General features: G+C 48.2%; 9 protein-coding genes across 15 annotated transcripts; 5 read left to right on the top strand and 4 right to left on the bottom strand.

Annotated features, from left to right (window-relative positions):
• Nucleotides 1–425: 425 nt before the first annotated feature.
• psme1 (proteasome activator subunit 1) lies at nt 426–3,749 on the top strand. Of its 3 annotated transcripts, none has more exons than XM_047024454.1 (12): nt 426–529; nt 643–686; nt 1,000–1,032; nt 1,127–1,189; nt 1,395–1,496; nt 1,800–1,863; nt 2,193–2,290; nt 2,377–2,445; nt 2,534–2,601; nt 2,687–2,741; nt 2,853–2,939; nt 3,464–3,749. In XM_047024454.1, the coding sequence occupies exons 2-12, from the start codon at nt 648–650 to the stop codon at nt 3,542–3,544; spliced, it is 759 nt and encodes a 252-aa protein (XP_046880410.1). In that variant the 5' UTR covers nt 426–529; nt 643–647; the 3' UTR covers nt 3,545–3,749. The 3 variants fall into 3 exon arrangements, with proteins under 3 accessions (XP_046880410.1, XP_046880411.1, XP_046880412.1); XM_047024455.1 differs by having other exon boundaries at nt 480–529; nt 621–686; XM_047024456.1 differs by lacking the exons at nt 426–529; nt 643–686; nt 1,000–1,032; nt 1,127–1,189 and adding an exon at nt 1,203–1,232.
• Nucleotides 3,750–3,846: 97 nt separating this feature from the next.
• LOC124470528 (fat storage-inducing transmembrane protein 1) lies at nt 3,847–5,826 on the bottom strand. Its single transcript, XM_047024450.1, is given in 3 exon segments — nt 3,847–4,876; nt 5,109–5,419; nt 5,645–5,826. Coding segments are annotated over 2 exon segments (969 nt in total). The 5' UTR covers nt 5,369–5,419; nt 5,645–5,826; the 3' UTR covers nt 3,847–4,167.
• A 101-nt stretch (nt 5,827–5,927) lies between these two features.
• On the bottom strand, nt 5,928–14,310 carry dcaf11 (ddb1 and cul4 associated factor 11). Its single transcript, XM_047024444.1, is given in 16 exon segments — nt 5,928–6,718; nt 6,891–6,997; nt 7,308–7,460; nt 8,258–8,339; nt 8,341–8,412; nt 10,260–10,445; nt 10,682–10,739; nt 10,854–10,922; nt 11,510–11,564; nt 11,803–11,949; nt 12,116–12,216; nt 12,291–12,355; nt 12,560–12,678; nt 13,090–13,217; nt 13,292–13,481; nt 13,893–14,310. Coding segments are annotated over 15 exon segments (1,599 nt in total). The 5' UTR covers nt 13,471–13,481; nt 13,893–14,310; the 3' UTR covers nt 5,928–6,640.
• Nucleotides 14,311–14,758: 448 nt separating this feature from the next.
• thtpa (thiamine triphosphatase) lies at nt 14,759–16,434 on the bottom strand. The gene is made up of 4 exons (XM_047024457.1): nt 16,288–16,434; nt 16,043–16,114; nt 15,290–15,829; nt 14,759–15,205 (listed from the first exon to the last, which is right to left on the bottom strand). Exons 2-4 carry the CDS (start codon nt 16,110–16,112, stop codon nt 15,105–15,107), a joined length of 711 nt encoding a protein of 236 aa, XP_046880413.1. The 5' UTR covers nt 16,113–16,114; nt 16,288–16,434; the 3' UTR covers nt 14,759–15,104.
• Nucleotides 16,435–16,927: 493 nt separating this feature from the next.
• Nucleotides 16,928–26,869, top strand: zfhx2 (zinc finger homeobox 2). 3 transcript variants are annotated; one of them, XM_047024437.1, is made up of 6 exons: nt 16,929–17,041; nt 18,687–18,845; nt 19,607–19,664; nt 19,855–24,104; nt 24,271–24,667; nt 24,978–26,869. In XM_047024437.1, exons 1-5 carry the CDS (start codon nt 17,036–17,038, stop codon nt 24,664–24,666), a joined length of 4,869 nt encoding a protein of 1,622 aa, XP_046880393.1. In that variant the 5' UTR covers nt 16,929–17,035; the 3' UTR covers nt 24,667; nt 24,978–26,869. The 3 variants fall into 3 exon arrangements, with proteins under 3 accessions (XP_046880394.1, XP_046880393.1, XP_046880391.1); XM_047024438.1 differs by having other exon boundaries at nt 16,928–17,041; nt 19,900–24,104; nt 24,271–26,869; XM_047024435.1 differs by having other exon boundaries at nt 24,271–26,869.
• Nucleotides 26,870–27,428: 559 nt separating this feature from the next.
• Nucleotides 27,429–38,042, top strand: pabpn1 (poly(A) binding protein, nuclear 1). 2 transcript variants are annotated; one of them, XM_047024452.1, is made up of 7 exons: nt 27,429–27,915; nt 29,722–29,830; nt 30,655–30,722; nt 30,890–30,996; nt 31,596–31,683; nt 33,209–33,363; nt 37,385–38,042. In XM_047024452.1, exons 1-7 carry the CDS (start codon nt 27,781–27,783, stop codon nt 37,575–37,577), a joined length of 855 nt encoding a protein of 284 aa, XP_046880408.1. In that variant the 5' UTR covers nt 27,429–27,780; the 3' UTR covers nt 37,578–38,042. The 2 variants fall into 2 exon arrangements, with proteins under 2 accessions (XP_046880408.1, XP_046880409.1); XM_047024453.1 differs by lacking the exon at nt 37,385–38,042 and adding an exon at nt 36,440–37,026.
• Nucleotides 38,043–39,854: 1,812 nt separating this feature from the next.
• On the bottom strand, nt 39,855–43,628 carry ngdn (neuroguidin, EIF4E binding protein). The gene is made up of 11 exons (XM_047023755.1): nt 43,525–43,628; nt 43,143–43,202; nt 42,941–43,012; nt 42,694–42,831; nt 42,492–42,576; nt 42,295–42,347; nt 42,029–42,146; nt 41,646–41,820; nt 40,468–40,618; nt 40,223–40,286; nt 39,855–40,021 (listed from the first exon to the last, which is right to left on the bottom strand). Exons 1-11 carry the CDS (start codon nt 43,543–43,545, stop codon nt 40,002–40,004), a joined length of 957 nt encoding a protein of 318 aa, XP_046879711.1. The 5' UTR covers nt 43,546–43,628; the 3' UTR covers nt 39,855–40,001.
• Nucleotides 43,629–43,894: 266 nt separating this feature from the next.
• cebp1 (CCAAT/enhancer binding protein (C/EBP) 1) lies at nt 43,895–46,079 on the top strand. 2 transcript variants are annotated; one of them, XM_047023756.1, is made up of 3 exons: nt 43,895–44,059; nt 44,295–44,615; nt 44,924–46,079. In XM_047023756.1, exons 2-3 carry the CDS (start codon nt 44,295–44,297, stop codon nt 45,236–45,238), a joined length of 636 nt encoding a protein of 211 aa, XP_046879712.1. In that variant the 5' UTR covers nt 43,895–44,059; the 3' UTR covers nt 45,239–46,079. The 2 variants fall into 2 exon arrangements, with proteins under 2 accessions (XP_046879712.1, XP_046879713.1); XM_047023757.1 differs by having other exon boundaries at nt 43,896–44,059; nt 44,369–44,615.
• A 767-nt stretch (nt 46,080–46,846) lies between these two features.
• Nucleotides 46,847–55,317, top strand: slc22a17 (solute carrier family 22 member 17). The gene is made up of 10 exons (XM_047023820.1): nt 46,847–47,371; nt 47,988–48,511; nt 50,273–50,376; nt 50,586–50,740; nt 51,106–51,271; nt 51,976–52,091; nt 52,753–52,858; nt 53,218–53,441; nt 54,346–54,457; nt 54,629–55,317. Exons 2-10 carry the CDS (start codon nt 48,041–48,043, stop codon nt 54,903–54,905), a joined length of 1,731 nt encoding a protein of 576 aa, XP_046879776.1. The 5' UTR covers nt 46,847–47,371; nt 47,988–48,040; the 3' UTR covers nt 54,906–55,317.
• Nucleotides 55,318–60,948: the final 5,631 nt, after the last annotated feature.

Here is a 60,948-nt window from a genome sequence, read left to right as displayed (position 1 = left end):
GTTTTTTCAATTTCTAGGCCTACACTCACCATGAGGAAAGTCTACTAGTTTGTTTAAGTATGGTATATGTGATACCGATTAAAAGCAATAAGAAACCAAATGCATAATCTAGTTAATTCACCAGTGAGATGTTTCAACTTATCAAACCTTTGACGCGAATAGCGGTTAAATTGTACGAGGATGTTTCAGGTTCAATACACTACGTTCAGAAGTTGATGGAAGCGCATTCCGTAGCGGACACACTAGGAACCGCAGAACATAGGTCAACGTATCGAAGTTATTTTACTTTTAACACCCAGTGTAACTGAGAATAATTTGCACTGATTTATTTGTCTGGTAAATGTATCACACTGAAACATCTGCCAATGATTTTAAGCCTCAGAAACTTCAAGTCCCACAATGCCACATGATGAACGCGAACCCCGTGCCAACTTGGAAAGTACGGAAATATCCCTACTTTCATTTTCAGTTTTTAATGCTGACTAACAACGACTGCTTTTCCGTGCTGTGCATCATTCACAATTAACAGGTAAACCACTAATTTCTCACACTGTTTTGTGTATTTGCACGATATTGTTGTGACAATGTCTAATTGTGTACACAACTTGTACACAACAAAGTGATTTCCCTTTTCATTAAAAGAGACGATGACATCCATAGACATCCGCCCGGAGTCGAAGAAACAGGTAAGAATAGCGACGTTGTCTTCTTTTAAATTCACTTCAAAGTAACTAAATGAAATTATCGACAGCCGAGATGGATACCAAGACAGCATAGTCTGCCTAGGCAGCGTTTTAGGAGCATAGTTCCCCGTGTGTTAAGTTAACTGATAGTAAAGTGTTAGGCCATGAGATCACCAGATGGAACTCGACCCGTCTGACCCGCAGTGGAGTGAAACTACCTGTCAGACAACTCGGACACAGTCAGAGTTGGGTGTCTGTAAGTGAGATATCAGTGATACAGTGATCACTCTCCTCCTCTCCAAATACCACACTACAGGTCGATGACTTCTGCAAGCAACTTACCAAGGAGGTACATAGCCAGTTTGAACAACTTAAGCACTTCATCATGCATAACTACGAGCTTTTCATATTTAGGAAACACATCTGTCCCCTGTGTCATACAGGCTGAGGCCCTGCTTACAGGCTTCTTCCCTCAGAAGATTGTAGAGATGGAGATGCTGCTGAAGGTAAGAAGGCAGACAGATTGTAGAGATGGAGATGCTGCTGAAGGTAAGACAGCAGACAGATTGTAGAGATGGAGATGCAGCTGAAGGTAAGAAGGCAGACAGACACCTGACGCTCCAGCGGCAGGAACACAAGCGCTCAAGACTCACAGGAGACATGAAGTCAGGCTGTTTATGATATTGTGATGTTGGTGTGGATGTTCTTCAGAGCTCGCTGAGCCTGGATAACCTGGTGACCTTGAAGGCTCCTCTGGACATCCCCATCCCTGACCCTGTGAAGGAGGAGGCCAAGAGGAAGAGGAAGGAGGAGGTGGAGACACCACACACACCCCCCCCCCCCCCCACACACACACACACCCTCCCCCCACACACACCCTCCCCCCCCCTACACACACCCTCCCCCCCACATACACCACCCTCCCCCCCCACACACACACACACCCTCCCCCCACACACACCCTCCCCCCCCCCCCCCCCCCCCCCTACACACACCCTCCCCCCCACATACACCACCCTCCCCCCCCCCCCCACACACACACACCCTCCTATCCATGCTCTAGTGTAAGCCTCCAGCCAGAGGCCCTGTACTGACCCTCTTCTCTGGATCCTGCAGAAGGAAGCCAAGGAGGGCAAGAAGGGCAAGGAGGACAAGGAGGACAAGGAGGAGGAGGATGCAGGTGAGAGGGGGAACATGGTGGTACCACGCTTCTGCTGCTGTACAACAATCCTAATATCCATCTTATGTATTTTGTTTTTGTGTAAGTGGCACAAGGCTACCCCTGTTCTCACTGTCATGTGATCTCTGTCAGGGGGGGGGGGATCTCTGTCTAACAGTGAGGCAGTGATTTATATTGGGAAAAGGGTGGGGGTGTTCAACGATGTATAAAAGCCATTGTTGATGGCCTTACAGCAGGGATTGTGTGGAGTCTGTTAAGTAGTAAGCTGCTGCATTACAGAAGTGCTACATTATATTGGACATAAAGACAGGGTTGTGGTCTTCTGCCAGGTCCTCCCTGCGGCCCAATCGCCTGTAATGAGAGGGTGGAGCGTCTGCTGAAGGAGATCAAACCTCAGATCCAGACCCTCAAGGAGAAGCTCAACACAGTCAGTTGTTTACCTCGCTGCAGAGAGTAAATCGTGAAAGGATATGAGTCATATTTAAGTGTATTTTTGTGTCCCTGTGCTCCCAGGTATCCATGTGGGTTCAGCTCCAGATTCCCAAGATCGAGGATGGAAACAACTTTGGCGTGGCTGTACAGGTGAGCTGTTAGGATACGTGACCCTGACTACCATAACACTGTTGAACTGCACACCTCTGATCCAGTATTCCTACATGTGGCTCCACAGGAGAAGGTGTTTGAACTTCTGACCAACACTCGTACCAAGATCGAGGGATTCCAGACGCAGATCTCCAAGTAAGATGTGATACTGAGAACACGGGTGTTAACTGATGATCTGGTGTGTGTGTGTGAATATGCTGACGTGTTCTGGTGTGGTTAGGTACTACAGCGAGAGGGGCGATGCTGTGGCCAAAGCATCCAAACAACCTCACGTGGTCAGTATTCCTGCGTGTGTGTGTGTAATTGTACAGTATACGTGTGTGTGTGTACAGTATACACATGTACACCCAGACCTGCTGGCCTGACTTGTGTTCCGGGGTCTCCAGGGAGACTACAGACAGCTGGTGCATGAGCTGGACCAGTCCCAGTACTGTGAGCTGAGAGTGGTGGTCCTGGAGATACGTAACACATACGTAAGCCCGGGTCACTTCCTGTTTCCCTCCTCGTACTTCCTCCCCCCTCCAGCAGGTTGTGGCCATGCAAAGCTGTTAGCAGTGACCAGGGGAGGAGCCCCTCATTACACAAACAAAGGACTCAATTGAGTACACTGAACAGATGCAACGTTGAACAATTAGAAAATATCGAATTACATTTCATTGAAAGGAATTAATTTAAATTCACTAGGCACCACTGTATAGATTTCACAGGAGAATGTATTACAGAGGTATTTTAGGATCTTTTATTTGAGGACCAAAACTTCCCATGACTCAGTGATGTCATTAATCTGCCTGTAGTTCTATCTGCCTGTAGTTCTATCTGCCTGTAGTTCTATCTGCCTGTAGTCATCTAGCAGATGGTGCCCTTCTCCTGTTCAGTCTTTCTGGTGGCAGATCTGCCCCTTGCTGTGTTCCTCTGTTTGATGCGTTTGGTGACGAGGCAGTTGGGGTGAGATGAAAGGCTGCTGATGTCATGATGCTGTTCTCCTGCTGCTGTCCAGGCTGTGCTGTTTGACATCATCGACAAGAACTACGACAAGATCAAGAAGCCCAGAGGAGACAGCAAGGCCCTCATCTACTGAGACACACACACACACACACCAACACACACACACCAACACACACACTGTCCAGATGTGTTCATTTGAAATACCACGGACGATCTGATATATAGAGACACTGACTCAGTAGTGTTTAGTTTCACATTTTAATTTCCCCAGCCGTTAGTAAATAGTGTTGTATTAACCATTTTCAGGCTACAAAATAAATCTGTGAGATTTCTCGTTACTCTGTGAATTGCCAATTTTTGTTGCCGAAGTGTTAAATTATGTGAAAGTGAAAACAGATCAATCGTTTACCTAAACTAATGAATAAGCCTTGAGTGATCCCTCAAATTCGTCTGATGTGGGAGTGAGGTATTAATGATATTAAATCAAATGTAAGGTGACATAAGACAGTTTCCCATGCATGAACCCTTCTCTGAGGACTGAGGACTAACATTTCAGAGAAATTAAAAGCGGTGAGTCTGAGGGGGAGAGAAGCTGTGACCTCACACCAGATGAAGGAGGGTTGGCAGCCAACACAAGCCTCCATGACCTCTGACCCCCACAGACATCTCTGCAGTCCAGGCCCCTGCGGCAGAGCTATCATACCACGCTGTCGGGCCACACAGGTCCTAGAAAGAGTCGAGCAGGCGTGGTCTGGGCTACTCTGTTTGTCCGTCCGTATTTGTGAGGAAGAGTCCCTCTCCCGGCCTCCCTGGACACCACCAGCCTGGCCCCAGGCAGCACCACCCCCGGTACAGGCCCCTCCACATCAGGCACCCTACAGCGCCCCCCAGCAGCTGGGAGGGGAACTGTGGGAGGTGAGCCAGCAGGCAGATCAGCAGGCTGAGCCATAGAGCCAGCAGGGAGACACACAGCAGGAAGAGGAGGCGCAGCGGGTTCCCCCAGGGCTTCCCCAGGACCAGGCGGGGTTCGAACACGGAGCCTTCCTCAGCCAGGACCAGGCAGCACAGACAGAGCAGGAGGGTGTCTTCTCACAGATACCAGCCGCGCCACAGCAGGCCTGCTCTCAGACAAGAGGCCTTGCTCACCCCCGGGAGGAGCAGCAGGGGCTGGCACACCGCATCTCGCCCCAGGAACAGGCCCCCGGCCTGGGATAGAGGTTGAACCACAGCTCCAGGCCTCACGGACAAGCTTCCAGCCTGGGGAAGGGGTTGGTAGCAGCTCCCTGCAGCGTCCTCCAGACAGGCCAGGAGCCAGACACCCCCCCACCACATGGCTCCGGTGACAGCCACCCTGGAGAGGTGGCGGAGGGAGAGAGCGAGGGAGGGGCGGAGGGAGAAGGAGAGGATGAAGACGAAGGAGCTGGTGGAGATGAAGGTCCAGCCCCAGCAGGAATCAAGGAACTTCCTGGAGGGAGAAGTCAGGTTTTACTGCGAGTCAGACAGAACACTGCTGGATGCGAGATGAAGCACAGGAGCTCAATCACTGTTGAGATTTCTTTACAAAAAATAACTTCAATTTGTATTTTGTACACTCACAAAAACGTAATTAGCAACTTTTTTTCCATAAGCGTTGTCACAGAAGACTGAGGAGAAACAGTACTGAATGGTTTGTTGTTATAACAACAGCCTGTACTGACCTGTAGAGGAAGTGGTTCCTATTGGCAAAGATGCTGTTCCTGGACCCCCAGGGTCCCAGAGCCGGCCCAAACAGCAGCACTCCAGACACCATCAGGTCAAAATGACGCCTGAACAGTGAACAACGCAGGAACCCAGCCGCCACGTCTGTCAGCACCAGCAGCACCCAGGTGAGGAGGCTCAGACCAAGCCTCCCTGCCCGGCAGAGTTCACCAGCCGCCTGCTGGGATTTCTGGTTGACGTCAAAATGGTCAGGGTCCATGCTTTACTGCATGTCGCCCCCCCTTGGCTGTCCTGTCAGATTATACTGCCACTGTAAAAAGAAGAGGCAAAACTGTCCCACATTTTTGATGTAAAAAGTATTTTTTACAGAAACTTACGAGTCACTGCCTCGTAGTGCAGCTTCAAGCCCTGATGGGACACCAGAGAACCGTCCTGCTCAACAGTCAGAGAACTGGACCACAGATCACCAGGTTGTGGTATACGTCACATTTGGATGAATGCTAAATGAGAACATACAACAGACAGATACACTTACAGCTCCCCAGACAGTTTCATCCTGGTTTCGGGCTCACTGGCCCTGTGTTCCCCCATCCTGGCTCTTCAGGGTGTGGAGCTTCTGATTCTAATTTTAGAGCACTTACAACATTCCTCACGTAACAAAGCCCTTGGTGCATAGTGCTGAAGCTGTGTCAGCGGTCTGTCCAGATAGGCCTCCATACTATTCACCAGACAAGCTGCCTGGCTATTTAACAAGTGTAATTAGGTAATACACAAGCATAGAGATAAGGATTACCAGGAAGCAAATTCAAAGACAAAGATTAACATTTAAAGAAATATTTTATTTGTTATTGTAAAACATTGTTTTGAGAGTGAAATATGGACATTGAGATATAAATACACTCAAATCCCATCCACACATCTTCTACCCTTCACCCTATATCATCATCCCAGCACAAACACACACTCAAACCTTTCAACTGGAAAATGTTTACCTCAGGCTACAAAATCTTGCGTTTATTTTCCACCCCTGGACAATAATAACGATAAAATATGATACATTATTTATAATGAATTATTCCCATTATTCATGAATGATTCTTACAATTTCCCTAGTATTTATGACATACTTTTTTCATTTAATGTTAACATTATTTATGAAATTATTTTAAACAAAGCACCAGAAGACTGTCGTCATTAAAATCGACTTCTGAGGACCTCCAGACCAACACCCCCCCCCACAGCTTCTAACACAGCATGGCAGTGGGAACACATCCAAAAAAGGGACAAAAACGCTCCAATGTCACATGAAAACTCCATCCTTTCCTGCAGGTTTCTGAATACAATGTTATTATATGACTAACCCTAACCAGGGGACATTAGGAGGGCCACGTCAGAAGAATAACACTTTACACATCACACTTTATTATCCAGCATTGATAGTGTGAGCTTTAACATCTCGCTCTGAGAGACGCCCTCTCTCTCTCGACTGGTGGATCCTGCCTATGACATCACTTCCTGCTTTTCCTTGGCCCTACTCCCTCTCCCTCTCTCTGTCCTCGTTGAGCGGATGGGTCTGTCTGTGCTCCCACAATCGCACAGCACCATCCCACTGGAGGAAGAGAGAGGGGGACAGGGAGAGAGAGAGAGCGAGCGAGCGAGCGGGGATGAAAGATGAGAGAGAGGGGATGAGGAGGAGAAACAGAGTGAATCTGTGAGGTGTTCCCTCCATGTCCACCAGGTGGGCAGCTGGCCCAGGAGTGTTGCAGGAGGCCTGTACTCACAGAGCTGCTGATGATGCTGTCCTTGTAAGGGTGCCAGGTCACATCCCTCACACAGGCCTCGTGCTCCGACAGCCGGGACACAACGCTGCCGGTCAGCACGTCATAGACTGGACACACACACACACACACAGTTAGAGACACAGAGGGAGAGAAACAGTCGGATGGAGAAAAGCGAGACACAGAAACAGAGAGACAAAGACAGGCACACCCACACCCACATGCATGTTACATAGAAAGAGAGAAACAGACAGACAGATACAGACAGACAGATACAGACAGACAGATACAGACACACAGATACAGACACACAGACAGATACAGACAGACAGATACAGACAGACAGATACAGACAGACAGATACAGACAGAGAAAGAGAGAGAGACAGACAGAGAGAGAGCCAGCCCCCCGGTGACCTACTGATGATCTTGCCCGTGGAGCAGCCCGTGTAGATGAACCTCTGTCCGGTGGTGAACTCAGGAGAGAAGCGGCAGCGTATCAGAGTGTGCAGCACGCCGTGCCCCCGGTACGTCATGACCGACGTGTCTCCTGTCAGCTTGTGTCTCTTCAGAGCTGTGGGGGGGTTTGGGGGTGAAGTGTGTGTGTGGTTGGGGGGGTTTGGGGGGGTGAAGTGTGTGTGTGGTTGGGGGGGTTTGGGGGTGAAGTGTGTGTGTGGTTGGGGGGGGTGAAGTGTGTGTGTGGTTGGGTTGGGGGGGGGTGGATGGGGGAGATGGGCCAATGCCAGGTGAGCCAATGCCAGGTGAGTCAATAGACAGTGGCTATTGACAGTCTGCCCCCCCCCCAGGTCCCTCTCTACACCCCCCAGGTCCCCTCTCTGCCCCCCCCCCCAGGTCCCTCTCTACACCCCCCAGGGTCCCTCTCTGCCCCCCCCCAGGTCCCTCTCTACACCCCCCAGGTCCCTCTCTCCCCCCCCCCCCCAGGTCCCTCTCTGCCCCCCCCCAGGTCCCTCTCTGCCCCACCCCCAGGGTCCCTCTCTACACCCCCCAGGTCCCTCTCTCCCCCCCCAGGGTCCCTCTCTAACACCCCCCAGGTCCCTCTCTGCCCCCCCCCAGGTCCCTCTCTGCCCCCCCCCAGGTCCCTCTCTACACCCCCCATGTCCCTCTCTGCCCCCCCCCCCCCCCCCCCCAGGTCCCTCTCTACACCCCCCAGGTCCCTCTCTCCCCCCCTGCCAGGTCCCTCTCCCCCCCCCCCCCCCCCAGGTCCCTCTCTCCCCCCCCCCCCCCCAGGTCCCTCTCTCCCCCCCCCCAGGTCCCTCTCTGCCCCCCCCCAGGTCCCTCTCTCCCCCTAGCCCCTCCTCATCTCTCTCCCCCTAGCCCCTCCTCATCTCTCTCCCCCTAGCCCCTCCTCACCTCTCTGGGGGACCTGCTGCCAGCGGTAGTCCCAGTTCTGCTGGGTGACGGCCAGCCGGGATGCAGCCAGGCCCTCCCTTGGGGGAGAACCTCCTCACGTCCCACAGCTTGATGGACTGGTCCTTGGAGTTACTGATCAGGTAGCGAGCGTCACCCTGGTGGGCGGTACAAACCACAGAAACGTTTTCAATTATTTCCATTTTTTATTTTGAATCTCGTTCCACGTCACTGTGCTGTGGTGTGGACAGAAACTTAGGAGTAGGAGTGTAGTGATGTCGTTTCACTGTGCTGTGGACAGAAACTTAGGAGTAGGAGTGTAGTGATGTCGTTTCACTGTGCTGTGGACAGAAACTTAGGAGTAGGAGTGTAGTGATGTCGTTTCACTGTGCTGTGCTGTGGACAGAAACTTAGGAGTAGGAGTGTAGTGATGTCGTTTCACTGTGCTGTGGTGTGGACAGAAACAGGAGTAGGAGTGTAGTGATGTCGTTTCACTGTGCTGTGGTGTGGACAGAAACAGGAGTAGGAGTGTAGTGATGTCGTTTCACTGTGCTGTGGTGTGGACAGAAACAGGAGTAGGAGTGTAGTGATGTCGTTTCAGGCCAGCTAATAGGGATGGGCATCATTAATCGACGATCGATTAATTGATCATTAAGATCATTTTTTCATCTATAAAACTAATGCGTGTTCTGTTGCGTAGTGTGAGTCTTGAAGGAATGCAAGGGATTTCGCTATGTGGCAGCAATTAAACATTTTACCACACAAAGGCAATGTTTGGGAAATAACGCCACAGGCCTACTCAGTTACCGGCTAGTTTCCATGTATTTCAAAAGTAAACATGGAAGAGGTCACAGCAAAGTGTAGCGTGAGACCATTTTGACTTAAAAATGACTTTGTTCACTGCCAACACTGCGAAGCTGAGTATAAATACAACTCCTCCACGACTCAAATGATGTACCACTTGAAAAACGTACATCCGACCCTGGTTAGTGGCGGTGCATCCTGCTCTCGGTGTTAGCACGGAGGAGCTGCGATGCACAACAAGCAGAGAAAATTACCCAACGGATCTGCAAGTCCATCGAGATGGATATGGTACCCTTAAGAATTGTTGAGGGCAAAAGTTTTTCATGAAGCTCTGTTAATTAGCCGGAAAAAAAAACGAGGGTCAGTTGTGTTTGAGCACCGGCTTGTAGCTGTCGGCTCCGCTGCTAGGAGTACAGAAATAGCCTTTGCTGTGGATGAGGCTGTACCTTGCTGTGGATGAGGGGGGGGGGGGGTGTACCTTGCTGTGGATGAGGCTGTACCTTGCTGTGGATGAGGGGGGGGGGGGGGTGTACCTTGCTGTGGATGAGGGGGGGGGGGGGGGTGTACCTTGCTGTGGATGAGGGGGGGGGGGTGTACCTTGCTGTGGATGAGGCTGTACCTTGCTGTGGATGAGGGGGGGGGGGTGTACCTTGCTGTGGATGAGGCTGTACCTTGCTGTGGATGAGGGGGGGGGTGTACCTTGCTGTGGATGAGGGGGGGGGGTGTACCTTGCTGTGGATGAGGCTTTACTTTGCTGTGGATGAGGCTGTACTTTGCTGTGGATGAGGGGGGGGGGTGTACCTTGCTGTGGATGAGGCTGTACCTTGCTGTGGATGAGGGGGGGGGGTGTACCTTGCTGTGGATGAGGCTGTACCTTGCTGTGGATGAGGGGGGGGGTGTACCTTGCTGTGGATGAGGGGGGGGGTGTACCTTGCTGTGGATGAGGGGGGGGGGGGTGTACCTTGCTGTGGATGAGGCTGTACCTTGCTGTGGATGAGGGGGGGGGGGTGTACCTTGCTGTGGATGAGGGGGGGGGGGGTGTACCTTGCTGTGGATGAGGGGGGGGTGTACCTTGCTGTGGATGAGGCTGTACCTTGCTGTGGATGAGGGGGGGGGGTGTACCTTGCTGTGGATGAGGGGGGGGGGTGTACCTTGCTGTGGATGAGGGGGGGGGTGTACCTTGCTGTGGATGAGGCTGTACCTTGCTGTGGATGAAGGTGATGCCGTCTCTGTGCCCGGCCAGCTGACCTACGGGCTGGGGCCGGTCTTCACGCAGGGTGCGGCGGTCCCAGACCTTGCACAGCGCGTCATCGCTGCCAGAGAACAGCAGCTGGGAGGAGCTATCTGCAAACGCCACCGCGTTCACATCATCCTCATGGGCGTCGATCTGCAGGGGAGAAACGAGAGAGCGAGGGTGAAGAGTACAGGAGACCAGTAGAGAGAGAGACAGAGAGAAATGTATAGAGGAAGAGAGGGAAAGGGAGAAACAGATGGTAGAGGTCAGGCAGGTTGTGACAGTCACAGAGGGGTTCTAAGGAGAGTGTGTGTGTTTGTGTGTGTGGGTAGGTCTGCTCTCTGGTACCACTTAAAGGTAGAGGTGTGAAGCCACACTCACACACTGACCTTTAATGTTCTCTTGTTCTGTTCACGATCAAAGACATAGAGGCGGCCATCGTTTGCCCTGAGAGAGAGAGAGAGATAGAAAGAAAGGAGAGTGGAAGAGAGAGAGAAGCTTACATAAATGAGTCCTCTCCTAAGCAGCAGTCTGAAGTGGTGTGGAGCGTGTGGAACTCACCCTCCCAGGATCTCCTTCCCGTCCGTGGACGCGGCCAGAGAGAACACACAGAACCTCCTCTCGTCTGGGCTGCAAGACAAGACACGCCCCTCAGATCACCAGCTACACGGTACGATGAATTACCGGCTCATACAGGACTACAGCATGTACATCCGTTCTAGTGAATGAACTGTGAGGATTCCTAATATTGTGCTGGCTGGCTGGCTGGATGATAAATGCAGATACAGCATCAGGATTAGAAGCCACAGCTGTATGTGTGAGCGAGTGATGATCTGAGGGTGGTGCTGTGAGAGGACCTGAGGGTGGTGCTGTGAGAGGACCTGAGGGTGGTGCTGTGAGAGGACCTGAGGGTGGTGCTGTGAGAGGACCTGAGGGTGGTGCTGTGAGGGGACCTGAGGGTGGAGCTGTGAGAGGTGGTGCTGTGAGAGGACCTGAGGGTGGTGCTGTGAGAGGACCTGAGGGTGGTGCTGTGAGAGGACCTGAGGGTGGTGCTGTGAGAGGACCTGAGGGTGGAGCTGTGAGAGGACCTGAGGGTGGTGCTGTGAGAGGACCTGAGGGTGGTGCTGTGAGAGGACCTGAGGGTGGTGCTGTGAGAGGACCTGAGGGTGGTGCTGGAGAGGTGTTGCTGTGAGAGGCGCTAGGAGGGAAACACTCACTTGAGGTCCAGCGCCGTGTGAGTTTCACTGTCTCCCTCAATACTGCACACATGAACTGCAGGGGGAGAGAGACAGCAAGTCAACACCATCAAGACTACCATATTATGCTCCAGCTGGGTGATTTTCTTTTAATGAAAGAAGTTTGTTTACTTCTTATTTGATACACCGTCAACTATTAGCCAAACTGCTCTTCTACTCAGTTCTACAGTTACTCTGTGACTGTCATTGCACCCGTGGTAGAGCTGACCAGCCCGGTGTGGCCCACAAGGTTCTAGATGGTTCCCTAGCCTTACTGTAGTCAGACCAGCTGGAGTAGAGCACGCAGCTGGCATCAGGGGAGAAGCACGCGTCCAGGACGCTCCAGCCCACATCCCTGGCCTTCACCGCCCGCTTCAGACTCAACCCACCCCTGCTGGTGTCATACAGGCGGATGTTCTGGTCTGGGGGGATGACAGACAAGGAAGAAATACAGACAGACAGGAGGATTAGTGACCCATGGGATTAGAAAATGTGTCAAAGTGAGTTCTTCAGTCAACTTGAACAGAAGCAACGTACATACGTACAGACTTGTGATATCAGCTTAGTTTAGAAAAAAGTGTTAGTTACCTTGGCAGGCAGAGAGGAACATGTTGCCATCCTCACTGTAAACCCCGCAGAAGGCTTTCTGTCTGTAGGTGTCTTTACACGACACACAGTTGGGCAGGAAGCTGAGGAGACGCACCTTAATTTGTTACATTTTCAAGACAGTAAAAGTGTTAATACCTTCCTGCTGTGTACTCACTGTGAGCGGATGCGGCTGCACTCCCCATGAGAAAAACTGGAGCCAAGACACCTGCCTTGTTCCCTCTGCAGAACACAACCCAGGATAACTAACTAGGACCACACGATAACCATGAGAGCACGATATCTCGGATAACAGGAAAGTATGTCTGAACATGACACGATAATGAGACAGATTCTGACCCAGTCTTATGCGGTTTAACACAGCCTGCTAAAGGGGGCAGTACCTCTGTGAGCAGGTTTAACACAGCCTGTTAAAGGGGGCAGTACCTCTGTGAGCATGTGTGTGAAGCTGTTTCTGCCCCTCAGGGTTGAGGAGGCGGTAGCCAGGAGGATCTGGGTCCTGATCTCACTCTGGTCCACGTCCTGAGTGTCTGGCTGGGAGTCCACTAGAACACAGGAGCACAGGCCTCCATCAGCACAGGCCTCCATCAGCACAGGCCTCCATCAACACAGGCCTCCATCAACACAGGCCTCCATCAACACAGGCCTCCATCAGCACAGGCCTCCATCAGCACAGGCCTCCATCAACACAGGCCTCCATCAGCACAGGCCTCCATCAACACAGGCCTCCATCAACACAGGCCTCCATCAACACAGGCCTCCATCAGCACAGGCCTCCATCAACACAGGCCTCCATCAACACAGGCCTCCATCAACACAGGCTTCATGACACTATTACATTTTGTAGTGAAAACCCACTCCTATCTAAGACAAGTTTTCTTTGTTAGTGTGAACAGCACAAAACATCATCAGGTGATGACTGGTGTGTGAAACAACCTCTACGTTGTCATGGTTACCTGGGGGGTTGTAGCGGTCTCCAAGGCGACCCTCCCACGCTCCATCGCTGTCCTCGTCAGAATCCGAGTATGACTGGACAAGCTGCAGCCCGGTCGCCCCACTGCCATGGACCAGCCTCACCTGGCCCCTGCACACAAACACACCTGTATTGCCCTGAACCTGCAACCTCTTGATCTAAGATCAAAGGCCGTTGGATCTTACCTCCTCAGTAAGTAAGCCAGCACTTGCGCTAAATCAACGTCCTCTTCAGCGGTAGACTGTCTCTCTGCAGCTCTGCGGCCCCGCGTGCCGCTGCTCTGGTTGGATTCCTGATCAGACTGGTCTGGGTTGCCGCTGGAACCCCGACCGCCGGACATCCCAGAACTGGACTGAGAGCCCATAGACCGAGAGTCTGGCGAGCACAACAATGTTGAACGGAAATGTTTATGCCCAGAAGGTGTCAAACACCGCGCCCTCTCTCTCGTTCGTGCGACCACACACACACTTATATGAATACAAGCCATTATAAAAGCCATTTTTCTGATCCATACACGCACACACACACGTAACAATCTCTTCGGCAGTTTACAATTAATGCGCAGTATGTGGATAGTTGAGTAATGCACGGTGGAGGTCTTCCCTCGTCCTTGCTTAACAGATTCAACAACAAACACATTTTGGATTTAAAATTGAACACTACACACACTGTTAGTAATTTTATGTATAAAACATATAACATGTAAATTAGGGTTGAACTAGCAGCTAGAACTAAAGATTGATTATAGACTGTAACTAGCGTTAGCTAGCTAGCTACTGTACATACCCCTATGTTATTGTCGTTGACAGTTCCTTGGAACCAATTGTACTGGAAGTTAAATTCTTCGTCAGATATATCGATACAAGTTAGACAAAGACAAAAGGTGTTATATGTGAGAAATGTTTTCAATCTCGATTTTGTCCAAACTGGAGTAGTTTTTCTAGCCCAGTCCGTGTTGCGCCATGTTGTTTACAAAATACAAGCCCTCTTCACGAGCCCCTGCACTTTGGCAGTCACATGATCAACTATCGCGAGGAGGGATCAAACCACTAATTTGTTTGCCTCGTTGAAACCTCTCTGTTTGTAGCTAAAAGTTTAACAGAAGTTTGATAAATATTGGTATAACTCAATGTGTCGGCTGAAATGATGATAAAATACACGATACAAATGAAAGCAGTGTTCTCAAACTGCAGCACTAACTTGATCACTACAGACGAGGCCAGGCCTAGTAGTGCCTACGTCAGCACGTGGAGTCTGTTTTGATCACCAATCAGAGGACCGTTTCGTAATTGAAAAGGAAACACAACTTTTCGGTGCTAAACATCTAGCATATGCTACATGTTTCAATTTTTTATTATATGAGAGGTAGGCTATGTGCCAAATGTCTGAAAATGTATCCCCTCACATGTCCGGAAAAAGCAGATCCGAAAAGGGGGGTGGCGTCGTAAGATAACTGCTGTGTATGACCTACGTTTTGAAGATGACTGATGTGGTGTTCGAAAGCAAGAAAATGAATTATTATATGCAAAATAGGTGTTTGAGGGCCACATGTCTGCACGCATTACCACATTCCGTAGACCCACCGTTTAGCAAATGGCCGTTTTACAAGCTCTTAATTTTTAAAACGTCAATAATACTCCCATGGTCATAACTTTTCAAGAATAGGCCATTTTATTGTGTCTTTCAAAAGAGTGGCACTCAAAGAAAACTTCACTGTCAATAGTAACAGGCACTACATGTTTCTAAAGAGGGTCCCAGATTAAAGTCGATTACCTCAGAAATCACATGAATTCAAAACGGGATCAAATGGCAGCCACAACAATCTTTACTTTATGATATGACAAAATCTTTGCTCGTTTTGAATTACATAGGAATTACTTTGTTAGAATAATGTGAGACTGACAGTTTAGATAAGCAATCAAATATGCAAGTGGGGGTATGGAAATGTGAAAGGATATTAATAGATGAAAAATGCATTGCTACAAGTTATCCTATTTCTTACAATATATGTGCATTCAGTAATTTAGTGTAGTGCTCTGGGCAGTAGGTTTGCAGGTAGACATCCATTTTCCCCTGAACTCTTTGATCACCAGACAGGCCTGAATGGAAGAAAAACAATTATACATTAAATATACAGACAAAAAAAAGTATTCTCCCATTAGGTACACATTTCCTAAACTCACCCAGCTTCTGAGCAGTATTTCTAATTGTCTTCAAAGCAGGCTGAGTGTCTTCTCCTTCAGGCACAATCACCTCGATTTCTCCAACACAGTATCCAAAGTCTGCCTGATCCAAGTCCACGCGAACTCCTTCCTCTTTAAAACCGAACGAACGTCGCACAGTTGTATAATTTGCAAAGCAAACCAGTTTTAGTTCAGCCAGCCACGCGTGGTCTGCAGGGCTGCTCTCATTGGCTCCTGTGCAGGCTCTGTCTCCGTGGACTGGGTGTGTGTTGCTGGCACAACCTCCCTCCTTCACTTCTGGCTCATTATCACTCTCACTCATCATTTCTCTGACTTTCAGTTGAATCTGAGGTAGATTTGTCACCTCTACATATCGGGAACACAGCGAAGCCCCCCCTCTGTCCTCTAGCTCTGTAACAGTGGGGTACTTCAGCTCCCAGCTGCCCTGGCGACAGCGGAGCCAGACATTTCTCAAGGTGAGGTGGAAGTCTGCAGAGTCATAGTAGCGGTCTTGAAACTCACACTGGCCAATGCACACGGCTTGTGAGGGGTTGAAGGAAAAGGGAGAGAGAGAACAATTTGAATGGGTTTCTTGTTTTGACTGATTAAGTGCAACGATAATAAGTCTACATGCATAAATGAAAATCAAATGTTCCCATAGTAGACAACTTGATGTTCAACAAATCGTATCCCCTCTCTACTGGATATTGGTGTACAGTCCTGAATACAGAATAGTATGAAGTATGAACACACCTCCTACCTCCTCCAGTCTTTTCTGAATGTCAGCATCACACACAAATTTCCTCTCCACCTCCACGCTCATTGCTGTCCAAACGAACACAAAATACAGATTAATGCCACATTAATCAGTTTGCATTTCAAACAGAAGCTAATTTATGCTGTAAAGCTAAACAGTCGACAGATATTGCAGTCTAAATGCGGAGTTTATGCATGAAAGACACAGCCAAACCATCAATCAAATCTACAGTCTCTCTCACCTTACAGTTAACAAACAAAACAACCGAATCACGTAGTAGAATAAAACAGCAATCGCGTGTGATTTTAACTCGGTTAGCTATATCCCTGTCATAAGTAAATTGTTTTACACTGGCACAGTATGGGCACCTTGATGTCCATTCGTGAGCGTCAAAGTGCCGTCACACCAACGCAGGCGCACATTTGGTAATGCACTTTTAATGAATTGAATCGTTGGTAAAGTGTTTTTTACTCTGATTAGGGTGTGATGAAGTGTCCTTAACATTTGATGGCTTCAGCTGTGTCTGCAATAAGAGTGATGGAAATACAATAAAACGATAAACTGTCGAAAATAAATGTTTGCAAAATCACATTAGTTATTTAATCACTTTATCATGACAGCCTACTCATCTACTCACGAGCACGTTTTGGCCGAAATCACAATTTTAAACTTGTTGAGAGCACACATTTCTAGACTTTCCTCGACCTCTTTCAAGATTTGTATTGAACATACAGTTGCAGACGTGATTGTGTAGACGGATAATTCAAATATACAAATACTAAATGTGTTTTCGACGGATGTGTCCCTGAATGCCAGCAATCAGCCTTGGGGGGAGCTGTCGTGTGTTTACTAGAGGGAAGAAGGGACGTAGCGAGACGGATAGGGTGAATGCGAATGAGGGAGGGCGAGAGAGCGAGCGAGGGAGGGCGAGCTAGAGAAAACTTTTCAGTTTTGAAGAGCAAGGGGAAGCGTGCGCTGGAGCGGCGACCATGCAGGTAAATGCATTAGCTAATTGCTCTGAAGTTAATTAAACAAGATAGCCGACATCGAATTAGTGTTGCTGTATTTGGAAGGGTGGTGTGCAATTCATAGTTTCGAGTGAATGATTATGTTGAAAGTCATGCAGTTCCATAAACAGATTTCGAACATTAAATTCCAAACTTTTCAACCTCCGTCTTTTCTCCCTCTCTCCGCCACCCCTTCGCCGTTCTCTGTGTGCACGTAGCTAGTGTGTTTCAAGTAGCCTAGCATTTAATTCTATCGTCAATTACGACTTGAAACGATGTAAAAGCTAGTTGAAATGGCCATGAATCGAGCGAAAGTATGTAGAATAATGAAGTTGACTATTAAAATGCGTTCATGGGTTCTGTGGAATGGAGAGGGAGGAGGGGGCGCGAGGTTTTTTACACATCTGTAAAGGGAACCCATATTCATTAATTAAATAGCTTAGTCCGTGTAGGCCTCAATTTGCGCTGTTGAGCAGGCGGCGGGTGGTGTAATACTAGATGCCCCATTGGCAGTCCACAATCAGTGGGGTAAGGAAACAACTCGAGGCCGAGGTTTTGGATGAGACGCCTAAAAGCCTACTTAATCTATTTGGTATCTGAAGCCGACCACATATGCCTCGAGATGGGTAGCCAAGTACCAAGCCATGTACACCTGGGTTTGTTAGGTAAGATAAGTTTTTTTTCTGTCGAGTCTAGTGGGAGGAAGGTAAGGAGCAGGCTTAGTGCCACGACTTTAGCCCTTTTGTTTATTACATTTATTGCTAGCTAACGGTATCTCTTATTATACCAGACAAAGCAGTAGCTAGATGTGTATGTTACTATTTTCAGCCGTACTTTGCTTGATTTGCATAGCAGCGATCTTGCGGTCCTCCTTTTTAATGAATTCATAGCATTCCAGCTAGCAACATAACTACGACGTTGTGTCTTATTAGCAAGCTAACTAGCCTGTGCTAGGTAATTGATTCATCACTGGTCGGCACAGCTAATTAGGCTGCTCATTAATTAGAGCGAATTCTAAACAATGAAGACTTGTGATTTTTTCCACAAATATATGATTACACATTGATATGCAGCCCAGCGTTCTTAAGTCGGCTTGCTGCTAAAACGATATTTTCTGGGCACGGCTTGGTAATTGGCATGAGGTTAAGGACGCAAGTGGGCAAAAGCGCTGTGTTGGTATCTTTCTTTGGGGAAAACGGGTTCACATCGGTAAGTTTCTACTCTGCAAGACGGTGCATTGTAGTTGTAGATTATGTTGGTATTATTTAAAATGGTATCTGCCAGATATGGTAACTAATCACTCAATGCGTGTCGAGTATTTTCTTTCTTACTTGAAAACAGCACTGCATTGAGTTGTTGACGGTGGATTATGTCGGTCGTTGGTATTTTGGTGGTGTGTGGGGAAATGTTTTAGCTAATGGATCATGATTCGTGCATTGTAATGAAGGTGTGCAGTCTTCATATTGTTTGATTCTGGTGCAAATTTCTTATCAAGGTCAATAATCAGGCCATTTCTGCAGGTTTAAGTTATTCATCATAACGTGGCTGTGCAGTGTTGTTTAGAAATGAGGCTAATGTTTTAAAAGATGTCTGTACGTTTTGTAACATTTTAAAACGCATCTTTGTCTGCCAGGAGGAGTCTGGAGAGACAGTGTGCAGTGACAGCAACGGGGTGGCAAAGTGGCTGTGTCCTTTGTGTCAACAAGAGCAACTAGACCGGGGCTCCCTCTCTCAGCATTTGACTGACAGACACAGTGTTCTTCCTACCTGTGTGGACAAACTGCTGGACATAGTAAGTATTATATACATGCTGTGTGGAAGATTTGCCACTGGGGGAGTTATTTGACACAAATGGGTCCCCAAAACGTTATCTAGATTATTTTAGATTGGAAGGAGACTGTCCTCGGCACATTAGCATTAGCCTAAGTGGCCATTCCATGCAACTGGGAAGCAAGTGTTGGAACAGTCATTGTTGAATGAGGGTGTTCATGTCAAATCTTGACATGATGATGATGCTGCTCGGTCTGCCCCAGCAACGAGTTGCTTGTCATGTGAATACAGCTTGAGGCTACGCTTTCATTAAGTCTGAACCAAGTCCTGGTTGGGAAACTAATCTATCATGTATTCAGTCAGCACTCGGGTCAATGTTATTCTTGTATATGGAGGATGATGCAGAGTCTGGAGGCCTCAAAGAAATGTCATTGCACTCCACTGATCAGCCTGCAAGACTGGATGAATGACAACCATTATCTGTGTTGTGCTATTTATTACTACAGAGTCAATGGGTGGAGACATTTACACAGATATCGGACTGTACATTGTGGTGGCTGATGTCTATGCAATTATACTAATCTAATTTGCATGAGGAAGTAAAGTAGGCCTTTTAGTTGTTTTAAATGGGCAACAATGCCTTGAATGTGTCACCCTCACTGGTACTAAACCGATGTCCCATTGATGCTAAGCTGTTGTGTCCTGCAGATCAGAGTGGAATATTTTAAAGTTCCTTTTTATTTTACGTTAAACAAAATAACCTGACAAATGTCTTCTCCACAGGCTGCCCCCAAACAGAGTGTGAGTGGAGTGGAGGATCCAGGTTCTCAGAACGCCACAGGTGAGCTTCTCTTCAGCGGGGCAGAAGTTACTCACTTTCCCACAGTGTTTATTAAATGCATCACAGCGAACGGTATCAGACCGGTATCAAACCTGCCATCAGGTAGAGGACATGCAGGTGTTGTCAAAGTTGATAAAGTAGGTTTGAAAATGTTTTAAACTAATAACTACCATTTTTGTTTTCAAATCAGATACCGAATCATCACATCTGAAGCATGCCTCAAATTCCCCCACAGAATCATGTCAACCCGATGAGACTTCTGAACCAGAAAAGTACCCTGAGGTTGATGCAGAGCTAGAAAGGATGGGGGAACCGGAAAGGGATGACGTTAACCTGGAGTCACATCCAGAAAAGGAACAAACGGAGGAACTCGCAAGAACAGAGTTTCCAGACAACGACAGATCAGCTGGTAAAAACGGTGTTGTGGCGGAAAGCGGCGACAGTCGACCGTTCAGATGTAGTGCCTGTTTGGAGGCTTTTCCTACCAAGACTGCATTGAGTGTCCACTACAACTCCACCTCCCATATCCAAAGGATGAGAACGGGGTCCTCAAATCAGTGTGGAGAAAATGACAACCCTTCTCCCCTGCTCCCTTCTCTCTCTCGGCCCTTTATATCAACCAAGCCCTACCAGTGTGCCGTGTGTCGAGTCTCTTATAACCATGCCATAACTCTGGAGAGTCATATGAAATCTGTTTTACATCAGACCCGCAGCAGAAATGCTGGAAACGCAGCAAGCAGTGCAGCTGGAAACGCTGGAAGTACCGGCGGCAACAACAACAAAGCTCCTAGCTTGGTCGTTACCTCCGGGGGAGGAGCCTCCCAGATGGTCCCAGCCACCAGCGGCAACTGCATTGCCCCAGGAAACCTGACGGCAGCGGTGACCACAGCCAAAGATGGAGATCAGATTCAGACCGTGTCAGCTTCCTCTCTGCTCTCCTCCCCTGTGGCCTCGTCCCAGGCTGTCTCTGCCTTTCTCACCCTCCTCACGTCCAGCCCCGGCTCCCTCCCGCATTCCCTCCTCCCCTCCCTGTTTGCGGCTGGTGCGGGACCTGGCGCGGCCACAACCCAGCTGATCCCACAGCCTCAGATGCTGATGCCTATGATCCTGAACGGCCTGGCACAGAGTCAGGGCCTGGGGTCAGATGCCCAGCACCTCACCCAGTCCATGCCCTTACTGGGTCTCAATGCAGCCCAGCAAGCCCTCCTAGCCCAAAGACTCAGCACCTTGCACACCCAATGGCCCACGCTGGGAATCCCAACGACCCTGCCGACAAGCTCAGACGACCGAAAGGAGGATGTCAAGAGTGAAAAGGAGACGGCGAAGGAAGAGGGTAAATGTGCTTCTGAAAGAGAGTCACCAAACGTTAAGGTTGAGGAGGAAGATAATTTGACGATGGAAAGAGGGCAAGAGATGGGGGAGGAAGAGGACAAAAAGTTTGCACATCAACTGAAAGATGGCAGAAAGAACAGATTTGAGGCCTGTATAAAAGAGGGAGACAATGAAATGGCGGATAGAGATAGCACAACAGATGGGAGAATCTCTGGTCCAGATGAAAGTGGAGACATTGACAAGTGCGGTGGCAAATTGGCTAAACCAAATCTAACGCTGTCCCCAATGTCTACAGACAAAACTTTCCTCAACGACAACCGTTCGCCCTCTGTGTCTGTTCCCAGCAACTCCAGTTACAGCCCGGTGAATTTAAACCTCACGCTTAGCCCAGATTCCACCCCTCAAAAATCTCAAGCCGGCACAAGCCCATGCACTTCGGTCAGCACCCCGAAATCCAGCCCCTTTCGATGCACCTTAACTTTCCCAGACCAAACTCGCCACCTGCGCAATCCAAGAGGTTGGCACATCTCTCCAGGCCTGCCCACGCTGTCAGAGTTCCAGTCACAGGTCCTCCTGGCTTTCCTGGAGTCGCGTAGTGAGGCCGACGCTGTCAGCCCGCCCCACGAGGACTGTGAAGCTCTGGGGAAGGAGGTTGGCCTCTCGGAGGTGGAGGTGCGGAAGTGGCTTTGCGATGCACGGAACGCCAAAGAAAGGCAAAAAGCCCTGGCGACACAAAACAGACGCAGCATGGCAAGGTACGCCAGGCGCGACCGGGGCACGGGAAACAATGAGAAGGACCGCGTTCTTGCGATGGTAGAGAGCGAGGCGTCCAGCAGTCAGGCCATGGATCTCTCCAGCAGTGGAGGCAGGAGGACGGACACTCCAGCGGGTTCTTGTCTGACCTCTGACTCGGACAACGAAGAGGTCTACACCTCAGTCATCGTGTCAGATGAGGACAGTCAGAGTGCGTTCATGAGGGAGCAGCCTGACAGCCCTGTCAGGGAGGAGCTCAGGAGCGACCCAGCGGGAGACAAGGGCTTGGGCGGAGGGAAGGTACTGCGCTCCACCACCGTGTTTCTCTCAGACGCCGAAGACGAGGATGATGATGAGGAAGCCGTAGCGCAGAAGGCCAAGAGGAGGAAGAGGAGGAGGGAGTTGGAACGTGAGGAGGTGGAAATCAAGAGGGAGAGGCTGGACCCTGATGTGGATCTGGAGCTGGAAGCCCAGGCTGACCCTCCCAACCCTCTTCAAGTCGCCATGGACCATCCCGGACTTCCCAGCAGCCTCCTGCAGTCCCTGCCTCTGTCCCTCTCCCTCGCTCCGTTTTCCACCCAGTTCCTCAGCCCCTATGTCCTCTCCCTTCCCTCCTCTGTGGTCGGGGTGGGCGTGGCAGAAGGGGATGGCGGTAAAGCGCCTGCCTTTCCAAGCCCGCCCAACGTCACAAGATTCTCCGACCCTCTCCTCACACCGTCCCTCTCGTCGTACCGTCAGGCTTCTCCGTACCTTCCCAACGGCGAAGACAGCGAGGCTGCCCTGGACCTCAGCATGGGGAAGAGCCACAGCACAACGCAGGCTTCCTCCTCCTTGTCCTCCATGGTCGACAAGACCTCAGTACAGAAAGGACGTTTGCTGGACGGCCTCGGCCTGAGGCCCACAGCCAAAGGGCTGATAGTGGTCCAGGTAAAACCTGACCCTGCTGGCAACACGTCCACTTCCAACAGTGGGGGGTTTATCAATAGCAATAACATGTCCAAACCCAGCACTGTTTACATGAGGGCGGCCGAGAGAATGAACGCCACCCTCGTGGAGAGAGAGCGGGAAAGGGCTAAGGTGCAGGAGCAGGAGAAAGAGAAAGAGAAGGATAAGGAGCAGAGGAAGTCCAAAGGAAAGCGATACAGGGACATGAGGCGTTCCAGAACCATCATCCAGGCGGAGCAGCTGGATGTGCTGTACGGCTGTTATTTCAAAGACCCCAATCCTGGAAAGAACGAGTTTGAGCAGATATCGGAGTGGGTCCACCTCCCCAAAAAAGTGGTGCAGATCTGGTTCCAGAACATGAGAGCCCGAGAGCGTAAGGGGGAGGTTCGCTTCGTTAGTGACGGCACTCTGGCGGCAGTGGGCAAACCGCTCATCAAGTTCACCTGGCCCCTTTCAAAACCCATCTTCTCCACCCTTCCCAAGTCAAACGCCAGTTTCAACAGCAGTGGCTCGACTGCAGCCACGCCTGTTCGGACACTCCTGAAGCCTGACAAAGAGCCCGCGAAAGAGAAGGTGGCTGTGAAATCTTCCAATCCGGTTCCCTTCAAGCCGAAGGATGCTGCCCTCTCCACGGTCTCGTCTGTGAGCAGCAGTGTGTCTGCAGTGCCAAAGACCAAGCTGGAGACGACTAGCAACATCACCATGGTCAAAATTGCACCGAAAATCACACCTCCAATTCTTCCTGCAGCTCCTAAGGAGACGCTCCCCGTCCCAACTCGCTCACCGCAGAAACGCAAGATGAAAGAGGAAAGCGCGGACGAAGAGAGAACAGACGAGGAGTATGATGGAAGTGAGGAAAAGGTTGGTCCTGCAGTCTCCAGCCGCATGGTACCCAAACTGACGTCCACACCAATCAACAAACCACCCTCTGCTGCTCAGAAGCAGAATGGGCTGAGCTATTGGTCTCCTAAAGGAGCCTTCAAGATCAACACGCTCTCAAGGGAACAGTTGGGTTTGTCGGTCTCTAAGCCCCGTACCATCACTCCTGCTCCTGCCCCCTCCATGACCACATCCCCCACCACCACATCCCCCACCACAACCACCTCCTCCACAACCACCACCTCCTCCACAGGGCGCTCGGGCACAGACGCCACCACCAGCTCCCCCAGTGTCCCCAAATCTACGGAGTCCAGTTTCCTTCACCACTCCACTAGTCGCAGGCCACGCACACACCTGTCCTGCTTACAGCTGTCCATCCTGCAGTCCTGCTACGAAACGTGTGCTCACCCTAACGCGCTGGAGTGCGAGGCCATTGGCACCGAGCTAGGCCTTCCTCTCAAGGTCGTTCAGATCTGGTTCCAGAACACACGGGCTAAGGAGAAGCGATGGCGCCTGCAGCAGGAAAAGCTGGTAAGCACCAGGATTCCACTGGATTCATTTCAATCTGATTTAAGAATTCCACTTCATTGCCTCCTCCCTAACTGTGTATGTGATTTAATTGTAGACACAAGCCTTTGATACTGATATTAACCTTTCCCCATGTCCCTTTTTCTATTTCAACCTCATCCTCGTGTAGTCTCCATCATCGGACCCCGCGAAGAAGGTAGACACTAGCTCTGGAAGCTACCTGCATTACAACGCTCTGAGGGCCAACCGCCCTATCCTGCCCAAGCCAGTCCAGCTCAGCGTGGTAGAGCCGTCCAGCCCACCGCCGGCCGGCCAGCCCGCGGCTCGGGAGAGTCTGAGGGGCAGGTGTGAGGCCTGCAGTGTGGCCTTCCAGTCCAGGGCCGCTGCCAGAGCCCACGTCTTCTCCCCCCGACATCTAGCCACTCTGAGAACCACTAACTTTGGCCAGCCTGCGACGGGTGCTGTTGTCAACAACAATGGGTCTGCTGCTGGATCCAGTTCTGTCACTGGTTCTGGTGGAGAGACTGTTGAGTCCTCTTCACCTCAAGCCAGCAGCACCAGCTAAGGTACAGATCGGTTCTGGTCTGGTACAAGACTCTGGACCCACTGGGTCCTCTAGACCTAATTAACACATTATTGGGCTCAAATTATCAAAAGCTAATATTCTTTTGTTTGAGGTTTGAAAAAGGCTGTTGCACCCGATGGCCCTGTTCTCTCTCATTGGACATCAGTTGGACATTTTATGTAGAGTTTACTTGGAGTATACTTGCCATACGCTCATTAAACTATATTCTCTGGTTGGCTCAGCTTCTCCAGTTTGGTCTAATCTTGGCCTGTGGTTATAACCTTCCTTGCATTCTTCTTGTCTTTGGTCAGTGGTCTGGTCCAGTTTTCAGTTATCGATCGCACCATCCACTCAAGACTGTGGAAATGCATCAATAATACGGCCATTCGTCTGACTGTGTTGAGATTCTTCAGACTGCTTCTCCAGAGTGAACCGGTGGGCGGAACATGAACTGTCTTTGGCCCTGGTGCCAAATAACTCTGTAGGTGAGGTGGTCCACGGGAGAAGGAAAGTGCATCAGTTCACTTTGGACTTGAAGATACTTTATATATCTGGTTGTAGTTTCCCCCACCACCCACCTGTATCACATTTACCTTTTATTCACGACAATCCTCAACACACAGGGAAAATAACATGGGAGATGCTGAAAATGCAGATTCTTGGCATACAGCACTTTGGATTTTAAATTGTAATATTTTTCTTGAATTCTAATGCTGTGTGTCTCTTAGCTTATGAATAATGACATGTGATGCATGTTGGATGTCTTCTCGTAATTCACTTGAACTCAATGGGTGGTTTCTCCTTTTTCTTTGTTGCTAAGAGCAGACTTGGTCAGAAAGACCTGCATAGGGCTCACTAAATGCCAAACTAAACATGGATCAGACCTCACTGCTGTGCAAGGAAAGTCTTAATCCTGATAACTGTAGATTCATTTCTATTTGATGAATTCTGTGTAAAAAGACGTAAATACGTAAGTGGAGAGAGTTTCTTCATATTACCCAGTTTCATCAGTGTGCAAACGTATGATTACAAACAAAAATATAACTTCAACACAACTTTCTTAGGTCAGAACAATGTTGACCAAACAGATTAAGAGAACACGGTTTCAATTTAGGGGTTTTAAATGAGCTTTTTCTATATTTTAACTTTTTATTTTCCCCTCCCATTTTTCTTTTTGTCTTGAAATGTGGTTGGTATTACTGGTTATGTGTTTGCTGGTTAAAGATCATGCAAGAAATCCCGAAAAGAGGGTGGATGTTCAAAAAACGTTTCAGTTGTCAAGGTGACAGGAAACTTGAGTAAGCAATTTGGAAAAATGTAAAGTTGTGAATGAATAGAGAAGATGGTGCTGTTTGAAGGACACGTGACAAGAAATACTAAAGAAGTTTTCCTTCAGTTTAAGTTGTATATTATTGTTATTAATAATGTTACTATTAATAGTTTTAACAAAAAGAAATGCAAAACTAAAAAAAGAACTTTTTTTAAAAGAAATATATTAAGAAAAACTGATATTCCAAAGTTGTTCTTCCTTTGCTTTTCTGTCATTTGATAACCAAAAAGCAATCTTGAGGTTGACAGAGAGCAGGAGAGATGTTCTTAATGCAAACTGTAAAAGGATATCCCTGGGCTTTAACACTCGAGCCAGTCCACGATTTCAACACGAGCTACAGAATAATGCATTTCTTCTATCACAACACAGGGCACTTGATGTTCAAAGACTTGGTTAATAATTGGTTTTAAAAATGTCCTTTATGATGAACTAATCATTTCAATGGTGCCAAGCTGTAGCTTGTGTCTGAACCAAGGACTGGGTGTCAGAGCAGTGCCTGCAGACTGGGTGACACGGTATTGCACTGTCCAAGCTAGATAGTTTTACGGAGATCTGCTTGTTATTCTAATCATTTTTTCATTGTCACTTGATTATCTCACAATTGTTATAGCTGTACTACTCCTGTTATTATCATTACTCTCATCACTGTTTTGATTATTATTGATAATGGTTTTAATCACATCTCTTTGCTCATAAAGAGATGTTATTGGTATGAATATTAAATAATGATGGTGGCAGTGTTGTTATTAAATGTTAGAATTTTGATTAAGCTTTTTTCTTTTTTTCCTCCTCACTTGTACCTGCCTTATGTGTTGGATCTCCATTCTGTTTTCCTTTTGGTATACAGAAAATAAATAAAAACATTTGAATTGATATTGAAGTATTAGGCTACTTTGTTTTGGAAACCAATATTGCGAAACTTGACTGTTTCTATTGTTATTGCACAGTATCGGTTCTTTTACGTTAGTGAATTGGGCACTCAATCTGCAAGATAATTGAGAACAGATTAAAGCCACACCCATGGTAACGGCTCGATGCATGATTAATGCCTTTACTCACTGCTTTTCCTGCAACATTTCCATTGGCCTCTGTTAAACGCGATACGCGCGATTTAATCGTAAATCTAGTTTTACACCGGTCAAGCTGGATTTGTGTTGGGTCAAAATACATCTGGTTCACAAACTAAGGTCATCAGGGTTGGATTAGGTGAGCAAAATGTGTCACGCAGACTACAGTCTGTACCATAAATTCAGTTTGTGACGAACGGCGGTTAGGGGGTGGGGATTGACAGACATGTTATCGAGTAATAGGTAGTCAAACGAGGCAAAAGCTGAAACCCAGTTAGCCAATGGAAGCTACGGGATGGAAGAGAGGGTATGTCTCGAGACGTCAACGGACAAATGAGATTGCGAGTTTACGCCTGCAGTGAGACAATCACCCCGCCCCTGGCTTCCATTTCTGAACTGAGGGACACCGCGCTCGCGTAGAAGATCCTCGCATTTACACACATTTTCTCATGTAAATAAAGTAGGTTCTGTTGGTGTAAATTAGCAACAGATACCCGAGAGCGTTTTAAATTGTACTACTTTCTCGGCTTGGATTCCAGTTTGAATAGTGGCTTTAACCGAAGCTGGCCTTTTATTTCCCGTTTTAACTTTCCTTAAGCGGCGTTTTCCGCCGTTTTTTTTCTTTCGTTTCGCCCCACTCACTCTCCCCCTTGTGTGAGTAGGGGCCTGTAACGTTGGTTTAGCCACGAGGCGCGTCGGTACAGCCAGAATTGGGCTATGGCGGAGTTCGGGAACGGACTGGCGGAGGAATCCCTTTTGGACTCTGATCCTGGTCACCCAGAGTTGGAAGACACAGGAGTTGGCGACGAGGAGCCGGGGTTAGAAGAGGGAGAGGCCGCTATCGAGGACCCGGTAAGTGAAGGGCACAGTTCGTGCCCGTAAATATACTTAAAGCTCCAGAGAATGCACGTGTTTCACTGGATATTTAATGTTGGCTGTATACAAGTTGTATTTGGTCTGAAAGTTATATTATTGTACTCTGTTTATTTGAATATTAGTGTATTGTTGCCTGGTCGATATTACCGCCATTGTGGCTCACGCAGTGCAGTAGAAATGGGTGGTGACATGCGTGGTTTTGGCGGCCATGTTGGCGCAGCAGCGGTGCTAGTTTCTCTGCGCCAGATCTGTCGACCTGGTGGGGGGAAAAATACTCGTCGCAAAAATGCGAGACGGAGATGTAGGAGACAGGGGCGAGGGTAGGACGGGCCGCCATTAGCCGGCGCAGTGCGAGTATATCCTCAAAGAAGGCGACAGCTCACGGTAAACACGCCTCTTTTTATGGAACATCATTGCTAGAACGCGGGTGGCGGTGCGACGCATGGGGCATACAGAACATTATTGTGAATTGTCAGCTCGAAAACCGAAGCTCTCTTTAGTTAGCCAGCTTGTAATGTGGTACAGCCAGAGTTGTATGTGGTGGAATTTCTGAGTTTTGTATAAAATATACAGGTATTTTGATTGCTAAATTATGTATTACTAACTGCCAGCCTGACACGGCTTTAGCTACGTTGTCCATCTTCATTGGAAAGAAGGCAGGCTAAATATTAGGATGGAGGTGACGAATGCACTTGACTTGGCTAGTTGCACATTGTGTATTAGAACAGGCGCATAGTGCTCGATGTTAAGCTAGCTAGCTGTGACTGTTTCTCGCCATGAAGCTAACTCGTTACTGTATCTTACGCGTTAAGTAAAAAATGATATAAGTGGTTTGCGGTAATCTCGGGCCGGTATGTAGCCCTCATGTCCGCACGAGAGGGTGGCTGTGGGAGTTGGGCCAACACACTAAATATGCGACAAAACACGACAGTGTACAAGTATTGCCCTGTTTACCCGTACACCAAGCCTCATTGACACCCAGACCCTGCCATGAATTTCAAGTTGATCTCCTCTTGAATGTATACCATATCGTAGTGTTTTTGTTGTTGTTGCGATTATTATATATATTTGTCAGTTTTTACGGCAGCGTATCTGTGACAACGATATCCATCAGACGCGGTGAGAGACAGAATCTGCCGTGCAACAACGGCGAGGCCAGCGCGTGCCAGCGGCGTCAGTCCAGGAGGAAGCTTGAGCAGCTGCGCTGCAATGCAGCACTGTGAATGAGCCGCGAGGCATCAGGGACTGAGGGCATGCACCCAGCCAGGCGGCCCAACATGCTGTGGCTGCCGTCTTATTGTCCAGGGCTGGGCCAAGGGAGGATCTTGCTGAGGTGGCATTTTGAAATGAATGGTTACAAAGCCCCCCCGTCCTCCCCACTAGCCAGCTCATCACGTCATGAGCAGATGGGGCTGCTCTGCTCAGGCTGGCCTGGTTGGGCTCAGGCTGGCCTGGTTGGGCTCGGGCTGGCCTGCTTGGGCTCGGGCTGGCCTGGTTGGGCTCGGGCTGGCCTGGTTGGGCTCGGGCTGGCCTGGTTGGGCTCGGGCTGGCCTGGTTGGGCTCGGGTTGGCCTGGTTGGGCTCAGGCTGGCCTGGTTGGGCTCAGCCGCAGGATTCAATTGTCCTGGGCGAGCCAGACACGTGCGTTCAGGACCTTGCATGCTTCCGTTTTCTTTTTGAGGTCACCGTCCCTGGAATGGTGACCGTGGTAGTCTGTGTGTGTGTGCGCTGACGGACTGTGTGTGCGATATTTGGCTGACAGACTGCGTGTTGACCTCTACAGGAGCTGGAGGCAATCAAAGCCCGGGTGCGAGAGATGGAGGAGGAAGCTGAGAAGCTGAAGGAGTTACAGAACGAGGTGGAGAAACAGATGAACCTCAGCCCCCCACCTGGTATGTAACGTGTGTGTGTATATGTAACCTGTGTGTGTATATGTAACCTGTGTGTGTGTGTGTATATGTAACCTGTAGGGGTGCGTGTGTGTAACTTGTGTAGCAGAGGTAATAGGGCAGTCAGTATAATTTCGTACCCGTTTAGCCTAGGTCACATGGGTGTAACGGCACATGTTCGGATCAATCGTTCGGTACTGTACGCATCACTAACTGTCCGGTACTGTACGCATCACTAACTGTCCGGTACTGTACGCATCACTAACTGTCCGGTACTGTACGCATCACAAACTGAATGGTTGGTTGTTAATCAAGTTGGTGCCTCTACATTCTGCAAGACGGCCCAGACACCATAACAGCCCTGAGCTTCTGCCCCTCCCAATCCCAGAGATGACACGCCTTCAGGGAGGAACGCTACGCCTAGCTCGCTACGCTAGCTCGCTGTGATACAGACAGGAATTAAAGTTTGCAACTTTCTCAGTAGCAAATGTGGGACTGAATGCTTTTGCGTGTGGCTGTGGCTGTGTAGGTGTTGACAAAACCTTGTTGCGAAAACATCGTAGCTGGCTAGTGCCTTCTTACCCTTCATCCCCCTTTCCGCGGTTCATATGTCCGTCTAACTTTTTACCTGCATTCGTTGGACCACCAAGCACTCGGCTGTGATGATCCAATGATCTATGCCAAGAATTATGGGTGCCGTTTCTCGTATTTGAACTGATTTTTGAAAGTTCCCTCCTGCACCTTTAGGTTGAGTTGTCGTGGTGGATTAGCATCAACTTGTAAAAATAAATGTATTTTTAGTAACGGCTCTAAATGGTTTTCTCCAGCTGGTCCTGTCATAATGTCCATAGAGGAGAAGATGGAAGCTGATGGGCGCTCGATCTACGTAGGAAACGTAAGACATTTTCTCTTGTAGACAACATCCGTATCCAGCCTAATCTTCTGTTACGATCCGAGTCTTGCATGTTTAGCTGTTAAATTACCATGGCCCTGATGAGGCCTACCATCCTACATGTATAGAGAGTGTGTGCAGTTGTTAAGTGTGTGTGTGTGTGTGTGTAGGTGGACTATGGGGCCACAGCAGAGGAACTGGAGGCTCACTTCCATGGCTGCGGCTCTGTCAACAGAGTCACCATCCTGTGTGACAAGTTCACAGGGCATCCCAAAGGGTCAGTACACGCTCACTCCTGGCTCTCCTCTGTTCGCTCTCTCCTTTCGCTGCTTCCTCGAGTTCTCCTTGCTCTCTTTCTGCCTCTGCTCTCTCCCGCCTTCTCTCTTTCTCTCATTGCTCTCTCTACTCTCTCCTTTCTCTTCTGATCGGCTTCTACTCTCACTCTCTCCTGTCTCCTCTCTGGTGCTGTCTCTCCTTATTGTCTCCTCTCTGGTGCTGTCTCTCTCCTCACTGTCTCCTCTCTGGTGCTGTCTCTCTCCTCACTGTCTCCTCTCTGGTGCTGTCTCTCTCCTCACTGTCTCCTCTCTGGTGCTGTCTCTCTCCTCACTGTCTCCTCTCTGGTGCTGTCTCTCTCCACACTGTCTCCTCTCTGGTGCTGTCTCTCCTCACTGTCTCCTCTCTGGTGCTGTGTCTCTCCTCACTGTCTCCTCCCTGGTGCTGTCTCTCTCCTCACTGTCTCCTCTCTGGTGCTGTCTCTCTCCTCACTGTCTCCTGTCTTGCTCTCTGTTTTCTCTCCCCTCGGTGGGGAGTGGCTGGATGCCTGCACCCCAGCCACACTCTGGGTTATAACATGAGCTGTTTGTGCATCTGTTGCAGGTTTGCGTATATAGAGTTTGCAGACAAGGAGTCTGTAAGGACAGCCATGGCCTTGGACGAGTCTCTGTTTCGAGGAAGACAGATAAAGGTGAGGAGAGAATCCACATGAGATGTAATATCATTGTTTACATGATATTACATTTCTAATGTCATGAACACTTCAAATATGATTTTGTCCATGTTGAGATCAGGAGGGTAGCAGACCACTGGTGTGTAGGACCAGGGTCCTATGTACTCAGGTTGCCAGATCGATTCCCCGGCCGTGCCAAATGACGTTGTGTCCTTGGGCAAGGCACTTCACCCTACTTGCCTCGGGGGGAATGTCACTGCAAAAATGCAGACAATCTGTTCTGCCAGGTCAAATATTTTTTTCCGGTAGGCTATGCGCTGCGTTGTCTATGGTTAGGTCAGAGCGTAGCCAACTGCGCAGCTTTTGATGACGTTAAGCATCGGCAATACAGATAATACAGGTTGATAGCCACTCAACTTAGAAACATGGGGAAATGCAAGTTCAATAACAAATGGCTTGAAAAGAACTAGTATTTGTGGTTAAGGTTGGTGTTAATTTTGAACAGACATCAGTGTGTTTATGTGGAAAGATGACTGTAAATTTCCACTTTTGATCTGTATTTCCATTGTAAGTTTGGTCTTAAATTTCATTTAGAAGTGGTATTAAAAAGTCTTAAATTTAACTTGTTTATACCTTTAGACACCCTGGTACTGGAGAAGTACGTTTGACACGGCTGTTTCAAAATGGCCACGGCTGAGAAAAGCACAACTCTTGAGGGTGTAGGGTGTGGAGCACAGATATGGAGGGTGTAGGGTTTGGAGCACAGATATGGAGGGTGTAGGGTGTGGAGCACAGATATGGAGGGTGTGGAGCACAGATATGGAGGGTGTGGAGCACAGATATGGAGGGTGTAGGGTGTGGAGCACAGATATGGAGGGTGTAGGGTTTGGAGCACAGATATGGAGGGTGTAGGGTTTGGAGCACAGATATGGAGGGTGTGGAGCACAGATATGGAGGGTGTAGGGTGTGGAGCACAGATATGGAGGGTGTAGGGTTTGGAGCACAGATATGGAGGGTGTAGGGTGTGGAGCACAGATATGGAGGGTTTGGAGCACAGATATGGAGGGTGTGGAGCACAGATATGGAGGGTGTAGGGTGTGGAGCACAGATATGGAGGGAGTAGGGTTTGGAGCACAGATATGGAGGGTGTAGGGTTTGGAGCACAGATATGGAGGGTGTGGAGCACAGATATGGAGGGTGTAGGGTTTGGAGCACAGATATTTCAAACATCCTCAACGTCTGTCGGTATGCGGCACAAACGTGTGGAGAACTCACCTAAGGCTAAGGGCTAATCACAGCCACCAGTTTCGAATCCGGCCCGGGTCATTCTTTACATGTCATCCTTTACATGTCATCCTGTCTCCCTACATTTCCCATCTCTCGAATAAAAAAGGCAGATATGAATGAAAATATAAAGAAACAAAGCAATCCCTGTGCAGACGTGTATGTCGATACTGTAGTGAGAGCCCAGTGTAACTAGTAGTGTTTTCCCAGAATCAGCACTAGTATCAACTCCAGTGTAACCAGATCTGTGTCCTTCCAGGTGGGCGCCAAGAGGACGAACCGGCCCGGCATCAGCACCACAGACCGAGGGTTCCCACGGGCCCGCTTCCGCTCACGAGGGGGAAACTTCTCATCGTCGCGCGCACGCTACTACAGCGGTTACACACCGCCCAGAGGCAGAGGACGGGCGTTCAGGTGAGCCTGCAGGGACACCCACACCCTGAGGCTTAGAGACAGCAGGGGGCCGGGGTCTAGGACAGGAGGGGGCCGGGGTCTAGGACAGGAGGGGGCCGGGGTCTAGGACAGGAGGGGGCCGGGGTCCAGGACAGGAGGGGGCCGGGGTCTAGGACAGGAGGGGGCCGGGGTCTAGGACAGGAGGGGGCCGGGGGGCTGGGGTCTAGGACAGGAGGGGGCCGGGGTTTAAAGGGATGGGTTGAGGGGAGGAGGAACAGTAGTTTAGAAGAGCCATAGTAATGGTTCCTTTAGGTTCTCCACCCTCACTGGAAATGGAGAGGGAGGGAAGGAACGGTGGTTTAGTAGAACTTCAGAAATTCTGTCTCCATTCTGACTTCCACCTTTTCCCCAGCATGGATCAATGCACTTTGACCCATGGATACTGACTCATTGAAAGCATATGACAGGTGGAAGGGCAAGGATGCGTGTTAGGTTAATGAGGATTGCTGTGAGGACAGCTCTGGGAGGGTTGATGTGAGGACAGCTCTGGGGGGATTGATGTGAGCACAGCTCTGGGGGGATTGATGTGAGGACAGCTCTGGGGGGATTGATGTGAGGACAGCTCTGGGGGGATTGATGTGAGGACAGCTCTGGGGGGGGTTGACGTGAGGACAGCTCAGAGGGTTGATGTGAGGACAGCTCTGGGGGGGTCGATGTGAGGACAGCTGAGAGGGTTGGCTGGGTAAACCTGTCTGGGGCAGTGTGGTGACGTCAGCTCCCAGCCTAACAGATTCAGGGAAATCCTTCAGGCTAGATTTAGGTCCTGTTTGGATTCTGGCATCCCCCACTTCCTGGGGGCTGGCTGGGTGGGTGGGTAAGACCTGAGGTGAGGTCGGTGGTGTAGGCGGGGAATGGGTGAAATAGGGTAGGTGAGTATGGCTAGGTGGCTATGGCCTGGTGAGCTAAGGTAGGTAGAGGTGGGTACGTGGGGGGGGCTATGTGGGGGTGTTGCCACGGTAGCAGAGGCAGCTGGACTCCTGGTGCCCTGCAGTGTGTTCCTCCCTGGCTGTACATGCATGAGGGGCAGGCTCTTTGTATGAGTTGGAGCGTTACATGTGTCTACACACACGCACATATGGTGTGTGTGCGTCTCAACTCAAAAGAAGCTCTGGTGGCTTGTCTGGTGAAGTCAGCCCCCAGCGCCTGGTTGGAAGTTGACCGGTCTGATCAGAGAACACAGGTGGAAGTGTCCTCACGCTGGTCTGCTGGCTCATGGCAGGTGCCTGCGTCACCGTGTTCCTCGTGGTCGTGGCTGTTGTTTTCATGTCAAGGCGTTAGCCATGTCTCAAAGGCCTGCAACCTTTTCAAAGGGCAGCCCCATCCTCTGGTGTGTATCTGTATCTGCTTTCAATCTGTGCAAAAGCCTGCCCCCTATGTATGTAAAACCCGGCGTGGACCAGAGTGCTGTGCACTGGGAGTCAGGTGGCCCTCCCTGGAGTGTGTGTCCTGCTGTGTCTCTCAGTGTGAGGTGAGAGGGAGGGGGGTCCCCATGATGAGTCAGTAGACCGCTCACAGTGGGCCTCGCCGCGGAGCTCCGCGCTGGGACTCACAGTGGGCTTCGCCGCGGAGCTCTGCGCTGGGGCTCACTGTGGGCCTCACTGTGGAGCTCTCGGGTATGGGCCCCACTGTAGAGCTCTGTGTTGGGCCCTTGTCATGTTTTATCAGTGTTGTTGTGAGAGAGACTGAAAGGGAGGGTCAGAGCGAGAACACCCTCAGTGCGCTCATACACGACGAGCGTCACAGATTCTGACCATTAGAACAGTCCGTCAATCCTGCTGTCTGTTCTGCGACAGTTCCAGTGGAGTCGTCAATCTTTCTTGCTTCATTCAAGAAGTGTCTGTTCTGACAGTGTGCTCCAGCTGTTGTGTGGTTAGAATACGGGCGTCCTAATGGATCAGAATCTCTCAGCACTCGTCGCGTTCTAACGCAAACACCAGACCCCCCAACACCCCCCCCCCCCCCCCAAACACAGGTCCCTCTGGGGGCCCGGTCCAACCAGAACAAGGCACCCTGACAAGGGAGGTCAGGGGTCGGCGGGCCTTGTCTGTGAACACACCCGTTAAATAGCCAGTTGAATTGGACTTCCTCTGACACCCAGGCCAAACAGACCTCTGCCTGTCCCTGTGGAGGTCTGGAAGGTGTGAGATGGGTTCCAGCAATGTGAGGAACCTGTTCACCTAGAACAGGAAGAACCTCCATTGCTCTCCTGGTGTCACCCAGACCTCCACTGGTACTCAGGGGGGGGGGGGGGGGAGGGGGGGGGGCGCTGAACCTGTTGGTCGGCCTTCACTCCCAGAACGGAGGCTTCATCCCTGCAGCCTGATTTTCACCTCAGCATCTAGTTACGCGGTCAGAGCGCTGGCATGGCTACTGGTTCCTGCTTAGAGGGGAAGGAGGATGTGACGCTGTGATTCAGCCTGGCTCTGTGTGACTGAGTAATGGAGAGTGAATGGTGCAGTCCAGTCCCTCAGATTGCTAGGTCAGTCGTGTGTGTGTGTGAGCTCTGTGTCTTGCTGGGGGTACTGGGGGTGGTGTTTGTCCTCAGGGTCTCTCCCAACAGTGACCTCAGAAACGGCTCTCACAGAGCGCGAGAGAGAGAGAGAGAGAGAGAGAGAAAGAGGGAGAGATTGCCTTCACAACCCCCCCCTCCCACACACACTAGACTCTCAACATCTGCTCTAAGAATCTACGTACACATATTCCACTGTTGGCTGGTGTCAGCCCTACAGTTCACTGGGTCACTATCTTATACACACGTTCACTGGTGGGAGAACCAGTGAACTCATGAAACCAATGGCACAATACCGTTAAAATGGTATGAATGTCACTGGATCTATGTAAACCTAAACAATATTTTTCCTCAGTGTACTTTTAAGGCTTGAGATCTCCCCAGGCCCCCCCTCTACCCCCCCCCCCACACACACACACACACACACTCTCACTATATTCAGAAGTATACTCCACACCTAAACAATTGGTGTCCGTCTTCTTAAGCCAAACAAAAAAAACTCACCCTCTTTTTCTCTCTCTTTTCCAGGGGCCGAGGGCGAACAACATCGTGGTATTCCCCTTACTAATACACCCCTCCCCTTACTATCACCCCCATGTCCCCATACAAAAAAGAATGAAAATACCCCCAATAAAGGAAGGAACCCCCAGAAGAAAAAAAAAAAAAAAAAAAGACATAAAAAAAAAAAAAAAAAAAACATCTCCTGGACAGACAGACTGGCCGCTGTGTGCGTTTGTGTGTGTGCGTGTGCAGTGGAGGTTGGGCCACCATCCGGGTAAGATATGTGATGGCCATGGAGGGGGAAGGGGCGGGAGGAGGGGGGAGATTTGGTGGCATTTCAGTTTTGTTTTTGAGAAGATGATGTAATCTCAGGCTGCAGACGTGTCTCTTTCTGGCTGTGACCTGCAGCGTGACCTCCAGCCCCCCCCTCGTCCCTAAACATGCTTGCAATCGGAAACGGTGACCAGAGAGGAGAATGTGATGTTTGTTCTTATTTTAAATGTACCTCACATGTGAAACTTCCAATAGCAAATGTTTTTTTCTTTTATTTTTATTTTAGTTTGTGGTATTGGAGTATCATATTCTCTTGTGTTGTCTGACCAGCTACCACTCACCCCAACCCCCCCTCCCCTCTAACTCTTCATCACTACGGTTACTGCCGCCCACCTCTGACTCCATCTCATGCTGTGTTCAGTGCCCCACACTTCTCTCGGTCATTCTGATGGTGACTGGCGTTCAGTGTTCAGTGGGACACACTTGTTTTTTTTTTTTTTTGTCTGTTCCTTTATTGTACCACCTGCAACCACGAAGGCATGGCCAGACTTCTGCAAATCCCCTTTTTTTGTCTGCGTAAACCCTCTTCATCTGTGCCTGCCTCTCCCTTTGTGCTGTAAACCCCCCGCCCCCCATTTCCCCCTCACCTCCCCCCTCTCTCCCTCTCTCTGTATATTAGACCACTTCTTGTCGTTGCAGGTTTCAGGACCAGTGGAGGCTGTCCACCCCTCCTCCCGTGGCAGCGCCCCCTACAGTCTCAGCGGCGTCTCTCTCTCTCTCTGCCCCCGCTATGCACACTCACCCCATCCTGTCTGTGTGGGGGGGTGGGGGCGGGGGGCAGGGCGACCACAGACCCACCGCAGGGGGCATTTACTACAACAACAAGCGTTGAGGCTTCCTTTAACTCACTCGCAGGCACGCAGGCACGCAAACACACACATACCACACTAGACCCAGACACACACACACACACTTCAGACAACCTACCCAGTACACATATTTATATGTAGAGAGAGCTGAAGACAGATAGCAGAGTGGTGAGCGTGGCAGGACCCGGGGGGGGGGGAGGGAGAGGCCTGTTGTAGCTTCATGTCTCTGAGGTCAGGGCAGTCACAGCTTGTCTTCAGGACCACCACGGGGCTAAAGGCAACAATTAATTTAATAACTGAGGGCATCAAACTTTTCTTTCAGAGGCCGGGGGGTTGTGTGGAGAGGTTTGGTGTTTTGAAACGGGGAGGGGGGATTGGGTTTGAGGGAGAAAAAAAAAAGAAAAAAATGTTTTGCTTTTTTTATTTTTAACCCATGAGTCTGTAATTAGACAGAACTAAAAAATAAAGACCATTGTGTAAAAATGAAACTTGTCATTGTTTTGAAATAGGAGTTGAATCTTTGGTCATTTACCCCAAAACACACATGCTAACTTTGATTAACAACTAGTGTAGATTATGATCCCTGATAGTTAAGTGGTTAAGGATATGGGCTTGGGGTCTTGTGTTCAAATCTGGCAGAAGGATCTTGCAGCTCTTCAACTTATAAATAAAACTGATAAAAGGTTATTTCTTTTTAGACTTTTGGTTGAGCCTTAGTGCGCTGCGGTTACAGGGCCCACGGATGTTAGGCACTACACTGCTGTTTTTAAACCCAGGTTGTCGTGTTTTAGGCCCCTGTTCTCAACCCATTACACCACGGAGTCCACCTTCTATACACTTGGAAATAACATATTACATAATTCATATCAGTTAAATGAATTAACAATTGGTTTGAGCCGAGATTTGGACCAGGGTTACCGCGTTTGGCAGTAGACTTGATGGTAAACACTTACCCACTGAGCCACAGGGTTGCTGCAAAGTTACTTCCTACAAGACAGTATTGACACTTCTAAATGCCAAAGGACAACATACGTTTTGTTTCTGCTAATGCCAAGTTATAAAAGAGAATACTGCTTCTAATCATACTTACAAAACAAGTGAAAGTTAGCTGAAGGATTTCTAAGAACTCGTTCACAAAATAGTGACGATAAGTAGACTTTTCTTGAATACTTATTTCTTACTGTCTATCAAAATCAAAAAATCAAAATCAAATTTATTTGTATAGCCCTTTTTACACGCAAGCATGTCACAGAGGGCTTCACATGCGCCCATAGAACTGCCCCTCAACCAACCTAAACCCTCAAGGAAGACAAGGAAAAACTCCCAGAAAAACTCCCACCGGGAGAAAAAATGGAAGAAACCTTGGGAGGAGCAATTCAGAGAGGGATCCCCTCCTCCAGAGACGGTTGGTAAGAGAGAGGAGCAGAACACAAGCTAAACATAGTCATACAGTGTCAATGGGTTTTGAAACACCAAAATCCATTGTTCGGCTTTATAGACGTTGGATGGGACCGGGAAACTCGCTGTTGGCCGTCATGGAGACTGGATTCCGGGTGACGACCTGGTTCAGCGTTGGCAGACCGACGACCAAGCAGGTCCTGACAGCTCAAACCCCCCACACCACAGGGAATGTGTGGGGGGGGGACAGAGAGGAGAGCAGGGATTAGAGAATGCCAGGAGCAGCTAACAGTTACAGTCAAAATAGAATGAGATCCCCACCGGTCAAGTGTGGACTAGTGCAGCAATTTAACAGAGCAAAAAGGGTATTTGATGCAGCCCCACACACCAAAACAACGACAGCCCCCACAGTTGGAACATGAAATCTGTTCCAGGGGAAAGAACTCTAAAGTAGGTTATACTTATACGAATAAGGATGAAAACAGCCAGTCCCCCGTTGTCTCCAACTAGTAATAAAAACTATAACAGTAACAATATACAGCAACGGAACTATAATAATAATAATACTAACAATATACAGTAACAGGTTTACTTTATTTGTAACATCTAGCTGGGCAATGTGAACACAAGTTACATGTGATACACACATAGGCAAGCACACATCCCAGGTTTACATAGAAAGTACACACATACTTCCCTTTAACAATCATAGAATTGACTAAACAAGAACGTTTTTAATCTAGTTTTAAATGTCGAGACAGTATCAGCTTCCTTAATTGAGATGGGTCTATTAGGGGCGGGAATCTTTTGGTACCTCACAGGATTCGATAAAAAATCGATTTGTGTAGTTTAAGTAGACTTTCAATTGTTATACTAAAGTTAAACATGCATCTGAAGCAAAATTTCATCTCATGAGATTTTATTATTCAAAGATAAGAATGTAATGGATTTTCAAAGTAAAGGCAAATGCAACACATGGTATGGTGGGTGATTGTGAGGTCGGTGATCTGAACAGGATATGCATCATGGGGTCCTGGAACTTTCTCCAACTATCTGTGTTTCTTGAAAGCTGTTGAGGGGAGAACGTACATTTTAATTGAGCTGTATTATATATATACACTGTCTACCCACTTGACAGTTATCGAGCCATTTCAAAAAAGTTTATAATTGATTAATCCAAAATATAAAACTGAACACTTAAATCCCACCATCCTCATCAGGTACAAACAGTCCTCGTGACTCCACCCCCAGGAAGCTCATCATCACTCACCCTTCCTCTTGGTTTTCTTCTTCATTAGTTTCTTCTTCTTCTTGGGTCGGGGGTTGTCTACATCCTGGAGAAAACAAGATGTCAGCACCAATGACAAGGCAGCTCGTTATATCCTAAACCTGTTGATTGGTCTGATGGTTCCATGCCGTGTGGCTTGGTGGATAAAAGTGATATGAACATGTCGCTTCATATTTAAACATGAATGTTTTGACATATGAAGCAAGGTGTTGGCTGCAGGCCCTCACCTGGCCTTCCCCCCCCGTCAGAGCGGTGATGTCACTGAAGCGTGTGATTCCGCTCAGCTGTCCGGACATTCCCAGCATGCCTCTCTTCCGCACAGCCCGGTCTCGTTTGGGCACGGCCAGACGCACCATCATGGCCTCCTCAAAGTTCTTCCTGAAGAGGAGAAAACAGCAGCTCAGAGAGGACTCATGGAGACCACTGGAGAATGATGAGGCCAGTCTGTCTTATATTGTGTACATGTATGTGAGTAGATAAGTGTACCCATCAAAAACCCATGAGGAATGCATTTAAATGATATTTATTCACTAGAGAGAAGGATTTGAACCTAATACCTGTTGATCGATTTACAGACAAATACTCTACCGACTAAGCTACAGCCCATACCGTCTCACTGTCCCTCACTGTCTAACTGCAACATCAGCCAGTACTTTGGATGATGATCTAGACATCTGACCCCTGACCTGCTGCCCCTGACCCCCCCCTGACCCCCTCCTCACCTGTGCTGCCCCTGACCCCCTCCTCACCTGTGCTGCTCCTCACCCCTGACCCCCTCCTCACCTGTGCTGCTCCTCACCCCTGACCCCCTCCTCACCTGTGCTGCTCCTCACCCCCTCACCTGTGCTACCCCTGACCCCCTCCTCACCTGTGCTGCTCCTCACCCCCTCCTCACCTGTGCTGCCCCTGACCCCCTCCTCACCTGTGCTGCTCCTCACCCCGACCCCCTCCTCACCTGTGCTGCCCCTGACCCCCTCCTCACCTGTGCTGCTCCTCACCCCCTCACCTGTGCTACCCCTGACCCCCTCCTCACCTGTGCTGCTCCTCACCCCCTCCTCACCTGTGCTGCCCCTGACCCCCTCCTCACCTGTGCTGCCCCTGACCCCCTCCTCACCTGTGCTGCTCCTCACCCCGACCCCCTCCTCACCTGTGCTGCCCCTGACCCCCTCCTCACCTGTGCTGCTCCTCACCCCTGACCCCCTCCTCACCTGTGCTGCCCCTGACCCCCTCCTCACCTGTGCTGCTCCTCACCCCTGACCCCCTCCTCACCTGTGCTGCTCCTCACCCCTGACCCCCTCCTCACCTGTGCTGCTCCTCACCCCTGACCCCCTCCTCACCTGTGCTGCTCCTCACCCCTGACCCCCTCCTCACCTGTGCTGCTCCTCACCCCTGACCCCCTCCTCACCTGTGCTGCTCGTCGCGGCCCTGACGTTCCGTCTGGAAGTCTCGGCGTTCCCTGATCTCCTCCGGAGCGTCGCTGTACTGCTGCCGGAGCTCCTGGATGACTGAGCTGCGCAGCGCGGCCCTACGCTGCCTGTCCGCCTGCTCCTTCTTCCTGTCCGCCTCCGTCAAGTCGCCCTCTAGGGGTCGGGAGGGCGTAGTGTCATAATGAGATGGTGCTTTTATCTTGCAAAAGCTTTTATCCCAAGAAACGTAAACTGAGGGTGATTTGACACTCCGACTGTTTGATCGGCAGTAAAACATACAGCTGTACTCATCCCATAACTCAGGCAGTAACAGGGTCTGGTAAATGGACTGTTTCACTGGATCAATGACATCTGACCTTACCATAGTGCATGGGGGCAATCTTGGGAGGCACATATTTCCTGTCACTAGAGGGCGCCTTCTTCCCAAACTCGTCGGTTTTTGTCCCAGTATCGTCACCAGAGTCTTCAGATTCACTGAGCTACAGATAAGATAGAGAAGTAGGAACGACCATCAGGATTCAAACACAAAAGACTGCGACGTAGTACTTCACGACTAAGACGAATAACAAGGATTCAGTTTCATGAAAAAGCTTTATAATGTTTACTTAGTGAGACTATACTTCTTACTTTGCTGATGAGATTCTCCGGATTTGGGCGAAAATGAAGGGGATCATTTTCCGCTAAAAGATAAGAAAGTGTTAACCAATCAAAATCCTCAAATTAATGCATTACTCTGCTGTATAATAAAGTCAGCTAACAGTCACTGCTTTATGCTGAAGAACTTTTGAAGTTCAAATACATGATATTTGTATGTATATTGTTACCTAGGCCACCAGTCACAGCCGTGCGCACCAGCTTGTCTATCTGGTACCTCAGCTTCTGGTCCAGAGGTCGCATCTTCTCCAGAACCTGTCAGAAGGTTTCACGTTTACAGCCTCTGTATACCGCTCAGAAACACAGCCACACAAGCTAGTCACCAGGTTACAGCCTTTTCCTCCTGTAAAGAGTTTGGAATCATCCTCTTACTGTTCTGACGGTGATGAGCCTTTGAAGGGCACTGCTCTCTCCCATGCTGCCCCCCTGAGACTTGATGCTAATTAGGTGGGTGACGTCTTGCAGGTAGAAAAGTAGGAGCTGGTATCTCAGGTCCAGGAACGACAAGCCCTGGGAACAGCAGTATGTGGTATCATAGATACACTCAAAACTGATTTCCTGAGAATGTTGGGTTTTCTATCGTCACATCCATGCATCTTTATATCCGGGCAGTTTTTACCTTCGCTGTTTGGTAAACTCCATCTTGTGTTTTCTTCAGCAAGTCTCTGATATGACTGGTCACTGCAGCCACCTAACACAGAATTCACGCCACACTTAGAGACAGTTTTGCATATAAAGCTGAATTACTAGATCTATAATATTATATAGTAATATAATCATATATATAGTCGGTTTGCGGTAGGAGACAGACTGGTCCAAACCTGCTCTGTGAGATTGTTCAGGAGACACACTGCTTTTGGTACATCACTGTCAATTAAATCCTGCGAGGCAAACCAATACAAATACAGTTATGTATACAAACATTGACATATGTATGTGACATGGCATGAAATAATAACGCACTGAAGTAACAGTGACAAAACACATGAAAGTAGCCTAAGTAACGACCACAGAAATGCGGCTAGCGGCCTTGCTGTCCTGCTTATCTACTATCAGAAAAAACTGTGATATAGACAACCCAGAACATTAAAACCTACACTTTCAGAGTAATCCATACCTTTATCAGTATCTAACATTGGTAAACTATAGTACACGACTAACGTATAAATTGGTTAGTTAATATTTTATTTTCATTTTACTCACGTTGTCCTTGGAAGCAGCCATTTTAAGAAGGGCTACAGGGTACGTCGAGGGACATTTCTATGAAGGTAAATTTCGATCGCACATGCCTTCTGGAAAGCCTTCTGGAAAGTGGTCAGTTTGGAGTAGGTACTGGGATGTACTACGTTGCTTGTTTTTTCATGGACACAGATGCATCGATATTTGGACAAATGTAAATTTTGTTTTAATGAAAATTATCATCTTAACCACGTTAAAATCGATGGTCCATGGGCATATTTTCCGCTCAAAATGTTTCTAATAAAGAACATTTCTGTTCCGAAATACTGTCAATCATGATGTATTTTTAACGTAAATACAAGTAACCGACAGCTGGTGTGTGTGTGTGTCTGTGTGTGTGAAGAGAGAAAGAGGGAGTAAAAGAGAGAGGCAGAGGAGTTTTAGAGGAAGTGATGGTGTGCTGATCAAATGAACCTGTTGAGACCATTTTAGACACATAACCTCAGAGGAGTAGAGAGCAGCGACTGGAGGAGCTGATAAGCACCACAGTGATCCAGAGGTAAGTCAGGGTCCTGAGGTGAAGTAGTAGGAATATGAAGTATTATGAGTTCATGTGAATTGAAGAGAGAGAGAGAAAAATTACATTGACTTGGTATTCTAGAACATTAAACAGGTTAATTTAAGAACTGTAGTTTGTGATGTTGCAGAATGTCTTGCTCCGAGCTAAAAAAGATGGAACTTGCAACATAATTGAAATATTCCTCACGTCTGTGACTTGTTTCTGAATTCTGCAGATGTCGGAATCAAAGCAGTCTTCGGTGAACCCTGATTACATGCACCTACTTCCGGCCTCTTTCTCCTCCTGCAGTCTCACCTCTAACCCCTCCAGCCTGGCTTTCACCCCTAACCCCTCCACCGCCACGTACCTGGCCAATCACCTGCCTCAGATGGAAGGGATGCCATGCGGCCAGTCCGAGGGCAGCTCGGGATTGGCCAGGACAGGGAATGACCGAGTGGCTGAGCATTTGATGGGACTGTCGTACTTGTCCTACACACCTTGTCTCAACCCTTCGAACACGGTGACATCAAGCCACCAGAGCAGCCTCATGCAGCAGGTACTGACCTACTTCATCACTTGGGATGCTTATGCTGAATAGAAGAACTACAGCCCTGCTGTGGTCTAATCTATTAACTGTTCAACGATGTAATGAACAAAGTAATGAGGCAATACTTAGTTGACAGTATTTAGGTGAAGGCCAGGGGACCGCATGTAAGAATTTAGTATAAAATAATACTTTACAAAAATAATCTGCCAATCTGATCCCCCCTTCATCCCCCTGTTCCTCCTCCTCTCCCTCCATCCCCCCCTCCCCCACCCCCCCCCCTCCCCCACCCCCCCCCTCCCCCACCCTTCCTCCTCCAGGAGTTCTCTCCCTTCCTTCTGCCCTCCCCTCCCGGCCCCGCTCGAGGCTCCACACAGAAGAGAGGTTTCAGCAAGGACAGTGTGGAGTACCGTCTGAGGCGTGAGAGGAACAACATTGCGGTGAGGAAGAGCCGGGACAAGGCCCGCAGGCGCATCCAGCTCACGCAGCACCGGGCCCTGCAGCTGGAGGACGAGAACCGCAGGCTGCAGGGGCTGATCGGTCAGCTCACGCAAGAACTGGAGAACCTCAGGCGCTCCCTGTCACACCTCCCTAGCCGCCCTATGGGGGACAGGCTGGGCAGGGGGGGCAGCTGAGAGAGGCTGCTGCTGTGGATGCAGATGTTTGGTATTCTTTTGATGGAAGTTGTGCAATCGAACACTTTGGCACAAGTGTGTTTCTAGATGCTGCCTTTTCCCCTGGGCTCTCTTTGATCCTGGTTCTTAGTCTACCTGGTGTTTCCCATGAAATCTTGATGTAAGATTTGTTTGTCAATCAGATGCGAGATCCTATGGTCAATGGTCAGTAACTTACCATCATGTAGTAACTTGTGTATTGGTAGGCCTAAGATTGCTCAAAAGTATGATTTTCATGTCATTTTGAGGTATTCAGCATTCTTCTATAAAATTATCAATTGGAATTTCATCAATAAAGTATATTTTGTTTATCTTAGAATATCGCTCTCTCTACATAAGACATAAACATTGTACAACAGTTTGGGGGGTTAAATTTGCATTGTTTTCTGGTGAAAACGTATTATTTTATTTTGGGGAAGCATGGCATGAGCAGGGCAGACATGATTTCAACACAGTAAGATCCGGAACCAAAAGATAACATCAGTTCTCATAAATTTCCTGTGTTGGCTTCCAAGGGATAGTATACATAGGAAAACGGTTTTCAGAAACCTCGAAAGGTTTTATGAATTTGTGTAGCATGACCAACCTTACACAAGGCCCCTTGATGGAGGTAGCTGAGCAACTGCTACTGGGGATTTCAGAATTAATAACTTCCCACTCTCTTCACAGTTAGTTGGTATTTGTCCTAATTGTCCTTAAAAATAAAAAGATTTTCTGACACCCTAAGGAAATCTCAGATCTCACAATGTGTTGCTCCAATATACAACTGTCTGGGTGTAATTTAAGACTCAATCCCCATTACAGATTGGTATTTATGGGCATGGTTTATCATGTACTGTCAGAGAAAGATTTCAGTAGCCTCCATCTGTCTGTAAAATGGCTAAATGCGCGTGGTGTTGAAACGGGCCGCTTCGTTGTGTGGGGCAATCTGTGGTCCCAGGACTGCAAACCACCGAATGAGGAACACAGTTCCACATTTCTCAACATCAGTAAAGTACCTACAAACACCGTGACTCTCCTTAAAATGATGTCCTGTTTGTAACTTTAGCAGCCTACCTCAGAGTTTGCAATTCAATTAGGATTATTATTCAAGAATGCATATAATCGAAATGTCTATGATTAGGCTAGGCTATGTTTTGACAATAGCCTTAAGTAAAACGTTTGGAGTTACTACTTGGTGAAAGCCGCTCTTGCAGCTATTACAGGTGTTAGAGAGAATAATTATCTTAAAAGGTCTTGGTGCTTACTTTAAGATAATTTATTCATTGATATATTATTTTCTAAATGATTCATTAATTACACACGGATGAGCTTTAAATATATCAGGCCTACTAATGGCGTACAACTAATTAATTAATAACTGGCAAAAGGGCAAAAGTCGTTCGGGCATTCCATCTTTTATTTGATTTTTTAAAATTCTTCTTTTTCGTCTCCTGTAGCTCTCTCTCGATTATTATTATTTTTTGTTCATTTTATTATCTATCATTTATGTCCCCATCATGCGGCAGAAGGTTTAAAGTGCAGTGCAAAAGGGGGACGTCTCCTGAACGATTCAGTCCGATGTTTTACGAATCTGCCTGCTGCTTATATCGAAGCTATCCCAATGCAGTTTTCCACCCTCTCTTTGTCCCAAAGAGGTGGGACTGGATTGCCAATTGCTGTGGCCTTCCCCTTTAAGATGATGGTGTCGGACATAATAATGTATTAATTATTTTGTCTAATGTCGGCAGACATAAACTTGGGTCGAGCAACAACGTTAGAATACCAGCAACGGTAGAAGTCTTAGCGTCAACCTTTTGCCGATAGATCAAATCCGCGTCTCTAGCCTGGACGAGGTGGAAACCGTGTCCTTGCTGTCGTGAAAACCAGTATCCTGTGTTCCATGCTACACTTCTTCTGGACAGAATGTCACTTGAGGATGGAATAAAAAAGAAAGCTTCCAGGATGTCACACGCAGGGGGAGAGTAAGGAGTGCGTTAAAATCCAACTAAATTCGGACCGCTGCTTCCTCTATCCTTTGCGATGTTTTGGATTTTAGAAAGTGACAACGGGCAATAAGGGATTTTCGGACGCGTATTATCTTCTTGTGAAAGGGTAAGTCATTCTACCACATATAGCTTACACATATAGCTTTGCAACGCATCTCGAATAGTGTTGTTACTATAAAACAGTATAGTATCTTTCTCATTATGCTGTCGGGGCAGGTGGGTGCGTGTATGTGTCAGTGCACAAATGGGACACCCCATTTGGGGCATCTCTTAATCTGCGTGCTCTTCCGTTTTTTAGTTTCGTTGGATTGCGGTCACCTTTTTTCCATTCCACGCAGTACTTTCCCCAGTGTGGACGCTCTTATATAACCCAAACAATTCAGACAGCAGCCCTGGCTGCTTCCAGGCCCAGCAAACACACATCACCATTGGCGCCATACGGGGCCATGTGCACGCCTGATCAGCGTTACAGCACCGCTTGTCCACAACGCTATCTTGATCTTGATTAACAGTCCTGGCAGTTCCAGGTGTACATAACAGGATATTTCTCCAATGTTAACAGGTCTCTAGCAAACACCTACAGAGTAATAACAATAAGAAATTCACTTTTTCAGTGTCACTGTAAAAAGCAAGTGGAGAGGGGAGTTCCTAGGCAGGTGAGACATGATCCTGTCAACTCAGAGCGTCAAGTCCTTTCATGTTCCTGTGTTTTCTCTTTCCAGACATTTCCCACAATCCATCTGGGGAGTGACCTCATCCTTCTCAGCCCGAGGTGATGACCTCCCCGGACTCCTCCCCCCTCACCTCCCCTCCCTCCTGCCCACCTCCTCCCCCCTCCCTCCCCTCCTCCCCCACCCCCTCCTCTCCGGCCCCCTCCACCTCCTCCTCCCTCCCGCTGCCTCCCTCCCTCCCCCCCACAGGGGAGGTGATGGTCCTGGCTCTGGGGAGGAAGAAGCAGAGGGTGCTCCTCACCCTCTCCATGCTACCCAACCTCTTCCTGGCCTTCCTGCTCTCCTCCGACCCCCTGCTCACCCTGTCTTCGCCCCACCACTGCCGGCTGCCCGGGCCCTCGCCCTCCCCCCAGTTCCTCAACGCCTCCCTGCCCTGGGACAGGGGGGTCCGGGCGGGGGGCGCACCGTCCCAGTGTAAACAGTTTGTGAACGGGACGGGGTCGGCGGTGGTGGATTGCGAGGCGGGCTGGGACTACAACGTCACGGAGGGACTGAGGAACAACCTTGTCACTGAGGTGAGTGAAGGAAGAAACGCAGAGTCACTCGATGGCTTGTTGTTGTTGGTGTTTGTTTGTTTACATTGTGAGCCTTTTGTCGTCTCTGCTGTTAGTTGCATCAGTGTGTTTTCTGTTCTGCTCTCTACACCTCACATTCGAAACACTCGAGAGCTGTTGATAGAAGCACAACTTCAAACCATAACAGAGCAGGAACGGTTGTTTCCACAGCAACGTCAGCCTTCACTCCGTAGATTAACTTATCATGACCATATTTGGAGTCCACAAAAACCTCCAGCCCGCTAGTTAGCTTGGCCAAAGTCAAACCTTATCTCCTACTCTATTTATGCAGGTCAAACTCTCCGTGTCAGTCTTCAGTCTATAATCTCCTCATGCTTTGACGTCACGTACACCACACCTAATTTCCCAAGCCAGTCTTGTGCTGCCACAGGGCTGGGTTCCTCTGTACCTGGGCAGGCCAGTGACACAGGTGCCCCACCCTCTCACTCAGATTCATGCTTGGTTTCATGTTGACTCCTCAAGCCAGCTGTTCAGCTGAACAAGCACGGGAGGTGAGGAGGCAGACTGAAACTGCATTCACATGTTCACACATGCTGTGTGTTTGCTCAGCACTCGAAGCAGCTTCTGTACAGAGAACAGCAGTGCACTGAGCATCACATGTGCATCTCCAACTTCATGTCATGATCCCCCACTGTCCACTCTGCTGAGGCAGCAGGTACAGAAGCAGGAAAAACACAGACCAGTTGTAACTGCTAATCAACAAGGAGTCACTCAGTACTGATCTGAACATCTGATAAACTGTCACATTCTCTATATCTACTTGAGAAACTCTCTTATACGGTATACATCAACCTGCCAAACTGGATTTGGTGCCTAAACACTCGTCTGGAGATGTTCCTAGTCAATGTTCGACCCGACAGAAGAGGACTGATTTCCACAAAAGGACATTGTTTTACTTATTTTTTCTTTTCTTCAAACGTTCACAAAACCTGTTAGGGGAGTTGGTAAACTTGCTTGTCCACAAGTTTGACATGATCTCTATTGTGTGAATCACATAGTTGATGAGGATGCCGCTGGCAGCTGTGAGCTAGGGTAAAACCCCAGCATGAGGGATGGGATCCTATTGGTCCACGTTTGGCCTCCAGTTACACCGTGGCAGATGGCAGCAGCCTCTCTGCGGAGGCCAGAGAGCCATGCTATCTCTCCAGATCATTACTATCACTCAGGTCTCAACACCAACCAGATAACTGCATTAACAAAGCTCTGCTGTTAGGACAAATCAATGTAAAGGACATTTTTTAAACTCGCGAGAGAGATTTCAGGCACTCTATCAGACACAACAGTCAAGAGAATGTTTCTCTAAATACAGTAAAACATCGGAACTTGATAGTAGAACAGTTGTGTAAATGCAACAGATCATTCTTTATGTGGAGATAGTTATAGCCTAGTGGTTAAACCACCACACATTAACTGTACTATTCTGTGTTTGTGGTGTTTGACCAGGGGCGTGTCCAGACATTTTTGATAGGGGTGGCACAAGGGGTGGCCCGCCTCTGACTGGGCATATAGCCAATCATATTTTAAGATATTGGGGTGGCCAATCAGATTTCAGGGGTGGCCCGTGCCACCCTAGGCCACTCCCTGAACACGCCACTGTGTCTGACATATGCCCTGTTCTGTGTGTGGTGCCCTGTGTGTGGCCAGTGGGACCTGGTGTGTGGTGTCTGACATATGCCCTGTGCCCTGTGTGTGTGTGGCCAGTGGGACCTGGTGTGTGGTCAGTACTGGCTGGTGCCCCTGGAGGAGGTCTGCTTCATCCTGGGTGTCCTGGCCGGCTTTCTGGGTCTGGGCTACACTGCTGACAGGTGAGGCTGGAGACACACCTGGATGCTCCATACATCAGGACCTGGCTTACAGCAACACTTTAGACACTTTAGATTATATTATCATTCCTATGGACCTACAATGTTACTGCAGGTATTTCTATGTAGTTCAGGTGGCAGATAGATAATGTAACCTTAATGTAAATGTCGCCTAAACCTTTAATGATTTTGATGGTGTGTTTCTCCTCCAGAGTGGGCAGGTCTAAGACCCTGCTGGTCTCCCTGACCCTGTCTGTGGTGTTTGGGGTGCTGGTCTGCGTCTCTCCCTCCCCCTCCATCTTTATCGTCATGCGTTTCTGTCTGGCTGCCTTCAGCGCTGGCGGTTACCTCACTCTCTACATCATACGTGAGTCACGCTACAGTAACACTCTACATCATACGTGAGTCACGCTTCAGTAACACTCTCTACATCATACGTGAGTCACGCTTCAGTAACACTCTCTACATCATACGAAACACGAAAGACGCACTGAACTGCGTTTACACTGAACACACCATGAACATTGTTGGGAATGTCCTGCTGACTGGAAGCAAGTCAGTATAGAAGGGTTCTACACCTGCAAGCCCTCACCAGGTCAAACGTCAGAACAGACATAAGAACAGAAGGACTAGAGTAGCCTACGAATTAACAAAAAAAACGCATTGTCATTCGTTTTCTACGTATTCGTTGATCATCATTTGTTCATCGTGTGTTTTCTGGTCGATTACCAGGTGTTGAACTGTGTGAGCCCTCGTTACGACTGCTGGTCACCATGGCGGCAGGCCTGGTGACGGTTGCCGGGGAGCTGCTCCTGCTTGGCGTGGCTCTGGGATGCCAGTCCTGGAGGGGCCTACTGGGGACGGGGGCGGCTCCACTCTCTCTCTTCCTCAGCTATGGGTGAGCGAGTGTGTGTGGATGAGTGTGTACTGGATGAGTGTGTGTGTGGATGACAGCATGTATGAGTGTGTGTGAAAATGTGTGTGTGTGTGAAGGAAGGAAACAGCATGAATAGCAGAAGAGAGGAAGCTGATCGTCTGATTAAAGACTTTGATGCAAACTGACATTCTGACAGCTCGTATTGATCTGAGCCTGTCACGTCCAGCCCCAAGCCCAGGGCAGACGGCATCACCGCCTCTCTGGAAAGTGTCTATCTGAGGTCTTTGGCTCAGTCTTATTTAACAAATGCCAAATGCAGAACAGAACCATTGAAATCAGACTCTATCTTCTGGCCCCTGTTGTATCTAACTCCTCCAGTAGCAGCAGTGTAACTCCCTGTAACCCCTCCTAACTCCTGTAGCAGCAGTGTAACTCCCTGTAACTCCTCCTAACTCCTGTAGCAGCAGTGTAACTCCCTGTAACTCCTCCTAACTCCTGTAGCAGCAGTGTAACTCCCTGTAACTCCTCCTAACTCCTGTAGCAGCAGTGTAACTCCTCCTAACTCCTGTAGCAGCAGTGTAACTCCCTGTAACTCCTCCTAACTCCTGTAGCAGCAGTGTAACTCCCTGCAACTCTTCCTAACTCCTGTAGCAGCAGTGTAACTCTCTGTAACTCCTTCTAACTCCTGTAGCAGCAGTGTAACTCCCTGTAACTCCTCCCCGTAGTGTTCCAGGGGTGTTTCCAGAATCTCCCCGCTGGCTCCTCCTGTCAGAACCATCAGCTGACCTCAACTCCTTCAGCGACAGGAGGAACAGAGACAGGGATGACGAGAGCTTCACAGGTAGGTGTGGGAATTCAGAGAAGGGTCTCTAGTCATGCAGGGGTCATTGACCTGGCCTCAGACTGAAAACGCATGTTCACGTAAGCTTTAGTCCAGGACAAGGTTGTGTCTGTGAAAGGACTGTGTTAAGCATAACTTGAAGCTGGCAAAGTCCTTAAAGCAGCTTGTAGGATGGTGGATACAGTGATGTTATTGTAAACAGTAGTGTTTACACCAAGCCGTCAGGGAATCCCCACAGCAATATGCTGCCTTCTACCAGGGTAAGGTAAAGAGGTAAAGAAACTGACTTAACAGCAAGATATAAGATGATCAAATCAAATGTGTGTAGCCCTTTGTACTGTACAGGCAATGTCACAGAGGGCTTCACATATGCACATAAACCATCCTTAACCCTCAGGGAAGGGTAAAGTATATTGCCGCCCAAAAAACTGAAGTCATTATTCAAACACAGGCTGTGCAGCTTAAAACACAGAATAAATACTCGTCACAAAGGAAGGTTAGGCTGAGCTTTCTCTCAGGCCTGCAGTGCCTGTGCTCTCAAACCATCTGTGGATACAGCTCGGGCATTTGACTGCAGATCTCAAGGACAAAGGTTCAAATCCCTCCTGTACTATCAGGTTTTTTGGGGGGGATATAAGCTTGTGTGTCTGTGTTGCTGCAGAGCTGGGTCCAGACTCGCCCTCCGCCACGCGCCCACGCCTCTCTTTCCCCGAGCTCTTCCACAGCAGGAACATCTGGAAAAACATCTGCGTTCTCGGCTTTACCTCGTAAGTCCTCCCTCCTGGATTACGTTAGTCACAGCCTGGGTTTGAATCCCCCCATACATTGCTTTGGGTGTAAACCTCTGCTAAAGGCACATGTTATTGTTACCAGCCGCGTGTTACAGTAGCAGGTAGCACAGAGGTGATGTTCTGATGTGGGTTGGACGTTCCTGGATGTGATTAAAACTTGTTACCATAGTTACACTTGAAACAAATGGGGATCTAAGTGTTCTGACTGTGTTGGGCCCGGAGGAGGCTGTGGTTTAGTTTGCTTAATGACACTGTAATTACATCGTTCTACGGTTATTTTTACCCTTTTATTCCCTTCTCTCCTATTTTTCCACATCCCTCTCTCCCCTCGCCAGGTTCATCTCCCACGGCATCAGTCACTGCTACAGCTCGTTCCGCGGTGATGTCAGAGGCACTGCCCCCAGCTTCTATTGGACCTACCTGTTGTCTGTCTGCGCAGGGGGCGGGGCCTGGCTGTTGCTGTGGGCAACCGTGGACAGATGCGGTCGCCGTGGCATCCTGCTGCTTGGCATGACGATGACGGGGCTGGCATCACTGATCCTCCTGGGGCTGATGGAGTGTAGGACCACCGCTCTGCCCTCTCACTCTCATATCTGAATTGATTTTGTAATGTTGCCTTTTGTGATGGCTTTAAAGGGGCGGTCCACTCAAAACATTCTCAGGTCTATGAAGGGATGTTCCACTTATACTGTAGAACACTTATTCTTAGTTTAAAGCTGCAAATATGTTTTTGTGTGCTTTTTAGATCATATGAATGTATCTCACCAACTTTCACTTCTAAATATATGTATTTCCTTTCATGTAAATCCAGCAGTTCAAGCAGTTTGGCAGTTTTCAGGCTAAACAGACATCGGCCTGTAATGCCTTTGTTTGATATGTAATGGATACATTAGAATAGAGTACATCACATGATCGTTTGTTTTGGCAACATCTTGAGAACGGACAGTGTCTTTCCTGCATGGGAGTATCACCCCCTTGTGGCGGGACCGTGGTATGACATACCTTATGTAGAACACTGCGGTGCTAGGACAGTCAAGGCAAGGAGGGAGTATTGACCCTAAAGAGTGGACAGTATGCTAATGAGGACGGTATGCTAATGAGAACTGTATGCTAATTAGGACATTAGGCTATTGAGGACAGTATGCTAATGAGGACAGTAGGCTAATGAGGACAGTATGCTAATGAGGACAGTAGGCTAATGAGGGCAGTAGGCTAATGAGGACACTATGCTAATGAGGACAGTAGGGTTTTGAAGACAGTATGCTAATGAGGACAGTAGGCTAATGAGGACAGTGGGCTAATGAGGACAGTATGCTAATGAGGGCAGTAGCCTAATGAGGGCAGTAGGCTAATGAGGGCAGTATGCTAATGAGGACAGTAGGCTAATGAGGACAGTGGGCTAATGAGGTCAGTAGGGTATTGAGGACAGGGGGACGCAGACTAACCATTGTTCCTCCCCTAAGATCTGAGCGAGGCGGCCATCACAGTGTTCTCAGTTCTGGGGCTCTTCTCCTCCCAGGCCACGGCGTCTCTCTGCATCCTCTTCACTGCTGAGATCATGCCCACCATCATCAGGTAAGGGGCACTGGGGGTTTGAAACAGCTGCTTCAGAAGCCTGAGACAGTTGACCACAAGTTAAGTAGATACAAAATTAAACGACAAAAAAATCCCACCGAATCTAAGCTTCAAGCTGTTATTCCATGAGATTTAAAGGATGACCTGTGTAACCTCCCTCCCTCCCTCCAGGGGCAGTGGTGTGGGCGTGGTTCTGGCGCTGGGCTGTGTGGGCCGTCTCAGCTCCCCCCTCATGGACCTGAGGAACCACTACGGCTACTTCCTGCACCACGTGGTGTACTCGTCTCTGGCCCTGCTGGCCGTGCTCTCCATCCTGCTGCTGCCTGAGAGCAAGAGGAAGCCCCTGCCCCAGACACTGGCCGACGGGGAGCAGTACCGGCGCCCCCCGCTGGGCCGGAGGAGGAGGGACAATGTGCCTCTGCTGGCCACGCCCAACCCAGAAACCTAGGCCCTGGCCTCACACACCTCCCTGCTCACTCACTGCACAGAGGAAAACCTGAGTGCTATTACTGATGTAGCAGAGCGGATAGAATGATAGTCATTGAGTCAAATTGAAAGAGCTCTACTAAACAACACTCTGCTCTTCCTAACATATTGTTTTTTAGTCATTTCTAATATAGATTATAGGAATGTCATCTGTGTCCATCTACTCTCTCATTGCGGTGTGCATGAGAATGAGAGTGTGTATGTGAGTATGAGAGTGTGTGTATGAGTGTGTGAGTTGTTCCCTTGAGGCGGCTCTTTCTCTGGAGACCTGTAGTACACCAGCACACACCGCTGCACCCCATCCCAAGCCCCTGGCTCCCCCTGGCCCCTGGCTCCTGGCTCCCCCTGACCCCCCCTGGCCCCTGGCTCCCCCTGGCCCCTGGCTCCCTCTGGCCCCTGGCTCCCCCTGGCCCCTGGCTCCCCCTGGCCCCCCCACCCCTGCCCCCTGGCCGTGCCAGAGATAGAAGCCAGCTCCATCACACTGATTAGCTGTCAGCTGTGAACCGTCCCTACATTCCACAAAGCTGAAGCAGGACTGGGACAGTGTCTGACATCTGCTGTTAGGAAACAGTAGACTGGTGGGCAGGGATAAAGCCTGGTCGGGGACTGAAAGCGTATTCTAAAAGGGTAGTAAGCAAGACTAGCCTTTAGTGCTGAACTTGTTGCTGTGGAGAAATGACACCCCCTGTAGGAACTCATGCAGATTAACTTGAAGCTTGACTAGTGTAGAAGGGTTCGGTATCAGGACCCCAAAACACAGCTGTTGTGGCACCTCTAATGAAGGGGGGGAATCTGTACTGACTGCATGAAGGGTTTTGATTGGTTTGTGTCTGGAGTGAAGCTGTAGGGAACAGTTAATTTATCTAAATTATTTAGTAATATATTCTTATTTAAATTGCACCCTTTTCCTAAACTAATGGTACATTAAAGCAGAAGCTAACGAAAACCTCAAATTTGGTTAGGTGTTCGTGAGAGAATGCTAATGGCCTGGTGCCTATGTATTATCATCAGCTTCATGGTCTTGAGTTTTCAGCTGCTGAGCTGAAGGCACTGAAGCAGCCTCAACATCCAGGCTGTTGTGTTCACAGCTGAAGACATGATGTCTCTCAGCTTGGGGGGCTGGGTGGAAGCCTGCATGTAGGACTGCTCGGTATGGAACAGCCTCCTCTCTCTCCTCTCTGAGTGATGCTGAGTAGATGCTTTTGCTTTTAGTCAAGCTGAAGCGCTTGGATGAGTCACAGACCTGCTGAACCTACCCCAGAACCTTAGCTACAACATACCTCTAGAAGATCAGTCTTAAGCTATTTAAGATTAGACTGGGACTCTGTGTATAGAACCTTGTTTTGTAATGACAGTCAGCATTACAAGAATCCTTGTTGGTATGTAATGTAAGTGTACAGGAGTTAGTAATATGTAATGTAAGCGTACAGGAGTTAGCTGTTACATGATATGTCAAGTGGATGTCTATGTTATGTCTCTCTAGCAGATAATAAGAATCTTTTTCAGAACTGTGTTAGAGAGTAATGCTGGTGTGGGAGGGACTGGGTACGGCCGACTGGAGGGGGCCCAGGAGGGACGGGGTACCGTTTAGTAGTCTCTTCCATTTTGCCCTCTGAAGGCAGGTGACATTGCTGACAAACTGTATAAAACAAATCCTATTACTAGATTGTGGAGTCACCAGCCTCACTAGAAAACCTTGTAAGTCTTGGGTTGTGTCTATACAGTGCACTCAACAACTCAAAAGTATAATAAATACGAATAACTTGACTACATTAATAAGTTTGACACGACTGATTGCTTGAATGAAGATTATCAATTAAGTAATAACATTGATGTAATAATGATAATAACCTTATAACCTGATTTAATTGAAAATAAACTGTTAATAAAACTAAAAGTAAGTCCCTGCTGTGTTCATGTGTTGAGTCTAACTATAGTATTAAACTAAACAGTCCCTTCCTGAGTATTGCTATACGAGACGTGCTCTTCAGCGGGGGGTGTGTGGGGGGGGACGGACAGGCTGCAGGGGGGGGGGGAGCATGAAGGGGGGAGGGACTCATGTCCAGGCATGCTTTTGGAGAGTTACGTTTAAGGAGAAGTCTATGAAAACAATTCGACACAGCTCTGGGTTCAGACCTTGAGCCATCTGCCTCCATAAAACTAGACACCACCATGCTCCACAAGCTGTCCTGTCAGAGACAGGCACTCAACAGGAATGTGACGCGTTATCTTTGTACTCAAGGACAGGAGGCAGAAGACAATGTGAGGTGTTATCTTTGTACTCAAGGACAGGAGGCAGAAGACAATGTGAGGTGTTATCTTTGTACTCAAGGACAGGAGGCAGAAGACAATGTGAGGTCAGAGTGCAGCTGATTATTCTGCTTCTGATGCAGCAGCAGTATTAGTTTAACTATCATATTAGGAAGTACGTTTCAAAAGAAATTTAGCTAATACATACAATATAGTTATGTGTAATTATACGTACAGTACCAGTCCAGTCATTTTCCCAAATGTGTCCAAACTTTTGACTGGTACTGTATATAGTTAGAATATTTTATTGTTATTCAAGTTACTTAAATATTTGTTTATCATACTTTTGATGTACTATTTTTTATAAATTCTTTTTAACATAAACCATTGGCTGATTAACTCTTTTATTCTGTCCTGTTTTCTTTTTTTGTTTTACATGATTTTTTGCATCTTTTCTTGTTTTTAACCTGTAGCACTTAAATATGAAGAACATTATAAATACAATTATCATAATTATAAATATTTATTTTATTTTATAAAAAACGTTCTACTTCATATAGTCTGCCATTTATGTGTAATTTGAGGATCTGTGGACAAACAATTGGTGTTTCCACTGACAAGATGCCTGGACAGTGTAACGTGTTACGTCTTCAGAAAAAGGCTTTGGATCACAAGCCCCATATATGCATATTCAGTGCAGTCTTCTCTCAAAACAGAATAATAACATACAGGACTGTGTGATTGTAGGAAACAGTACATTTATCCCAACTATTAAAACAAAGGCATGTTATAAAACAAGTTTTAAAACAACAATCAAATGTGACATTACGAACCAGATTAATGTCCTTTCCATGTCCTATACGGATTGATTTGAACAGAATAAGCATTGTCTTAATTTTAACTTTTAACTTTTTTTAACTTTCAACTTTATTTATCCTTCAAAAGGAAATTAGTGTGCAGCAGGGGTTAGAAACACATGCACAAACACAGAACAGCGCCAAATGCCAACAACATTACACCACACAGAACACACAATACAGACACACCTTCCCCCAAACCCCATGGCATGGTCCAATTGGGACAGTAATGGCCATTGGCAGGAAATAAATAAATAACTAAATTTTAAAAAACATCATGAGGTCGGTCAAGTGAATTTAGGTTCCTAATAGCCACAGGAATGAAATAATCTCTGGCACGACCAGTTCTTAACCTAGGTAGCCTAAAACGACAACCAGAAGGGAGCAAATCAAACTCTCCGAAAAGTGGGTGGTCAGGGCAGTTTAAAATGTGTTTAGCCTTACCCATAACTCGTTTATCATATATATCTTGCAACTGGGCTAACTGTACCCCAACCACCTTAGATGCTACATTAACCAGCTTTGTAAGCTTACGCTTGCTGATCATTGGAAGACCACTGTACCACACCACAATGCCAAATGTCAAGACAGATTCAATAAAACACTGGAAAAACAAAGTCATCAAAGTCGTGCACACCCTGAATGATTTCATCTTCCTAAGAAGTCTCTGTTGGGACTTTTTACAAACAGCCTCAGTATTGCTCTCAAAAGATAGTTTGTTGTCAATGATGGTTCCTAAATATTTATATTCAGCTACAATGTCAACATTCTTGTTATGAATAACAGTGTGCGTAACATTATGCTGTGACTTCCGGAAATCAAAAATCACATCCTTGGTCTTAGAAACATTGATAGACAAACAAAAGTTATCACACCAAACAATGAAATCATCAACAACAGGACCATGCCCCTCCTCCTCATTGTTTAAAAGGCTCACTATAACTGTGTCATCTGCAAACTTCACACATTGCCTATTCTCATACCTACTCCTACAGTCATTAGTATATAAAATAAAAAGCAATGGTGAAAGGACACAGCCCTGAGGAGAGCCTGTGGAACAAAGGACTTTAGAGGATAAGGCACCATTAACCCTCACACACTGTGACCTATCTGTCAGAAAGTCCAGTAACCAGCCAATTAGGGTAAAATTCATGTTAAAAAGAGCCTGGAGTTTCTCAGCCAACCAGTCAGGCTGAATAGTGTTGAATGCTGATGAAACATCGATAAAAAGGAGCCTAGCATGAGTTTTTGGGGCCTCCAGATGTTTATACAGAGAATTTAACAAGGCAAGTTTTGCATCCTCAACACCTCTGCTAGCCCTATAAGCAAACTGTAGTGGATCTAACTGTTTCTCCACCTGCTCCAATAACACCTGCTTAACCAACTTCTCAAAGGTTTTCATCTCCAATGTGGTAAGAGCTACAGGTCGAAAGTCATTCAAGATTTTGGGATTGTTACACTTAGCCACAGGAATGATGATAGAATGTTTCCAGATTCTTGGCACTGTTTGCGTCTGGAAGGATTGAGTAAAAATCACTTTGAAAATCTCACTTAACTGACCAGCACAGGACTTAAGCACACGACCACTGATGTTATCAGGGCCAGGACTTTTCCTAACCTTAATTTGTTTAAATAATATTTCAACCTTAGAGACATCAATATTACGCATGTGACTAATTCTCTCACTAAAATCACAATTAGAAAATCTCATATAAAAACAGTTTAATTCATTTGCTAGCTGCTCGTCTGAATTAAAATCATTTAAGGAGAGAGAGTTACTGCCTTTATGTAGGCCTGTCATCAATTTCATGCCGTTCCACACAGATCTGAGGTCCGACTCCCTAAATTTAGACTCGATTTTACTCTTATACTAAGTTTAACCTTTACAATTTCAGCCCGCACAACCTTCCTGATTTCAGCATATACAATCTTGTCACCACTATTAAAAATAGTCCTCTTTTCCCTCAATAGATTTTTCAGTTCCGTAGATATCCAAGGCTTATTATTGGGGTAAGAAACAATTGTCTTAGTTGGGATTACACTGTCCACACAGAAAGAGATGTAGCTGCATACAACATCTGTCAGTTCATCAATGCTGCCGCATGAATCCTGAAGGGCGGACCAGTCGGTACAGTCAAAGCAGCCCTGTAGGGCCACAGTGCTCTCCTCATTCCACACCTGGACCACACATGTCTGCATTTTGACTCTCTGCAGCACAGGTCTGTATGTGGGGAGTAGGTGCACCACGTTGTGGTCAGAAAAACCAATAGGGGGACCTACCACAGACTTATAGGCTCCCTTGATAGAACCATAGCAGAGATCCAATGTTCTGTTACCCCGAGTGGGGCAGCTGACGTACTGGTTGAAACTGTTCAGCGTCTTTTTACAGTTGACATGATTAAAATCACCAAAGAAGAAGCAAGGGGCATCGGGAGAAATAGATTGAAGTCTTTGAGCAACTGAGAAGATGACGTCAGAAGCGGTTTTGGAGTCCGCTTTCGGGTGGATGTACACTACTGTTAGAAATATTTGGGGGAATTCCCTAGGCAGGTAGAATGGTCTAACAGACACAGACAACAGCTCGATGTCCGGTAAACAAATCCGATCGCGGACAGTGGCACCATTGCACCACTTGGGGTTGATGTACAGGCAAACAGTTTTGGGAGACTTTTTAACAGGGTGTCAATATGGTCCACTAATCTAGCTCTCTTGCACCCTCACAGGACCAATGGTGACAACCTCCAGTACTGACCCCTAGTAGTTTGACACGTCCCTGGCTGCATATTGCTTCTGTGACAGCTGTCTTAACCTTGAATAGTGTGACACACTCTAGAATAGCACCATGTAGCCTTTAGCTCAACACGTTCAAGAATGACTTGGCTATTTGAAAACCTCAAG

This window comes from Hypomesus transpacificus, chromosome 8 (genome assembly GCF_021917145.1).
Source record: "Hypomesus transpacificus isolate Combined female chromosome 8, fHypTra1, whole genome shotgun sequence".
Taxonomy (NCBI): Eukaryota; Metazoa; Chordata; class Actinopteri; order Osmeriformes; family Osmeridae; genus Hypomesus; species Hypomesus transpacificus.
This window is presented reverse-complemented; position numbering and strand designations above follow the sequence as displayed.

Bases quoted from the DNA above. Each gene is read 5' to 3' on its own strand.
- psme1 (XM_047024454.1), top strand. From the start codon at position 648: ATGACATCCATAGACATCCGCCCGGAGTCGAAGAAACAG. The intron at 1,190-1,394 runs GTAAGAAGGCAG...GATGTTCTTCAG, and splicing joins AGATGGAGATGCTGCTGAAG to AGCTCGCTGAGCCTGGATAA. The intron at 2,940-3,463 runs GTAAGCCCGGGT...GCTGCTGTCCAG, and splicing joins TGGAGATACGTAACACATAC to GCTGTGCTGTTTGACATCAT.
- thtpa (XM_047024457.1), bottom strand. From the start codon at position 16,112: ATGAGCGTGGAGGTGGAGAGGAAATTTGTGTGTGATGCTGACATTCAG. The intron at 15,830-16,042 runs GTGTGTTCATAC...ACCCCTCACAAG, and splicing joins AAGACTGGAGGAGGTAGGAG to CCGTGTGCATTGGCCAGTGT. The intron at 15,206-15,289 runs GTGAGTTTAGGA...TCTTCCATTCAG, and splicing joins AAATACTGCTCAGAAGCTGG to GCCTGTCTGGTGATCAAAGA.
- zfhx2 (XM_047024437.1), top strand. The intron at 19,665-19,854 runs GTGAGCTTCTCT...TTTTCAAATCAG, and splicing joins AGGTTCTCAGAACGCCACAG to ATACCGAATCATCACATCTG. The intron at 24,105-24,270 runs GTAAGCACCAGG...ATCCTCGTGTAG, and splicing joins GCCTGCAGCAGGAAAAGCTG to TCTCCATCATCGGACCCCGC.
- pabpn1 (XM_047024452.1), top strand. From the start codon at position 27,781: ATGGCGGAGTTCGGGAACGGACTGGCGGAGGAATCCCTTTTGGACTCT. The intron at 27,916-29,721 runs GTAAGTGAAGGG...TGACCTCTACAG, and splicing joins AGGCCGCTATCGAGGACCCG to GAGCTGGAGGCAATCAAAGC. The intron at 31,684-33,208 runs GTGAGGAGAGAA...GTGTCCTTCCAG, and splicing joins TTCGAGGAAGACAGATAAAG to GTGGGCGCCAAGAGGACGAA.
- ngdn (XM_047023755.1), bottom strand. From the start codon at position 43,545: ATGGCTGCTTCCAAGGACAAC. The intron at 42,832-42,940 runs GTAAAAACTGCC...TGCTGTTCCCAG, and splicing joins GAGTTTACCAAACAGCGAAG to GGCTTGTCGTTCCTGGACCT. The intron at 42,577-42,693 runs GTAAGAGGATGA...ACCTTCTGACAG, and splicing joins GGCTCATCACCGTCAGAACA to GTTCTGGAGAAGATGCGACC.
- cebp1 (XM_047023756.1), top strand. From the start codon at position 44,295: ATGTCGGAATCAAAGCAGTCTTCGGTGAACCCTGATTACATGCACCTA. The intron at 44,616-44,923 runs GTACTGACCTAC...TTCCTCCTCCAG, and splicing joins AGAGCAGCCTCATGCAGCAG to GAGTTCTCTCCCTTCCTTCT.
- slc22a17 (XM_047023820.1), top strand. From the start codon at position 48,041: ATGACCTCCCCGGACTCCTCCCCCCTCACCTCCCCTCCCTCCTGCCCA. The intron at 48,512-50,272 runs GTGAGTGAAGGA...GTGTGTGGCCAG, and splicing joins GGAACAACCTTGTCACTGAG to TGGGACCTGGTGTGTGGTCA. The intron at 50,377-50,585 runs GTGAGGCTGGAG...TTTCTCCTCCAG, and splicing joins CTGGGCTACACTGCTGACAG to AGTGGGCAGGTCTAAGACCC.